The 72089-nt window shown below is 44.3% G+C and overlaps 1 protein-coding gene across 2 annotated transcripts; it reads right to left on the bottom strand.

Moving 5' to 3' along the window:
• Nucleotides 1–38705: 38705 nt before the first annotated feature.
• Nucleotides 38706–67191, bottom strand: LOC122928473 (zinc finger CCCH-type antiviral protein 1-like). Of its 2 annotated transcripts, XM_044281333.1 has the most exons (15): nt 66820–67191; nt 65470–65605; nt 58968–59340; nt 49856–50155; nt 49326–49769; nt 49165–49221; nt 48925–48987; nt 48682–48805; nt 48295–48457; nt 47489–47609; nt 47250–47346; nt 44561–44672; nt 44350–44480; nt 43617–43768; nt 38706–41370 (listed from the first exon to the last, which is right to left on the bottom strand). In XM_044281333.1, exons 1-15 carry the CDS (start codon nt 67101–67103, stop codon nt 41084–41086), a joined length of 2844 nt encoding a protein of 947 aa, XP_044137268.1. In that variant the 5' UTR covers nt 67104–67191; the 3' UTR covers nt 38706–41083. The 2 variants fall into 2 exon arrangements, with proteins under 2 accessions (XP_044137268.1, XP_044137269.1); XM_044281334.1 differs by lacking the exon at nt 49165–49221.
• Between the last annotated feature and the right edge of the window lie 4898 nt (nt 67192–72089).

Raw genomic sequence — 72089 nt, 5'->3', positions numbered from 1 at the left:
CCCCGCACAGGAACGTGTGCTTCCCGTTGCCGTATTGCGGAACACATTTGCGGATAGGCAATACACGGGTGCCGTTTCGTGGGCATTCTGCATCACGGATGCGGACCCATTCACTTGAATGGGTCCGCAAATCCTGAGATGCGGAACGGAAGCACGGAACAGAACCCTACTGAAGCACTACGGAGTGCTTCCGTGGGGTTTCACCCTGTACTTCCGTTCCGCAATAATATAGAACATGTCCTATCTTTTTGCGGAACAGCTGGATCCGCTGAGGCTGCCCCACGGACTGTGTTCGTGTGCAGGGGGCTTTAATGACATCAATATACATGTGTTAAATTATATGAGACATAAGAGGAACCAGATGAGGAAGAAAAGTAAGAACAGAAACCACACCATTTCCTATCACCTCCTCTGTTATCTAAGCCTATAATGTTTGATACTGTCTGCTGAGCTGCCGTATCTCATCCTATCATGTGCGATACTCCCTGGAGAGCAGTGCACCTTATTTTATCATGTATATTACTAAGTATCTAAGCATATCTGTAAAGAATAAATCAAGGCAACTGGATGTACTGTAGATTTCTTGAGTACGTGTATATACCATGACCTGGATAAATGAGAACCTTCACAGACATAACTATCTAAGCCTATAATGTTTGATACTGTCTTCTGAGCTGCTGTATCTCATCCTATTATGTGTGACACTCCCTGGAGAGCAGTGCATCTTATTTTATTACTAAGTAGCAATGCACCTTATTTTTATCATGTATGTTACTAAGTATCTAAGCCTATAATGTTTGATACTGTCTGAGCCGCTGTATCTCATCCTATCATGTTTGATACTCCCTGGAGAGGAGTACATCTTATTTTTATCATGCATCTTACTAAGTATCTAAGCCTATAATGTTTGATACTGTCTGAGCCGCTGTATCTCATCCTATCATGTTTGATACTCCCTGGAGAGGAGTACATCTTATTTTTATCATGCATCTTACTAAGTATCTAAGCCTATAATGTTTGATACTGTCTGCTGTGTGATACCAGTAGCTCCTGTGAGGTGAAGTGAGAAGAGGGAATAGAGAGGCAATCAGCAAGAAACCACTGACCCAGCAAGTAATGTCACCAGTGAGTGGATGCTGGGGCAGGGCCGGCGTCAGCACCCGGCATACCCGGGCAAGTGCCGGGGCCCACAGTTCCTTAGGGGGCCCACTCCGGCAGTCGTGGTCCCTTTAAATATAACCCTGTCCCTGCCTAGTATCGAGAAACACGGAGCGTGCTGCTCTCAGCGTGCTCCATGTTCCCTCAGCAGCACAGGGGAGAAGGAAGCTGTCCCTCCCCCCTGTGCTGCCGCCGCCAATGAAGAGAGAGTGGGCGGAGGAGGGGTGGGGCTGTGGCCACTGTGCCGCTAATGATAATTATTCTTTAATACAGATACAGGAGGCGGGTGCGGCTGAATCTCATAGCTGACACCCGACCTCTGACAGGGATTCAAGATCAGCGGCAGTTAACACCTTAGGTGTAGCACCTGAGGGTTAACTGCCGCTGATCGCAGCTCCCTGTCAGAGGTCGGGTGTTGGCTTTGTTGTTCTGCTGCACTCGCCTCCTGTATCTGTATTAAAGTTTAATTATCATTGGTGGCGCAGTGCACCCTTGCGCCCCCCCCCCCCCAAGTATTAAAGTCATTGGTGCGCAGTGCGCCCCCCCCAGTATTAAAATCATTGGTGGTAGTGGCCACATGGTCCCCTCCCCCCTCTCCTCTTTGGTTTCAGTGGCAGCTTCTTATTGGAGCCCCAGCTGTGTAATCCTGGGGCTCCGATCGGTTACCATGGCAACCAGGACACTACTGAAGGCCTGGCTGCCATGGTAATCTCCCTGCTGCTGTGTGTACTATGCACAGGGCAGCAGAGAGAGTGTAAAGTCCTATTCACCCTAATAGAGCTCTATTAGGGTGAATAGGACAAGGGATGAAAAGATCCCAGGTTCTAGCTCCTAAGGGGGAAATAGTTATTAAGTAAAAAGTAAGAAAAGAAAAAGTGAGAAAAAAAGTATAAATCACCCCCTTTCCCAATTTTACTTATAAAATATATAAACAATATGGTATCGAGTATTGCATTTTTATGGTATAGAAATCGAATCAAATTGTTGGTAACGTGACATCCCTAGTCTGCTGCAGCCTGTCCTGCTGTGCTCAAAATTAAAATATCATCATATTGATATTTATTGGGCATTGGGGGCACAGGGGCAGGCAGCAGCATAGTGCTATCAGCGTTCATATTGAAATGTATTTTCATATTCAATATCTGTTTCTCTTTAGAGGGTGTACAGTAAAAACAGAATACTGAGTACACCTGAGGGATTAAAAAGTAGGGGTATAAGGATTGATTCATATATATCCGTGAATCTGGAGCCTGCCCTGTGCTGGGGCTTATAGTTCCACATAGCAGATGAAGAGCCACAGGTTGTAGACTGCTCCTATACACTAAGTGTACCTGTAACATAGGCTGATGTGAGCTATGCCACAGTTATAACTAGGCTTGAGCGAATCAACCTTCGGATAATAGATCCAAAGTCGGTTTGTTCAAAACATTCATTTTTAATGCTGTTTTTATGCCGCTTTACAATATATTGGCTCCATGTAGGCAGCGTTTGTATCGCCCGAAGTTGTGCGAGACTTAGGTGAATTAGTACTGTATTCATGTCAGCGTATTTTAAAACACTTTAAAATAGGAATTCGAAGTGGGCTTTGATGCTGGCTGGTACCTCGGGTGCCACTTCGGATTCGTATTTTAAAATGTTTTAAAATACACAGATGTGAATACAGTAGTAATTCACAGAAGTCTTGCGTGACTTCTAGCGAAACAAACTTTGCCTATACAGAGCGAATACATTTTAATGCTGTACGATAACAGCATTAAAAATGAAGGTTTTGAATGAATCGATTCACTCAAGCCTAGTTATAAGTAACTTTCAAGAGTTTTTTCCTGATGTAATTATTTTGCACATAAGCCCTACCCTTAGGCCTCATGCACACGACCGTATGTATTTTGCAGTCCGCAAAAAATATGGATGACATCTGTGTGGATTCCGTATTTTATGGAATGGAACAGCTGGCCGAACAGTCCTACGGTGGCTCGGATGCGGACCCAAACAACGGTCGTGTGCATGAGGCCTTACCTGTATTGTTTGTTCTACCAGTACAACTTCACATGACTTATTACAGAATCTGAATGTCATAAAGGGGTGTCCCCCACTCTGGCCCCCAATGTGATCCAGAGTGGAGAGCTGCTAACAAGCCACCATGTATTATATAGGTGAGTTTCAAATGGCCGCATTTCTGGGTTCAGCATATCTCAGGACAGGTAAATTAGTATTAGATTGGTGAGGATCTGACTCCCTCCACCTCCACTGACCAGCTGTTGGAAGGAGCCATGGAGTTCATACAAGCACTGCGGCCTCTCTATTATATACATGAGACTGTCTATCTGCTCGAAATCTACTAAGTAGCATCACTGCAGGATATTACAGCATTGTCCCATTGAAGTGCCATGTAGGAGTAATAATGCCCTCCCAGTTGTAAATGAAGTGGTTATATTGTATACATCATATTGTACATATACACAGGATATATTATAGTACATACAGTCAGGTCCATAAATATTGGGACATCAACACAATTCTAGCATTTTTGGCTCTATACACCACCACAATGGATTTGAAATAAAACAAACAGGATGTGCTTTAACTGCAGACTGTCAGCTTTAATTTGAGGGTATTTACATCCAAATCAGGTAAACAGTGTAGGAATTACAACAGTTTGCGTATGTGCCTCCCACTTGTTAAGGGACCAAAAGTAATGGAACAATTGGCTTCTCAGCTGTTCCATGGCCAGGTGTGTGTTATTCCCTCATTATCCCAATTACAATGACTAGATAAAAGGTCCAGAGTTCATTTCCAGTGTGCTATTTGCATTTGGAATCTGTTGCTGTCAACTCTCAAGATGAGATCCAAAGAGCTGTCACTATCAAAGAAGCAAGCCATCATTAGGCTGAAAAAACTAACCAAACCCATCAAAGAGATAGCAAAAACATTAGGCGCCACGCCTAATGTTTTTGCTATCTCTCTTTCTATATCATGGCCACCATGATATAGAAATATTTGTAGTTGAAATCCGTTCGCATCAGACTTTGTGTAAGGAAAGGTAAATCTCTCAACCGCAGTCAGACAAAGGTGTTACCATCTTGAATTCTTGCTGAGCACTTCTCCTTTCTCCTGCCCAGTCTCCTTCTTTATTAAGGCAATAGCACGACGCCCAGTAGGAGATGGCTTTACAATTTTAGCCAGTCAGCCGAGAAAGTACAGGTAGATGTCAAAGGACAGGGGAGGGCATCAACATGGCCGAACAGTGCAATCCACACACCCCATCCCCGTATAAGGAAGGATGAGTCATGTCCATTGTCTGATCAGCAGGATGGCCGCCCATCCCCCATCACTGTCAGCATGGACCCCATTCAATACTGCTCAAAGTGACCAGTATCTAGTGAATATCATTCTACTGGTTCTTATAGGTTTGAGACTATCTGCGAGACATTGCTACGGCTATTGTCAGTATACGGTACGAGTATACCGACAAGACAGATATGCATGTCTTAAAAGCAGATATGTATCCAGAAAGGGATAGCGAAGCCGCAGCAGAGGTATAATATGTATCTCTCGTTATGCAGACTTCACTTTTCTAATGTGTATAGACATTTGAAGGGAAGAAGCCCAGTGCATTGCGCTTACTACTCACAAACCCGCAAACGCCCCCCTACACAATGAGAACACGTCTCCAAGCCCATGAGAAGGTTTTCATACTGACGGTTTTACCGCTGGTTCCGATTCAACCCAAGTACCCTCTGCTAGTGCGTTCATCGGTTAAATCCGGCACAGGGAGACAGATGACAATCTATAAAACACACACATAATAATTTCCACAACAGTCCCTCCTCTTTGTCATATGCTGCCCAGTGTCCCTCGATGAATCTCGATCTTCTTCTTTGAAAAAAACAGTTTTGTCTATGAAAAGTCCTGAATCCATAAAACAAAACAGATGATGGAAAACAGAAAGTCAATCTTGACACGTAGCTTCTTTTCTTCGGGAGGTGACTCAGGAGGTGGCGTTTCAGATTGGTCGCTGGCTGGTTTGGAATCCTCTGCATTTGGTCCATGGTTTGGTCTTCAGGGCATCTTGTCTGTTCGGGCTTCGATAACTCGGTCGATTAGACATCAGGAACATCTCACTCCGGCGTATAGAAGGAATGGAAACAAAAAAACATAAGTACATGTCCTATTTCCTTTCATCCAGATACAATGGAAAACCAGTGAGCCCCAAGACCTCCCAAAGCTTTAAAAAGGATCCCGACCCTCACTAGTCATAGATCCGCCTCTGCCCTGCTCCTGTCAGTATGGGCCTGACCTTTGTCAATGGTGTCTGCTAGCCAGGCATAACCATACCACCTCTACGGGTCGCCTAGCTGCCCGGACACCCATACAGGATTAACAAGCGAGGAGGATTAACAAGCGATTAACAAACCTATAGCTGATATTACCCTCTAGGAATGTATCGTTATGTGCTATCAACAAACGTCTCCTTGTGCCATTGCTAGTTTGAGGTGCGTTTCCCTCCCTAAAAATTAAACTAAACAAATAAAGAAAAGGGATACTCTTCATTCTTTGACGTAGTTGAGCAGCTTCTCGCAGTTACTGGTGTGGATCCAGTTGTCTCATCCCTCGAACTTCAGAGAGGTTGGCGTCATCAGCAGCACCTGGAATGGCCCAAGATATCTCGGCTCTAGGTATGTCCTCGGATGTTTCTTTAGCACGACCCAATCACTTGGTTGACTAGAAGGAACACTGGTTATTGAGTCTAGGTCCGGGAGAGACTCCCGAACCCGGTGGTGGACATCGGGTGATAACCTGTGGGGCTGCCTGGGGGGGCATACCTAATGGAATAAAGGGTTACAGCTGAACATTCAGGCCATGGATCGGCCGTGATTTTTACCTTCTTTGCAAAAATCTGACCCAAGTACCGTCAAAGAAAAGGCAGTCTTGATGGTTCTCAACGTAATTCCCTACTAGGTTAAAAATTGATTGACAGCTGAGAGGTTAGAATGGTTAGTAAAAGGTTTGAAGATTGTTGTTTTCTGCACCACTTTCCCCCCTTCTCATCGTCCTTAAAACCAGGACAAAGAGAAGCTGGATTCAACATGGTGCATCGTCTCAAGGTTAGATGGAGAGATGAGGGAGGGATGAGAGATAGAGAGAAAGAGAAAAGCGCTTCTATTGGACTCTGTAGTTTTAGTTGGACGGGAGTACATGACAGTGTTAGTTCGCACTGTCTGGGACTTTTGAATGCCTTGTTGCTGGAGATCGATGAATTTGTGCAGCCACAGTTCTGCTTTCTGGAGGGAACCATGGCTTTGGAGTCTAGTGGGGAATTCACAGGACAAACTTTTTCCCAATCCAGACCTCAAATGCCCCGTCTTTGGGGATGGTCCACTCTGTACCTACAGTCCATTGGTGCCAATCTTTAAGGGGCTTAACAACTCCTCCTCCATAGATGGATTTCATGTACTGCTTGGCTGTCCTATACTCAGAAGTGGTACCCTTCTGTTCCCTAGATTTCCCTACACCCATGCTCGAGCCTTCTAAAAGTAGGTGCATCCACCTAAAGTGTTCCGCGACACACGCCTGGACGGCTGCTACTCCCCTTCGTTCGCCTCTGAGTTGCCCTAGGGCAGTGATGGCGAACCTATGGCACGGGTGCCAGAGGCAGCACTCAGAGCCCTCTTTGTGGGCACCTGCACCCTTGAAAAAGTCTATGATGTGGTGTACCAATTTGCCTTTTCCTGCCATTTATCAGCGCAGGGCGCACTATGAACAGCACTGGCAGCACACTGAATGTAGGCAGGATATTATAGCTAAATTATAAAGTACATGGAAGATATACTACACTGGACTGTAGGATTCAGGTTAAATTGCCGTGTTGGCACTTCACGATAATTAAGTAGGTTTTGGGTTACAGTTTGGGCACTCGGTCTCTAAAAGGTTCGCCATCACTGCCCTAGGGTTTCTGGCACTGACAAACGGTTCACCCTAGTTAGACCTCAGGAAAAGGAGTAGCAGCGTGAGGAAAAGGGCTCTCGCCGACACATAGCGGCCCTCTGAGCCTCCTAATGAGATATACCAGCCTCTGTTTTGGCTCTGAATAGTGACCTGACCACAGGATAGGGCTTCCAATTGACCTGGAGTGGAAAAAGGGGCGCACAGAGAACACACAGTACTTTCTGTGGGGATGAGGGACGCACAGGAAACAAACACACAGTACTCCTGTGGGGAAAGGGGTTACTCACACAGCTATTGGTATGCCCGGGTGATATATACCACCTTGTCTCCTTAAAAAAAGCTCAACTCACTTTCCATTGCCTATATTATTCTATATAGTCAAGCTGAACAGCACACAAAGCCCTTTTTGCAGTGACTGATCAAAAACCTCTCGCTCAGCAGACACCCTTGAATACAGACAGTAGTTTACACACAATATCATAAGACCCCCAGTACTCCCAACCAAATCTACAGAGAAGAGAGAGGGAGAGAAAGAGAAAAGCGTCAAAATATGAAAAAGGAAAAATTGAATAATAGACAAAAAATTAAAATGGGTTAGTAAAAAGGAAAAACTGAAAAAAAAAACTTGATTACATCAATAAAAACCTAAAAAATAAAAAATGGGTTAGTAAAAGAAAACCAGTTACAGGAAGTCTTGCTATTTACATTGATATTTAGTAAATGTTAACTTAAGACCAAACCTCACATACAAAAAAACAAAAACCCTTTGGAAAACATACAACTGCATAGGACTGAATTAACAAATCAATGTCTTGGAGGGTTCACCTGAAACCGTGAGTAGGAGAATTTCTACCCACCCAGTTATTGAAATGTTAATTTGAACAGCCCCAAACCAGCTTCAGATTCATTTTAGCAAAGAAGCAGGATTTAACATTACAAGGTCCCAAAACCATATTTTTTTTTTAGGGGAAGGGAAAAATCTATTTAAATTAGGTCTTCGAGTTAAAATGGTTTATAAAGACCTTAATTTACCCTTCTCTGGCACACAACAATTAGAAACTCTACTGTATTCCAGGAACCGATCTCTTTCCTCTCTGAGCTTCACATTTTCACATTTTAACAGTTCATATTGGGATTTAAAATCTGCTTCCTTGATCAAAGACCTTGGCTGTCCCTGGGTTCTCTGCCTTTGCAAAGAACCATATCTGGGACCATTACCCCACCTTGCTGAATAAACCACTTCACTTCTAGGTGTGGTTCTGGGGTACTTAACATACCTGTGTCTGTTGACATTAGCAATGTCACAATATTGTGCAATGTGCCCAGATTTCCTGCATGCAAAACAATAGCTTGTCTCCCTGCACAATACCTTGTCTGGGCACATGGCGATTTGACTTGGTGCACAACATTAATCATCCTAGCATGACTAGATCCCACACTACTATCTGTATTGAGTCCACTTACCACGGACTAATTTGAGGAATCTTCTGGCATTGTGTTAACACTTCCAACTCCAGGGTCAGACACATTGTCCATCTCCATCCCTGAGTTGGATCCACTATGTGACCCACAGTCCTCAGACTTCTCCATGCTTACAGCCCATACATTTCCTCTAATCCTAGACACATTACTCTCTAACAGTTGCTTCAATGACTCTGGCTCTACTAAGCACTGAGAATGTTCATCTTCTGTCCTCCTGCAGAGAGCAGATAATTCCCTTACAGCACCCTGTGCGTGCGTCAGGCTTTCATATAACCATTCATTCTCCTTGCGCAGCTCATTATTACACCTCACAGTACATTCATAATTAGCGCTAGCTTCAGCTGCCTGCTGGACAAGAGTTCTCAATTTAACAATTTCCACTTTTAAATCTTCCACTTATCCTTCCAAACTCAGCTTCAGCCTACAAGACTCCTGATATTTATCCGCTATCCACCCAGCAGCAGAAATCAGAGCATACTTGCCTTTCCTTTTGCGCCATTATTTGGTACCGATCAGGTTTGCTACACAATTCTGAGCCTACAGCCATGGATCAGTAGATCCCTGCATAGCTTGAAGAATGGCCGCTGTGTCCTTCAACTTTGCTACTTCTCTAAAAATACTTTCCATTGCACAGCTATACAAACACTACAATGGTTGCTACAAAAAAAGCAAAAACACTGGTACCGATCTCTAGGAGTTGTCCCAATACTTTTGGCACAGAACTACAAGCACCTCCTTTCTACACTGTAGTACCCGTATTAATTATGCCAAACAAGTCTACAATTCACTGTAACAGCCACAGATATACAAACATTAAGCAGAATCATCAACATAGGACAATTTCACCGCTAAACTGCCACTATAACATAACCGAACACTCAACTGATATCCAGCACAAAACTTATCAAAACAAAATCAAACTGTACATAGAAAGGTTACAAAAAGACAAGATAACTGTTCTGGAGAAAACACTTGACATTTGAGGCAAAAACAACCAAATCGCTTTCCATAGATACCAAAACTAAATGAATTCCTTGTTAAAACCTGCAGCACCAAACTCACCAAGATGTCTGCCAAAGCACATGGTCTTCACACCACATAAAGTAAATTAAAGATGGCCGACAAAACCACAGGGCTTGACACACACAAAGGAAAATAAAATAGCTGACAAAGCCACATGGTCTTCACACAAAGGAAGACAAGATAGTATGTACAATATCCAGCAATAGGAAAACCAAACTAAACAAAACAGTTTCTATATTCCCTGTTCCCCACCCCCGAAACCAGAGCAAACCTCCACTCTGCGGGTGATTTACAGGCTTACAATATAAAAATACTCTTTAAATGCTGTCTCTAATTTACAAACACTAAAACAAATTGCTGCCTCTATAAACTTCTATTTAATCGCCTCTTACAAAATCACAGTAATATAAAAGTTAAGAAGTTACAAAAAAAAAACAATACTCTGTACTGCTCAGCACACACATCACAATCTCTGTACAATCTCTGTACAATCAACTCAGATCCACCAAAAACTACACAACGGAAAAGCACTTACCTTGTCCTTACACCCCTTGATGCAGAAGATAAAATTACAGTTTAACAAACACCCTGTTTAGATACTGATGGCAATATCTGCCTGCTGTGGTGTTAAACTATAAACACCCAACTTTAACACACAAAGCCCTCTGTTGGATCTCCCACCATAGATCCTTTATCCCAACAGAGCACTGACCAGCCCTTTACAGTTGAGAAACCCCACAGCAGTTATGCAAATATGCAACAACAAGTATCTGGGCAGCTATTATTGGAAAAACATCAACCACATACACCAAAAGGTTCTTTCAGTAGATTTTTTTCCTGATATCAGCAGATTGGAGTACACAGATTTCAATTCACAAAGATCAAAACTTTCTAAAAAATGAGAGTAAGGAAAAGGATTTTATTACCTTATGCCGGCCTTTTTTGCTTTTTGAAAATTAAGCTGTGTCTCATTTAAGTTCTGCTGATAACGGAGGGAAAAAATTATCTCCCTAACTGTGCTCGCCAACTGATATAGAAATATTTGTACTTGAAATCCGCCTGCATCAGAGTAGATTTTTTTCCTAATATCAGCAGATTGGAGTACACAGATTTAAATTCACAGAGAGCAAAACTTTCTCAAAAATGAGAATAAGGAAAAGGATTTACTCCTGATATTTATCCGCTATCCACCCAGCAGCAAAAATCTGAGGTTTACCTTTCCTTACACAAAGTCTGATGTGAGCAGATTTCAACTACAAATATTTCTAGATCAGCCAAAACAACTGTTTGGAACATTCTTAAAGGGATTCTGTCACCAGGTTTCACCCCCTCCAGATAAAAATATGGTTATGTTCAGGGAGCTTTAACCATTCCTAATGTGGTCTTATAAATGTAATCTGTAGGCTCATTTTGCTAAAAATACGCTATTACTAACCTGTCAGTCATAAAAATAAGGTGCCCAAGGGGATGTAAATGGCTCCAAGCTGCCGCCCTCACCTGCTGCCGTTCGTGCCCAGCACCGCCTCATAATCTTCTGTGACGCCTCCAGCTCTCCCTCTGTAACATGCTGTGAAAGCCTCCTGCTCGCTCTCTCTCCCTCCCCCCTCCTCTCTCCTCCCTCTGTAACATCGCTGTGAAATCCTCCTGCTCTCCCTCCCTCCCCCCTCCTCCTGCTGCTGTAACATTGCGATGTTACAGAGGGAGGAGGGAGGAGGGGGAGGGAGAGAGAGCGAGCAGGAGGCTTTCACAGCATGTTACAGAGGGAGGAGGGAGGAGGGGGGAGGGGGGAGGGAGAGAGAGCGAGCAGGAGGCTTTCACAGCATGTTACAGAGGGAGAGCTGGAGGCGTCACAGAAGATTATGAGGCGGCGCTGGGCACGAATGGCAGCAGGTGAGGGCGGCAGCCTGGAGCCATTTACATCCCCTTGGGCACCTTATTTTTATGACTGACAGGTTAGTAATAGCGTATTTTTAGAAAAATGAGCCTACAGATTACATTTATAAGACCACATTAGGAATGGTTAAAGCTCCCTGAACATAACCATATTTTTATCTGGAGGGGGTGAATCCTGGTGACAGAATCCCTCTAAAAAGAAGGAACGCATCGGTGAGCTCAGCAACACCAAAAGACCCGGAACACCACGGAAAACAACTGTCGTGGATGACCGAAGAATTATTTCCCTGGTAAATAAAACACCCTTCACAACAGTTGGCCAGATCAAGAACACTCTCCAGGCAGGTGTATGTGTGTCAAAGTCAACAATCAAGAGAAGACTTCACCAGAGTGAATACAGATGGTTCACCACAAGATGTAAACCATTGGTTAGCCTCAAAAACAGGAAGGCCAGATTAGAGTTTGCCAAACTACATCTAAAAAAGCCTTCACAGTTCTGGAACAACATCCTATGGACAGATGAGACCAAGATCAACTTGTACCAGATTAATGGGAAGAGAAGAGTATGGTGAAGGAAAGGAACCGCTCATGATCCTAAGCATACCACCTCATCAGTGAAGCATGGTGGTGGTAGTGTCATGGCGTGGGCATGTGTGGCTGCCAATGGAACTGGTTCTTTTGTATTTATGATGTGACTGCTGACAACAGCAGCAGGAAGAATTCTGAAGTGTTTCGGGCAATATTGTCTGCTCATATTTAGCCAAATGCTTCAGAACTCATTAGACGGCGCTTCACAGTGCAGATGGACAATGACCCAAAGCATACTGCAAAAGCAACCAAAGAATTTTTTTTAAGGGAAAGGGAAAGAAGTGGAATGTTATGCAATGGCCAAGTCAATCACCTGACCTGAATCCGATTGAGCATGCATTTCACTTGCTGAAGACAAAACTGAAGGTAAAATGCCCCAAGAACAAGCAGGAACTGAAGACAGTTGCAGTAGAAGCCTGGCAGAGCATCACCAGGGATGAAAACCCAGCGTCTGGTGATGTCTATTTGTTCCAGACTTCAGGCTGTAATTGACTGCAAAGGATTTGCAACCAAGTATTAAAAAGTGAAAGTTTGATTTATGATTATTATTCTGTCCCATTACTTTTGAACCCTCAACAAGTGGGAGGCACATATGCAAACTGTTGTAATTCCTACACTGTTCACCTGATTTGGATGTAAATACCCTCAAATTAAAGCTGACAGTCTGCAGTTAAAGCACATCTTGTTCGTTTCATGTCAAATCCATTGTGGCGGTGTATAGAGCCAAAAATGTTAGAATTGTGTCGACCTGACTGTATAGTATTTTATACACATTTATAATACATAAATGTCGTAGTCTTATTCCGGCCGCCTCTCGGCATGTTTGCCGTGCTGCCGCCAGAACTCCGGCCCGCCTCAATTATAGTTAATGGGGCCGGAGCAGACCTCCGGCGGCACGCGTGCACTAGCAGCAGCACGGATGCAGCAGGCTGTTCACCCGCTGGAGAATCCTGCCGGAGAAGGCTGCTGCTAGTGTGAAAGTAACCTTAGCCTGATATTATATAGCTGGAAGTTGTTTCCAGAATATTATATGAGGTGCTGGAAGAGTGTCCATTGTTACATGCATGTTAAAGAGCTGGAGGTGTGCTCCAGAATTAACTGCATAACATTACTAATCTAGAACTGTTTTCCAGGGTTTATTTTTCCAATCGGGGGTTTCCATGGGAGGATTGAGCTGAGATTTATCTTGGAGGTTCCTGGTGAGGTTCCCGGGCGTTTTCCCCATAGGGAATCATTGGTTCTTGCCTGTTGAGTGTGTCCCTGTGTGCTGATTTGTCTGTTACAAGCACTGTTATTGCCTTCAGGTTTGCAGCAGTGTCTCCATCTCAGGAGCCACTTTGGAGTAGAAGTATACAGGTGCAGCTGAGCTAAACTTGATGGGTAACATGTTAAGTAAAAAATGTCACAAGAGGATAACTAACTCTTTCAATGTATTTCAATAGTTTGTCAAAATGGTATGAAATAACTCTGTGCCATGTGTTATCAGAGTTGTTTTTAGCTCAGCTCCATCTTGGAATGGCTCATATGTAGCTTTTATGTCCAGCGGCCCACAGGCCAGGGGTCCCTTAAAGGGAATGTGTTTTTCGTGATGCCAGTTGCATTTCATCAACGAGGGACAGGGTCCCCATTTTTGAAGGTATGGTGGCACCCAGGATTGGAATGCTAGAGTGGTGTAAGGGTGGACTAATGTCCCTTGGAGGTGTGGCTGTGCACTTGTCATGGTGCTCCTACCTGGATACACTGGAACCCCAAGCGTGGCCGTCGACTGCAGTGAAAAGGGTAGTTGAATGATGGGAGTGATGAATTAAATTGAGCCCAGACCTTGTATAACGTTGAACAGTAGCTTTACTTGAATAAACTTGCATCAAAAACAATCTTCAAGCTTTATCTTGGTCATCAACAGGTTTTGGCTTAACTTTTTTCAGGCAAACACATTCAGCCCTAATACATCTGTCACTCTTTGACTCTGCTGTGCGGACAGGATTAAATAGAAACTGTTCCTTTGTGCTGTACTTTACTTTCTGTAATCTGACTCTGTCTCTTTATCTTTATCTCTATCCAGGGAACTACACTTCCTGGCTTCTCTGAGACTCTTTGCTCTTTTCTCTTGTTCCACCAGAGTTAATGGTGCTCTGCTGGCCTAGGCAGGGCTTGCCCGGAAGGGATGAGCTCCCTCCTGCACAACCTCTCTGGGACAGGGGGTCCTCTAGACTGACCTCTAACTAACTAACTAACTAACTAACACCTCCCTCTCTAGAGAGGGCTAGAATGGATAGAAGGTTCCACTCTAAGGAAACTAGCTCTGCCATACTTGCTGCCATCTGCTGGTGAACCAGGAACATTGCATTTGAACATAACAGTTGTATAGGAAATAAATATACATTCTTGCAGGACATAGAAATAAATACACACAATGGCATTGGGTCAACCGTAATAGATAGTGAAGGGGCAAAAAGAGTGGTAATGCCCCTAGCGGGGTGTTACATATGTATGTGTGATCAAATTATTATATTACAATTACAGAACTCTGCAAAGAATCCCATAAAGCCATAAATGTTAGTATGTGCATTAACTGTGGACAATGTAAGAGATGTCTGCACCAACTGTGGACAATGTAGGAGTTGTCTGCACCATTGCCTCCAAGCTGAAGGTCTCCAGGGCAGGCATGGTGCAGAGATTGTGGAATGGTTTACTTCTCAGCGGTCAGAGGCTTTCACTCTCTGGTCTTTTCTGCTCATATGTCTATAAGACCTCGCTTATCTACAACTTCTTTACTTTATCTCCTGCCTCATCTCACCTGGATGTGGCCTCTGTCTCTGTGATCAGGAGGATTTGCAAGATCTTTGTTTCATGATGGCGTACCTTTATTTACCTTCATTATAAAAAGCTGTGCCAAATCACCTTGAAATGGTTGCACCCAGAGGGGATAAGCCCAAAATGGAGGGAGGAAAAAAGTGTGTCAGGAGTGTGGTTCCAGCGGCCTGCAAAGCGGCCTGGTGCACACGTCTGGGGTATCCCTTGCCCCTTAGGAGGTTTCTACAAAATATTTCCCTATAGCAAGTAAACGTGATGCCAGTTGCAGTTAAGCAACGAGAACATGGAGTCCCCTTTATAGATGGTATTGATGGTACCCAGGGTCGGATTGCCAAAATGGTGTAGAGTGACAGGGTGCCAAAATGGAGTGGTAATGGCATTCTGGGACATTACAACATTATGTGGGAGCTAGATTACAGCTGTGTGTTACAGATTTAATGCCATCATGTGTATTTATTCCAGATCCTGTGAAAATGTGTATTTATTCCTGTGAAACTATTATATTATATGCAATGTGCCTGGTTCACCAGCAGATGGCGGCAATAATGGCAGAGCTAGTTTACCTGGAATGGAACCTTTCTGTCCATTCTAGCCCTCTCTAGAGAGGGAGGAGTTTAGTTAGGCAAAGACAGTCTAGCGATCCCCTCCTTGGAGAGAGTTTGTGAAGCAGAGTCTGGCCTACCCCCTGTCCAAGAGAGGTTGTGCAGAAGGGAGCTCGTCCCTTCTGGGCGAGCCCTGCCTAAGTCTGCAGAACACCTTCAGTTCTGTGGGACCGAGGCCGAAGTTACAAGCCTCACAAGCCAGGAAGTGTAGTTCCCTGGATAAAGATAAAGACAGAGTCAGACTACAGCAAATAAAGTACAGCAGAAAGGAAAAGTTTCTATTTTATCTTGTCAGCACAGTAGAGTCAAAGAGTGACAGTTGTAGCAGGGCCAAATGTGTTTGCCTGCCAAAGGTTAAGCCAAAACCTGCTGATGACCAAGATAAAGCTTGAAGATTGTTTCTGTTGCAAGTTTATTCAAGTAAGGCCTCATGCACATGGCCGTTGTTTAGGTCCGCATCCGAGCCACCGTTTTGGCGGCTCGGATGCGGACCCATTCACTTCAATGGGGCCGCAAAAGATGCGGACAGCCCGTTCCATTCCACAAATTGCGGAAGGCAACACGGACGGCTTCCGTTTTTTGCAGACTGCAAAAAACTGCACGGTCGTGTGTATGAGGCCTAAAGCTACTGTTCAACTATATACAAGGTCTCGACTCAATTTATTCCATCCTCACCACCATTCAACTACCCTTTTCTGCAATGGATGGCAACGCCTGGGGTTCCAGTGTATCCAGGTAGGAGCACCGTGACACGTGCAACACAACCAAGGGACATTAGGCCACCCTTACACCACTCTGCCATTACTATCCTGGGTACCACCATATCTACTAAAAGGGGGACCCTTTCCTTCGTTGCTGAAATGCAACTGGCGTCACGGAAAACACTTTCCCTTTAGGGGACCCCTGGCCGGTGCTCCGCTTTACTGCATTAGGGTTTAAGTTTTCCGGTATTGAGTTCCGTCATAGGGGCTCAATACCGGGAAAAACGCATCAGAACTGAACAGAATGGAATGCTACAAAATGCATTCCGTTTAGTTGCGTTCCCATACCGGAAAGCAAACCACAACATGTTGTATTTTGCTTTCGGTCCTGGGATGCGGAGCAAGACGAATCTGGCATTACCCCCAATGCAAGTCAATGGGGACGGATGCGTTTTCTCTGCCACAATCTGCCACAATAGAAAACGGCTCCGTCCACCATTGACTTACAGTGGAGTTCATGACTGATCCGTCTTGGCAATGTTAAAGATAATAAAACTGGATCCGTTCATAACGGTTGCAGATGGTTGTATTATCAGTAACGGAAGCGTTTTTGCTGGACGCTGCCGGATCCAGCAAAAACGCTAGTGTGAAAGTAGCCTAAGATTAGGGGTCTATTCATAGAACCATATCCGATTTTGCGGACCACAAGTTGCGGATCCATAGGACACGGATCCGCCGTGTGCATTCTGCATGTGGTAATACCCATTCTTGTCTGCAATATAAAAAAGGGTGGGACATTTTCTATCTCTTTCGGGGCCCCTAAACGGATGTGCGGATGTGGACGGCACACTGTGTGCTGTCCGTGTCTCACAGTCCCATTGTAATAATAGGTCCGCATGGGATCTGCAAATTGCGGGACGGAATGAAAAAACAATTTCATGTGAATGGGCCCTGAATGTCCCTCTCAGTTCATGTGATCCCCATAGACACTCACACTGTGCAGAGGGACATTCTGTTAGCGCCATTTTTTTCCTCACCCAATTAATTCTATTTAGAATCAATCGTTGTTACAGAGGGGTCTCCTTTCCACAACATACCTCTAGGTCTAGTTTCATTCTTGTCATTTTCATTCCAAAGAATACTATTAAAGTCTACCTCTAAATTTCGAGTACTCCAGTTACCAGGTGGAGTTACAGCACACTCAACTCAGTCCACTTAGTCTCTTGGCAGAGGAAAGAAGAAAAAAAAAAAGCATTGGATCAATTATGCAGACCCTCTACATCAGTGGTCCCCAACCTTTTTAGCACCAAGGACCAGTTTCATGCAGGACCATTTTCGCAGGGACTGGGTGGGGGGAAGGGGGTGGGGCTCCTGGGGGGGGCTTAGGGGGTGGGCGGGGCTTAGGGGTGCTAGTCGGCGCTGACTGATTCACACGCATAACAAAACACAAGGTGCATATTAAAATATATAACACTATATAACGACTATATAAACTGACTAGGGTCTCTGCTGCACTGAACCATATGTACAGTGGATATAAAAAGTCTACACACCCCTGTTAAAATGTCAGGTTTCTGTGCTGTAAAAAAATGAGACAAAGATAAATCATTTCAGAACTTTTTCCACCTTTAATGTGACCTATAAACTGTACAACTCAATTGAAAAACAAACTGAAATCTTTTAGCTGGAGGGAAGAAAGCAAAAACAACTAAAATAATGTGGTTGCATAAGTGTGCACACCCTTAAACTAATTCTTTGTTGAAGCACCTTTTGATTTTATTACAGCACTGGGTATGAGTCTATCAGCATGGCACATATAGACTTGGCAAGATTTGCCTACTCTTCTTTGCAAAAACACTCCAAATCTGTCAGATTGCGAGGGCATCTCCTGGGCACAGCCCTCTTCAGATCACCCCACAGATTTTCATTCAGATTCAGGTCTGGGCTCTGGCTGGGCCATTCCAAAACTTTAATCTTCTTCTGGTGAAGCCATTCCTTTGTTGATTTGGATGTATGCTTTGGGTCGTTGTCATGCTTAAAGATGAAGTTCCTCTTCATGTTCAGCTTTCTAGCAAAAGCCTGAAGGTTTTGTGCCAATATTGACTGGTATTTGGAACTGTTCATAATTCCCTCTAGCTTAACTAAGGCCCAGTTCCAGCTGAAGAAAAACAGCCCCTTGGCATGATGCTGCCACCACCATGCTTCACTGTCGGGTATGGTGTTCTTTTGGTGATGTGCAGTGTTGTTTTTGCGCAAAACATATCTTTTGGAATTATGGCCAAAAGGTTCAACCTTGGTTTCTTCAGACCATAACACCTTTTCCCACATGCTTTTGGGAGAGTTCAGATGTGTTTTTGCAAAATGTAGCCTGGCTTGGATGTTTTTCTTCGTAAGAAAAGGCTTTCGTCTTGCCACTCTACCCCATAGCCCAGACATATTAAGAATACAGGAGATTGTTGTCACATTTACCACACAGCCAGTACTTGCCTGATATTACTGCAGCTCCTTTAATGTTGCTGTAGGCCTCTTGGTAGCCTCCCAGACCAGTTTTCTTCTTGTCTTTTCATCAATTTTAGAGGGACGTCCAGTTCTTGGTAATGTCACTGTTGTGCCATATTTTCTCCACTTGATGATGACTGTCTTTACTGTGTTCCAAGGTATAGCTAATGCCTTGGAAATGCTTTTGTACCCTTCTCCTGACTGATACCTTTTAACAATGAGATCCCTCTGATGCTCTGGAAGCTCTCTGTGGATCATGGCTTTTGCTGTGGGATACGACTAAGAAAATTTCAGGAAAGACCAAGTAGAGCAGCAGAACTTTATTTGGGGTTAATCAAAGGCACTTTAAATGTCGTCAGGTGTATGCAGACTCCTATTTAACATGATTTGAATGTGATTGCTTAATTCTGAACACAGCTACATCCCCAGTTATGCAACCACATTATTTTTTTGTTTTGTTTTCTTCCCTCCACCTAAAAGATTTCAGTTTGTTTTTCAATTGAGTTGTACAGTTTATAGGTCACATTAAAGGTGGAAAAAGTTCTGAAATGATTTATCTTTGTCTCATTTTTTTACATCACAGAAACCTGACATTTTAACAGGGGTGTGTAAACTTTTTATATCCACTGTATCTGGTGCTTGTGATTCAGCCTTTGACAGATAAGTGATTATTAAGGCTGTGATTTCGACACCCCCCTTCCCCCCCTTGTTTAATATTGTTTTTCAGATCCCTTTGTGTTGTGCTGCCTGTAGGAGGATAAAGAAAGTCTACATTTGCTTACTGAAATTTCTTTCCTTGAGTCCAAAGGCAGCACAAATATCCCTCCCTGAAAAAGATATTGCTTGGAAAAAGCACATCTACCTAGTGGGTGTGCACTCCTTTATAGGGGGTTAATTAGTCTGATTTACTAATGATTTATCTTCTCTCCTAGATGGGAGGAGCAAGACATTAACTCTTTGTGTTGTGCTGCCTTTGGACTCAAGGAAAGATACATTTCGGTAAGCAAATTTAGACTATATCTGTACACTAATCTATAAGCATCAGTGCTATATCTGTACACTAAGCTACAGGGGAGGGCTGGCAGCCTTAGTCCTGGGGGGAAAATCTTGTCAAGTGGCCCATTTTAGCCCCGCCCATTATTAAAAGCCCCTCCTACATATAATAGGCCACTCCCAACACACACTGTACAGCTGACATTCTATAGTTGAGGCCTGTCTACACATCATACGGAGAGGGGGAGGTCTGTCCTGGCTGCACTGCCTGCTTATATAACAAGCTACAGCCAGGAAGCTCCTCCGCTCTCCTCCCTCCCCAGATCCTGCTCAAGGCCTGTGGTTCCCCCCCACCATCTGCCACCCGCCCGTGGCCTGCTGCCCCCTTTCGTCGTCCTCACCCAGTTCTGAATCCTCCTTCTGCAAATGGCAGGGGAAGGAGCCGGAGCATCTCCTCTCCTACATAGCACCTCATACCCTTTACATCCAGTGATGTCACCTTTGATGTAGACGTTCTCTTTCCTCATCTTCTCCATTCAGACCAGACCGCCATGATGATTTTTCTGCCATCTCCCGTCTCTGCAGAGATTGAGAAACAGACATTAGTTTCCTGCCACCCCCAATACTATACTGCAGAAACAGTCCCCCTGGAAATACTACTACCACACAGATAGTGCCCCCAATACTGTACCCGCTATGCCCCCAATACTATACTGCAGAAACAGTACCCCTGGGAATACTACTACCACACAGATAGTGCCCCCTTAAACAATTATTGGCACACAGTGCTCTAAAAAATAACTGCGCCCAGACACTAATAGTATAAAGATAATGTCCCCCAAAAATAATTGTGCTAAGCTGATACTATGCCAGGGTGCCCCCAAAGTAACAGTGCTCCCCAAAATCCCACCAATAGAAATAATTCTCTGCCAGAGCACACTTGGTAGTAATAATGCCCCTATAGTGCCCTAGTAATCATGTTCTTCATAGCCCCCAGTAGTAGTAAAGGTCCCCATAATACCCCCTAGTAGTACTAATTTTCCCTATAATATGACAGTACATGAAATACCCCCGCTTAGTGCCCGCAGTTGAGCTAATGTCCCCATAATGTATGCCAGTACAATATACCCCTATATAGTGCCCCAGTAAATGCCCTCATAGTGCTCCTCTCCCCCTTCCCCATAGTGTCCCCCATAATATGCCAGTAAAAAAATGCCCCTTAGTGCCCCCAGCAGATGCCCATATAGTGCTCCTCTCCCCCACCATGTGCCAGTAAAAAAATGCCCCTTCTTACTGCCACCATATGCCCCAATAGTGCTCCACTCCCCCATAGTGCCGCTCTCCCCTATAGTGCCTCCCATAATGTGCCAGTAAAAAATGCCCCCTTAGTGCCATCAAATGCCATAGTGCCCCCATAATGTTCCAATACAAAAGGCCCATTTAGAGCCCCCAAATAATGCCCCTATAGTAACACCAGATGCCCCATAGTGCTGTTCTCCCCTATAGTGCCCCCCAGAATGTGCCAATAATTAAAAAAAAAAGCCCCTTTAGAGCCCCCAGATACCCCCATAGTGCTCCTCTCCCCATGGTGCCCCCCATAATGTGCCAATAAGAAATGCCCCCATAGTGCCAGCTCCTCCAATAGTGCCAGCCCCCCCCCATAGTGCCAGCCCCCCCATAGTGCCAGCTCCCCCCATAGTGCCAGCCCCTCCCCATAGTGCCAGCCCCCCATAGTGCCAGCTCCCCCCCATAGTGCCAGCCCCCCTATAGTGCCAGCCCCCCATAGTGTCAGCTCCCCCATAGTGCCAGCCCCCCCCATAGTGCCAGCCCCCCAATAGTGTCAGCTCTCCCTATAGTGCAAGCCCCCCATAGTGTCAGCTCCCCCTATAGTGCAAGCCCCCCATAGTGCCAGCTCCCCCATAGTGTCAGCCCCCATAGTGCCAGCTCCCCCTATAGTGCCAGCCCCCCCTATAGTGCCCCCCATAGTGCCAGCCACCCCTATAGTGCCAGCCCCCCCTATAGTCCCCCCCATAGTGCCAGCTTCTCCCCCATAGTGCCAGCTCCCCCCCATAGTGCCAGCTCCCCCTATAGTGCCAGCCACCCCATAGTGTCAGCTCCCCCTATAGTAACAGCCCCCCCATAGTGTCAGCTCCCCCTATAGTGCCAGCCCCCCCATAGTGCCAGCCCCCCCATAGTGTCAGCTCCCCCTATAGTGCAAGCCCCCCATAGTGCCAGCCCCCCAAAGTGTCAGCCCCCCCCATAGTGCCAGCTCCCCCTATAGTGCCCCCCATAGTGCTAGCTCCCCCATAGTGCCAGCCCCCCCTATAGTCCCCCCCATAGTGCCAGCTTCTCCCCCCATAGTGCCAGCTTCTCCCCCCATAGTGCCAGCTTCTCCCCCCATAGTGCCAGCTCCCCCCATAGTGCCAGATCTCCCCCCATAGTGCCAGCTCCCCCTATAGTGCCCCCGCCATAGTGCCAGATCTCCCCCCATAGTGCCAGATCCCCCCCCATATTGCCAGATCCCCCCTATAGTGCAAGCCCCCCTATAGTGCAAGATACCCCCCCCCCCCCCATAGTGCCAGCCCCCCGCAAAGAAGAAAAAAAAAATAATACTACTTACCTCCATCAGCAGCGATGCAAGCCTCTTCTGGCCTGTGTCCCTGCTGTGTGTGTGCTGCCGGCTCAGGCGTCACGACGATAATGTCGTCATCGCGCTGCCTGAGCCGGCCTCTGATAGGCTGCAGGCATTAGTGTCTGCGGCCTATCAGAAGAGCAGGGGAGGGACACGCCTCTCCCTCCCCTGCCCCACAGCACACAGCACGGCCGCAATTACATCCAGGGCCGCGCCGCCTGTGGTGATCGGCGGTGCGGCCCTGAAGAATAAAAAATTATTTTACAGGTTTTGTCTTGGTTCCAGCAGGCTTTAGCATTAAAACTGGCAAGCAAACTCCACTCTGCTATATCTGTTTCTCTCTGACTCTGCTGTACTGACAGGCTGGCTATATAACTCAGCTTCTTCTGTATGCTGCACTTCACTTTGTAGTCTGACTCTATGTTATGCTAGGGAACTTCTCTCCTGGCTCCTGAGGCTTCAAGCTTTGGCCTCAATGGCCAGCAGAGCTTAAGGTGCTCTGGCTGGCGTGGGCACATCCAGCAGAGACGTTCCCCTGCACACCTTTCCCCTAGCTGGGGTAAGCTAGACTGACTAGAACTTTACAAATGAACCAAAATGAACTTAGTAATTCTTAGCCCCGCACTTCACATTAGATACAGCTGGTGTGACCACAGTGAACCTGTGAGTGATCACCAGTTCCCGTGTCTCCACGTGCCCAGCCCTAATTGGTTCCAGGGACACCTTTAAGCAGCCTCTTGGGTGGTCCCTGTATACCCCTGGGGGTCAGTATGGGTTTAGTTATGCTGGAAGATCTTGAAAGGATGTACGCTCATGGCTATGGCTCTATCGCGCCCCCCTACAAGATGTGGAGACACGGGAACTGGTGATCACTCACGGGTTCACTGTGGTCCCGCCAGCTGTATCTAAGGTGAAGTGCAGGGCTACGAGTTACTAAGATCCTTTTTGTTCATCTGAATATCTTTACATTGCTCGTACGGAGGACAAGGGGCGTGCCGGCCAGTATTGGCATGAGCATAGGCCCTGTGCACAGTCGAGCGAGCGGCCATCTTTGATGCAGTTCCCATACCCTTGGACATATTCTTGTGTCTCGCGAGAGCACGAACAGTGGTGCATGTGCAAGCCGCATTTCCGGACGCCAAGCTGGTTCCAACATGCTATCATGACCAAGCGTGACGATTCCACATGTTTTTAAGGTTCTAATTAAGTTGTAATTGATATTCGCTGAGCACTGTTTATATATTTATTGATAATCATATATATGTATTAACACTACTACACTATATGCACTTTATATGTATTAATATGTATTCTATGATTGAAGAATCATGACATCACTATACTTTGATAGATGAATTATGTTTTTAAAGTCACTTTGATATTTTTATAGCACTTTATTAATCAATTATGGATTTGTATTATGTAAATTGTTTGCATTATTTATGCATGACACCGTGCATGTGTTATTCAGCTGGACAAAGGCTCCATTGAGAGAGCTGAAACGTTGCTGTCAGATGAGTTAATAAACCATCCACTTTTTTCATCACAATTTGGAGTGCTGCCGTCTTTCTTCAAAATATGTACATGGGACCTTGGTCCCAGGGCCGGCTTTTTTCTTTTTCTTTTTTGGTGTTCACTGTACTGGATAAATCCCATATATTATATATGTATACATATATATAAAAATTCTGTCTGTTCTTTATGCACAGCCAAACGACTGGACCGATCTGCACCAAATTTGGCAAATTGGCTTTAGACTGGGTCTCGGCAATCTAAGATGTACCGTTCTTGAGACATTCCCCAAAAATGCAAATATGGCACCATCACATGACCTGCATTAGCCAATAGAAGCCTACAGGTCTTTCACGCATATACCAACTGCCATACACACGGTCACATTACCCTTATCAGCCAATAGAAGCTCACAGGTCCTTCAGTCTCGACACAGTTTTACACCATGTTTTCATAACAACCCAGCCATTTTTCTTCACTGTCACTTTTAAAGGAGCAGGCCTCTGTGGATCACACTGTTAAGGGAACGGAGTGCTGTTGAGGTCGCAGTTAAGGGGGCAGGCTGCTGTGGAGGTCAGTGTTAAGGGGTGGGGTGCTCTAGAGATCACTGTTAAGGGGGCGGGTTATTGAGGAAATCACTGTTAAGGAGACGGGGTACTGGTCACTATTAAGGGAGCTGGGTACTGTGTAGGTCACCTTTAACCTCTTTAGGACACAGGGCATACAGGTACGCCCTGATGTCCTGGTACTTAAGGACACAGGGCGTACATGTACGGCCTGTGTATTTCCGATCACCGCCGTGCAGCGGGCAGTGATCGGAAGCCGGTGCCTGCTCAAATCATTGAGCAGGCACCTCGGCTAAATGCCCGGGGGGTCCCGTGACCCCCCCATGTCAATTCAGACCTGCGGTTTGATGCTTTTACCTATTGCGGCGGAGGGCGGTGCCATCGGGTCCCCATGCGGCTGTGGGGGGGACCCGATGGTATGGAAGGCAGCGCGATGCCTTCCTGAGGCATCTGCGCTGCTTTCCGGTGAAGAGCCTGTGAGATCCAGCCTCCTGGATCTCACAGGCCCCGGAAGCTGTATGAGTAATACACACAGTATTACTCATACAGCCAATGCATTCCAATACAGAAGTATTGGAATGCATTGTAAAGGATTAGACCCCAAAAGTTCAAGTCCCGAAGTGGGACAAAAAATTAAGTAAAAAAAAAAAGTTGAAAAAATAAAATTTTCCCCTCAAAAATTTAAAGTTTCAAGTAAAAATAAACAAAAACGTCATTTTCCCTAAATAAAGTAAAAAAAAATTGGTAAAAAATAGGGGGGGGTAGTATACATATTAGGTATCGCCGCGTTCATATCGACCGGCTCTATAAACATATCACATGACCTAACCCCTCAGATGAACACCGTAAAAAATGTAAAATAAAAACTGTGCTAAATAAACAATTTTTTGGTCACCTTACATCACAAAAAGTACAACAGCAATCGATCAAAAAGGCGTACACCCACCAAAATAGTACCAATCTAACCGTCACCTCATCCCGCAAAAACTGAGCCCCTACCTGAGACAATCGCCCAAAAAATAAAAAAAATAAGGCTCAGAATATGGTGACACTAAAACATAATTTTTCTTTGTTTTAAAAAAGCTGTTATTGTGTAAAACTTACATAAATAAAAAAAAGTATACATATTAGGTATCGCCGCGTTTGTATCGCCCGGCTCTATAAAAATATCACATGACCTAACCCCTCAGATGAACACCGTAAAAAATAATAAATAAAAACTGTGCTAAATAAACCATTTTTTGTCACCTTACATCACAAAAAGTGTAATAGCAACCGATCAAAAAGTCATATGCACCCCAAAATAGTGCCAATCAAACTGTCATCTCATCCCGCAAAAACTGAGCCCCTACCTAAGATAATCGCCCAAAAACTGAAAAAACTATGGCTCTCAGACTATGGAGACATTAAAACATGATTAATTTTTTTGTTTCAAAAATGATATTATTGTGTAAAACTTAGGGTACTTTCACACTTGCGTTTTTCTTTTCCGGCATAGAGTTCCGTCACAGGGGCTCTATACCGGAAAAGAACTGATCAGGCATATCCCCATGCATTCTGAATGGAGAGTAATCCGTTCAGTTTGCATCAGGATGTCTTCAGTTCAGTCGTTTTGACTGATCAGGCAAAAGAGAAAACCGTAGCATGCTACGGTTTTATCTCCGGCAAAAAAAACTGAAGACTTGCCTGAATGCCGGATCCGGCATTTTTTTCCATAGGAATGTATTAGTGCCGGATCCGGCATTCAAAATACCGGAATGCCGGATCCGTCATTCCGGTCTGCGCATGCGCAGACCTTTAAAAATGAAAAAAATGAAAAAAAACGGATCCGTTTTGCCTGATGACACCGGAAAAACGGATCCGGTATTGCAATGCATTTTTATGACTGATCAGGCATTTTTCTGACTGATCAGGCATTTTTCTGACTGATCAGGATCCTGATCAGTCAGAAAAATGCCTGATCAGTCAGAAATAATGACATCCGTTTGCATACAATTTGCCTGATCAGGCAGTCAGTTCAGGCAACGGAACTGCCTGCCGGAATCAAACAACGCAAGTGTGAAAGTACCCTTACATAAATAAAAAAAAGTATACATATTAGGTATCGCCGCGTCCGTATTGACCGGCTCTTTAAAGATATCACATGACCTAACCCCTCAGATGAACACCGTGAAAAATTTAAAATAAAAACTGTGCTAAATAAACCATTTTTTGTCACCTTTCATCTCAAAAAGTGTAATAGCAAGCGATCAAAAAGTCACACGCATCCCAAAATAGTGCCAATAAAACCGTCATCTCATCCCGCAAAAATCATACCTTACCCAAGGTGATTACCTTGGGTAAGGTATGATTTTTGCGGGATGAGATGACGGTTTTATTGCCACTATTTTGGGATGCGTGTGACTTTTTGATCAAAAACTGAAAAAATTATGTCTCTCAGACTATGGAAACACTAAAACATGATTTTTTTTAGCTTCAAAAATGAAATCATTGTGTAAAACTTACATAAATAAAAAAGAAGTATACATATTTGGTATCACCGCGTCCGTGACAACCTGGTCTATAACTATAAAAATACCACATGATCTAACCTGTCAGATGAATGTTGTAAATAACAAAAAATTAAAACGGTGCCAAAACAGCTATTTCTTGTTATCTTGCCTCACAAAAAGTGTAATATAGAGCAACCAAAAATCATATGTACCCTAAACTAGTACCAAAAAAACTTCCCTATCCCATAGTTTCTAAAATGGGGTAACTTTTTGGGAGTTTCTACTCTAGGGGTGCATCAGGGGGGCTTCAAATGGGACATGGTGTAAAAAAAAAAAAAACAGTCCAGCTAAATCTGCCTTCCAAAAACTGTATGGCATTCCTTTCCTTCTGCGCCCTGCCGTTTGCCCGTACAGCAGTTTACAACCACATATGGGGTGCTTCTGTAAACTACAGAATCGGGGCCATAAATATTGAGTTTTGTTTGGCTGTTAATCCTTGCTTTGTTACTGGAAAAAATTGATTAAAATTGAAAATTTCCCCATAAATTGAAATTCTGAAATTTCATCTCCATTTGCCAATAACTCTTATGGAACACCTAAAGGGTTAACAACGTTTGTAAAAATAAGTTTTGAATACCTTGAGGGGTGTAGTTTCTTAGATGGGGTCACTTTTATGGAGTTTTTACTCTAGGGGTGCATCAGGGGGGCTTCAAATGGGACATGGTGTCAAAAAAAAACTGTCCAGCAAAATCTGCCTTCCAAAAACTGTATGGCATTCCTTTCCTTCTGCGCCCTGCCGTGTGCCCATACAGCAGTTTACGACCACATATGGGGTGTTTCTGTAAACTACAGAATCAGGGCCATAAATATTGAGTTTTGTTTGGCTGTTAACCCTGGCTTTGTTACTGGAAAAAATTTATAAAAATGGAAAATTTGGCAAAAAAATTACATTCTGAAATTTCATCTCCATTTGCATTATCTCTTGTAGAACACCTAAAGGGTTAATGACGTTTGTAAAATCAGTTTTGAATACCTTGAGGGGTGTAGTTTCCTAAATGGGGTACATTTATGAAGTTTCTACTCTAGGGTTGCATCAGGGCGGCTTCAAATGGGACATGGTGTAAAAAAAAACAGTCCAGCAAAACCTGCCTTCCAAAAACCGTATGGCATTCCTTTCCTTCTGTGCCCTGCCGTGTGCCCGTATAGCGGTTTACGACCACATATGGGGTGGTTCTGTAAACTACAGAATCAGGGCCATAAATTTTGAGTTTGGTTTGGCTGTTAACCCTTGCTTTGTAACTGGAAAAAAATTACTAAAATGGAAAATCTGCCCAAAAAGTGAAATTTTGAAATTGTATCTCTATTTTCCATTAATTCTTGTGTTATACCTAAAGGGTTAACAAAGTTTGTAAAATCAGTTTTGAACACCTTGAGGGTGTAGTTTCTTAGATGGGGTCATTTTTAGGTGGATTCTATTTTGTAAGCCTCGCAAAGTGACTTCAGACCTGAACTGGTCCCTAAAAATTGGGTTTTTGAAAATTTCAGAAAAATGTCAAGATTTGCTTCTAAACTTGTAAGCCTTGTAACATCCCCAAAAAATAGAATATCATTCCCAAAATGATCCAAACATGAAGTAGACATATGGGGAATGTAAAGTAATAACTATTTTTGGAGGTATTACTATGTCTTATAGAAGTAGAAAAATTGAAACTTGGAAATTTGCAATTTTTTACAACTTTTTTTGTAAATTTGGTATTTTTTTATAAATAAAAATGTTTTTTTTTTTTTTACTTCATTTTACCAGTGTCATGAAGTACAATATGTGATGAAAAAACTATCTCAGAATGGCCTGGATAAGTCAGAGCGTTTTAAAGTTATCATTACTTAAAGTGACAATGGTCAGATTTGCAAAAAATTGCCTGGTCCTTAAGGTGAAATAAGGCCGTGTCCCAAAGGGGTTAAAGGGAAGGTGTGAGATGCAAATTTGACACCATCACATAACCTGCATTAGCCAGTAGAAGCCCACAGGTCTGTCACTCATATCCTAAATGCCATACACATGGTCACATGACTTTTATCAGCCAATACAAGCTTGCATACACACAGTTTTACACCAGGTTTCCATAACAACCCAGCCATTATTCTTCACTGTCACCTTTACGCCCTGATGTCTGAGTCCTTAAGGTCAATTCAGCGTTTCCGGGTCATTCGGATCTCCGGTGACCCAATAACCCGGAATAGGATGGTGATTGGTGGTGTATTATCACACCACCGATCACCATCCTTAGATCCTGAGGGGTGGCGGTGACATCACCTCTCAGGATCGCATCCTATTGGCTGGGCGGGCGGGGGTTAACTTCCCCCAGCTCTGCTCTCATCCTGCACACTGCTTCCGTGAAGAGAGGAGCCCGTCCGTCCACCTCTGAGCCCAGCACCCCCAGGTGAGCCACCATAATTCCATCTTGCATTCAAAAGTTTGCAGGGACGGGTTTAGGGAAAGGTTAGATTAGGCAGGGAGACTGAGGGGTAGTTTTAGGGGGGAAAAAAAAAATAATTATAATAATTATCAGGTGTCTGGGGTCCATAGCACACTCAGCTGTGCGACCCTAGACCACCCAGGGGTGCTGCAGCTTGCATCCGGCCACTGTTAGCACATCGTCCACCCCTCCGCTGATCAGCTTCGGACCACTAATCAGCGAGTTTGAATATTTTTTTATTTTTTTGGGGGGGGGGGGGGTTTAATTTTTTTATTTATTTAGTTTTATCAATTTTTTCTGTTAGGTTTAGGGTGGGTTAGGGTAGTGGACATGAACACCCGTCCCCCCTCACACACGCACACTAAAAAAAGTTTTACACACACGTACACACACACATGTGCACACACACACTCCCCTATGGCCCGCCAGACGTTCTAGACTGAGGAGGCATACGCTATGCTTGTCTCTGAGAGCCCCAGTGAGGACGAGGATGACCTCATCATCTAGTGATGATGATAAGCCCCCAAGGCGGCGGAGACGCCGCCAGGCAGAGCCAGGGGACCTCCATGCCAGGGACCCTGTGACCCACACTAGTATGAGCCACCCTGGGGCTCATACTAATTTTCCAGCCCACCAGATAAGTCCACCTGAGCCCCGGAACTTGTCTGTTGTACCCAAGAGGATTTTGAGCCTGTGATTCCTGACTTTGTTGGCCAAACAGGAATCCAGATTCCCACAGTGGGTTTCACTGAATATGACTTTTTAAGTTTTTTTTTTCAGTGACCAGTTTATGAATCTGATAGTGGAGTAAACGAACTTGTTCGCCCAACAGTTCATTGCTCAACACCCGGGCTCCTTTTTGGCTTGGTCCGGTGGCTGGACTCCAGTCAGTGCAGCCGAGATGAGGACGTTTTGGGGCCTCGTGCTGAACATGGGCCTAGTCAAAAAAAAACAGTGTCAGGCGGTACTGGAGTGGGGATGTCCTCTACCAGACCCCACTCTACTGTATGGCCATGACACATTCCCGTTTTGAGGCCATTCGGAAATGCCTGCATTATGCAGATAATGCAGCATGTCCCCCCCGAGGTGATCCTGCCTATGACCGCCTGTACAAAATCAGGCCGGTCATCGATCACTTCAGGGCCAATTGTTTTGAGGCCTATGTACCTGGAAGGGAGGTTGCTGTTGATGAGTCTCTCATTGCTTTCAAGGGCAGACTCATTTTCCGCCAGTATGTTCCCTCTAAGTGGACGAGGTATGGCGTGAAGCTGTGCAAACTTTGTGAGAGTACCTCAGGGTACACTTACAAGTTTCGTGTGTACGAGGGGCCAGATTCCCGTATTCAACCCCCAGAATGTCCCCCCACTCTGGGTGTTAGCGGGAAACTTGTGTGGGACCTTATGTACCCACTGCTAGATAAGGGTTACCACCTGTACGTGGATAACTTTTATACTAGTATCCCCTTGTTCCAGTCCCTCGCCACCAGATCCACGTCTGCTTGTGGGACTGTGCGGAAAAATCAACGCGGCCTCCCTACCCACCCCCTCCAGGTTCCTATCCCCAGGGGTGAGACCCGTGCCCTTATCAGTGGAAACCTGTTGCTGGATATAAGGACAAGAGGGATGTCCTTGAACTGTCCACAATTCACGGTAACGGCATCACCCCTGTCCCTGTGCAAGGTACCGCGGCAACGGTCCTCAAGCCTGATTGTATTGTGGACTACAATCGGTATATATGGGAGGAGTTGATCTCTCTGATCAAGTCCTCAAGCCATATATAACGCTATGCGCAAAACCCAGGCATGATACAAAAAAGTTGCGGTCTACTTGGTACAGGTTGCCTTGTACAACTCTTTTGTGCTGTCCCGGAGCGCTGGCAACACAGGGAAATTCCTTCAGTTCTATGAGGCAGTCCTCAAGGACCTGATCTTTTCTGACTGGGAAAGAGCAGGCCGGAGTACCTCGGGAACTGGAGGCGCCAGGATTGTCCCTGGCCAACACTTTTCAGGTGTGGTCCCCCATACTGGAAAGAAGGGACGGTCCCCAAAAAAGTGCAGAGTGTGGAGGGGGATACGAAAGGACACCACCACTCAGTGTGATACAAGCCCCGATCATCCGGGCCTCTGCATTGACGGTTGCTTCAGGGAGTACCACACTTCCATGGAGTACTAAATTTATAATCCCCTTCCCCAATTTTAATTCTATTTTGCCACAGACAATCGCCCAAAAAAAAAAAAACTATGGCTCTCAGACTATGGAGAATGCTGTATGGCCAAATGGCAGGACGCACGAGGAAAGTATATGGTTTTTGGAAGGCAGATTTTACTAGACTGTTTTTTTTTTACCCTGGGTTCAGACCTGAGCGTTCTGAAACGAGCGCTCTGTATGCGCGATTGTACCAGCGTTTACAATCGCGCATACAGAGACAAGCGAACACACATTGTCGCGCGTTCCCGCTGAAGTCTATATATGGGAACGCGCGATTAACGCCCCAAAAAAAGCTCAAGAACTTGTTTGAGCGTCGGGCGTTTTACAGCGCGATCGTACGCGCTGTAAAACGCCCAGGTGAGAACCATTCCCATAGGGAAGCATTGGTTTCTCCTTGTTGAGCGCTTTACAGCGCGTAGGAACGCGCTGTAAAACGCTCAGGTGTGAACTTAGGGTAACACCATGTCCCATTTGAAGCCCCCCTGATGCACCTCTAGAGTAGAAACTCCATAAAAGTGACCCCATCTAAGAAACTACACCCCTCAAGATATTCAAAACTGATTTGACAAACTTTGTTAACCCTCTAGGTGTTCCACAAGAGTTATTGGCAAATGGAGATGACATTTCAGAATTTAAATTTTTTGTAACCTTGCCTCACAAAAATGTAATATAGAGCAACCAAAAATCATATGTACCCTAAAAATAGTCCCAACAAAACCCTGTTAACCCTTGCTTTGTCCTAGAAAAAAATGGATTAAAATGGAAAATTTGCCCAAAAATGTAAATTCTGAAATTTCATCTCCATTTGCCAATAACTCTTGTGGAACACCTAAAGGGTTAACAAAGTTTGTAAAATCAGTTTGGAATACCTTGAGGGGTGTAGTTTCTAAAATTGGGTCATTTTTGTGTGGTTTCTATTATGTAAACCTCACAAAGTGACTTCAGACCTGAACTGGTCCTTAAAAAGTGGGTTTTGGAAAATTTAAAAACAATTCAAGATTTGCTTCTAAACTTCTAAGCCTTGTAACGTCCCCAAAAAATAAAATGGCATTCCCCAAATTATCCAAACATGAAGTAGACATATGGGGAATGTAAATTAATAACTATTTCTGGAGGTATTACTATGTATTATAGAAGTAGAGAAATTGAAACTTGGAAATTTGCTAATTTTTCCAACTTTTTGGTAAATTTGGTATTTTTTTTATAAATAAAAATGAAAAATGATTTTTACTCCATTTTACCAGTGTCATGAAGTACAATATGTGACGAAAAACAATCTCAGAATGGCCTGGATAAGTAAAAGCATTTTAAAGTTATTCACACATAAAGTGACACTGGTCAGATTTGCAATAAATGGCCTGGTTCTTAAGGGGTTAAAGGAAAAGGGCGCTGTGGATGACAACGTTAAGGGAGCTGAGTGCTGTGGCAGTCACAGTAAAGGGTACATTCAGGGCCGTCTTTAACAAGGGGCAATCTCAGAATGGCCTGGATAAGTAAAAGCGTTTTGAACTGAACCAACCAAGGAATGAAAAAATTAAAAATACAGAGCACCTCGACACTGTTATCAGTGATAGTGCACATTTCTCTCCCTATAATCTAGTGCAGTATCTCTCACTGGGTGTCCCTATAGACAAAGTGCTTCTTTCGCACACTGCCGTCACACCGTCCGCGGTTCGCAATACACTGAAAGCTTGAGTGGTGTGGATGGGAGAACACACACCACTGTGAATAGTCACAATGAGGATTGACTAATTCACAAACCGCAACAGGGACTCAGTGTCCAGCTACGTGTGCTGCAGTGCACTGAATGCCTGAACTACACCAACCACCATCGGCACATGACTGTGAGGTGTTGGTAACAGTGTAGAGGTGCAAAGCAGTTAAAGGGATTCTGTCACCTCCCCTAACCCAAAATCCGATTTTAAAGCAGCCATGCAGCACAGCTTACCTTGATTAGGCTGTGCTCTTTTATCTTGTAATCCGTCCAGTAGTTTCTGTAAAAAACGACTTTTATGGATATGCAAATGAGCCCTGAATGTGCCCAGAGGGGCGTTTTGTTCCTCTTAGAGAGCCCAGTACCGCCCCTCTTACAGTGCCCAGCCCGCCTTCCTTGCACTGTCTAACCGCCCACAGCCTCTCCTCCCTCTCCTCCCCCTCCCTCACGGCCGAACGAACTCTCGCACAGGCGCAGTACCCACTGAGGGCTGCGCCTGTGCGATCAGCAGGAGACTGTGGGGAAAGAAATCGCTGGCTGGCTTCACTGTGGCAGGCAGGCAGGCTGGAGAAAGCGCAGGGTGCAGCAGCGATCGGCTATCCTCTGCGCTTCCTACCAGGCTGACTGAGGGAAGAGCGAGAAACGGACGTCACTGGGCTCGGCGCATGCCCAGTGACGAGGATGAAGCTCCTGCCCTCAGTCTCCTGCTGATCGCACAGGCGCAGCAGTTTTTAAAATTGGATCTATATCTGAATCCGAGACCACTCTTTTCAAAATTACCTGCAGCCTGCAACGGGGCCACACCCCCAGGGTTTCCGGAGTCGGGAATATGCATGACCGGGAAGGTGAGCTGGACTAAGTGTTTTTCTATGTGTGAATCTCATGTCTGATCCCAGTGTAATTATATTACTATTACACTTCTCACAAAAAGTTAGGCCATTCCATTTGAGGTTCCCCAGTCTCCAGCAGCCGTTCCCTTGAAACGACCTCGATGAAATTAAGCCTCTGTTATTTATGCAGAGGCACAATGACTGGATTAATGATGTTATTCAAGTAGTATGGGCCTGTCACTGTACCATTCACAAAGTGTAGGACAGTTCTGTATTGAAGAGACACACCTGCCCACACTGTAACACCACCACGACCAAAGGCTCGTCTGGTGACAACAGTGGCTGATGCATAGTGCTCTCCTTGCGTCTCCAACATCGTTGGCGGCCATCATTTCTTCTCAGTGTGAATCAACTTTCATCTGTGAACATCACTAAGGCTCACTGTTCCCTCGTCCAGCATAGATGTTCCCTGGCCCATGCAAACTACCCTTGCAGTTCGTCTAGCATGCGGACCACGGTTTTGAATGGTCTGACGTAACACCTGGGTGCCTCTCACCTTCCTTCCTTATATGTGCCTGGAGTTGTGTGGCATTCATCATCCGATTCCACAGGGCATTGTTCACAATGAAGCGGTCATCAGTCTGGCATGTGGCCAAAGGACGTCTACTTCTATGCCTTTCTGTGACTCTTCCCATCTCTCTGTATCTCTGTTGCAACCTGCTGGTGACACTCTAAGCTCTGTGGCCACCGTCTGAGAACATCCTGCTTAGAGTCTCACAATGGCGAAGTACTGTTGATCAATTGTTAGGTGTCATCTTGGTCTCATGATGTCAAAATGTGAACAGCATGATGAGGAGGACTGTTTAAATACCAATTCTAATTGGTACCAGGAACAACCTCTCAGACATGATATAGAGGCTGGTTGTCAGCAGTAATACATGGAATAGCTGTTACTGTAGTATAAGGTGTGTGGATCTCATGTCTGATCACAGTGTAATTATATTACTATTATATTCAGTTATGTCAGTAACAGGGGGCGGGGCTGTGACAACCTCTCAGACATGGCATAGAGGCTGGTTGTCAGCAGTAATAGATGGAATAGCTGTTACTGTAGTATAAGGTGTGTGGATCTCATGTCTGATCACAATGTAATTATATTACTATTATATTCAGTGATGTCAGTAACAGGGGGCGGGGCTGTGACAACCTCTCAGACATGATATAGAGGCTGGTTGTCAGCAGTAATAGATGGAATAGCTGTTACTGTAGTATAAGGTGTGTGGATCTTATGTCTGATCACAATGCAATGATATTACTATTATATTCAGTGATGTCAGTAACAGGGGGCGGGGCTGTGGCAACCTCTCATACATGATATAGAGGCTGGTTGTCAGCAGTAATAGATGGAATAGCTGTTACTGTAGTATAAGGTGTGTAGATCTCATGTCTGATCACTATGTAATTATATTACTATTATATTCAGTGATGTCAGTAACAGGGGGCGGGGCTGTGACAACCTCTCAGACATGATATAGAGGCTGGTTGTCAGCAGTAATAGATGGAATAGCTGTTACTATAGTATAAGATGTGTGGATCTCATATCTGATCACAGTGTAATTATATTACTATTATATTTAGTGATGTCAGTAACAGGGGGCGGGGCTGTGACAACCTCTCAGACATGATATAGAGGCTGGTTGTCAGCAGTAATAGATGGAATAGCTGTTACTGTAGTATAAGGTGTGTGGATCTCATGTCTGATCACAATGTAATTATATTACTATTATATTCAGTGATGTCAGTAACAGGGGGCGGGGCTGTGACAACCTCTCAGACATGATATAGAGGCTGGTTGTCAGCAGTAATAGATGGAATAGCTGTTACTGTAGTATAAGGTGTGTGATCTCATGTCTGATCACAGTGTAATTATATTACTATTATATTCAGTGATGTCAGTAACAGGGGGCGGGGCTGTGACAACCTCTCAGACATGATATAGAGGCTGGTTGTCAGCAGTAATATATGGAATAGCTGTTACTGTAGTATAAGGTGTGTGATCTCATGTCTGATCACAGTGTAATTCTATTACTATTATACTCAGTGATGTCAGTAACAGGAGGCGGGGCTGTGACAACCTCTCAGACATGATATAGAGGCTGGTTGTCAGCAGTAATAGATGGAATAGCAGTTACTGTAGTATAAGGTGTGTGGATCTCATGTCTGATCACAATGTCATTATATTACTATTATATTCAGTGATGTCAGTAACAGGGGGCGGGACTGTGACAACCTCTCAGACATGATATAGAGGCTGGTTGTCAGCAGTAATAGATGGAATAGCAGTTACTGTAGTATAAGGTGTGTGATCTCATGTCTGATCACAGTGTAATTATATTACTATTATATTCAGTGATGTCAGTAACAGGGGGCGGGGCTGTGACAACCTCTCAGACATGATATAGAGGCTGGTTGTCAGCAGTAATAGATGGAATAGCAGTTACTGTAGTATAAGGTGTGTGGATCTCATGTCTGATCACAATGTCATTATATTACTATTATATTCAGTGATGTCAGTAACAGGGGGCGGGGCTGTGACAACCTCTCAGACATGATATAGAGGCTGGTTGTCAGCAGTAATAGATGGAATAGCAGTTACTGTAGTATAAGGTGTGTGGATCTCATGTCTGATCACAATGTCATTATATTACTATTATATTCAGTGATGTCAGTAACAGGGGGCGGGGCTGTGACAACCTCTCAGACATGATATAGAGGCTGGTTGTCAGCAGTAATAGATGGAATAGCAGTTACTGTAGTATAAGGTGTGTGATCTCATGTCTGATCACAGTGTAATTATATTACTATTATATTCAGTGATGTCAGTAACAGGGGGCGGGGCTGTGACAACCTCTCAGACATGATATAGAGGCTGGTTGTCAGCAGTAATATATGGAATAGCAGTTACTGTAGTATAAGGTGTGTGGATCTCATGTCTGATCACAATGTCATTATATTACTATTATATTCAGTGATGTCAGTAACAGGGGGCGGGGCTGTGACAACCTCTCAGACATGATATAGAGGCTGGTTGTCAGCAGTAATAGATGGAATAGCAGTTACTGTAGTATAAGGTGTGTGGATCTCATGTCTGATCACAATGTCATTATATTACTATTATATTCAGTGATGTCAGTAACAGGGGGCGGGGCTGTGACAACCTCTCAGACATGATATAGAGGCTGGTTGTCAGCAGTAATAGATGGAATAGCAGTTACTGTAGTATAAGGTGTGTGGATCTCATGTCTGATCACAGTGTAATTATATTACTATTATATTCAGTGATGTCAGTAACAGGGGGCGGGGCTGTGACAACCTCTCAGACATGATATACAGGCTGGTTGTCAGCAGTAATATATGGAATAGCAGTTACTGTAGTATAAGGTGTGTGGATCTCATGTCTGATCACAATGTCATTATATTACTATTATATTCAGTGATGTCAGTAACAGGGGGCGGGGCTGTGACAACCTCTCAGACATGATATACAGGCTGGTTGTCAGCAGTAATATATGGAATAGCAGTTACTGTAGTATAAGGTGTGTGGATCTCATGTCTGATCGCAGTGTAATTATATTACTATTATATTCAGTGATGTCAGTAACAGGGGGCGGGGCTGTGACAACCTCTCAGACATGATATAGAGGCTGGTTGTCAGCAGTAATAGATGGAATAGCTGTTACTGTAGTATAAGGTGTGTGGATCTCATGTCTGATCACAGTGTAATTATATTACTATTATATTCAGTGATGTCAGTAACAGGGGGCGGGGCTGTGACAACCTCTCAGACATGATATAGAGGCTGGTTGTCAGCAGTAATAGATGGAATAGCTGTTACTGTAGTATAAGGTGTGTGGATCTCATGTCTGATCACTAGTGTAATTATATTACTATTATATTCAGTGATGTCAGTAACAGGGGGCGGGGCTGTGACAACCTCTCAGACATGATATAGAGGCTGGTTGTCAGCAGTAATAGATGGAATAGCTGTTACTGTAGTATAAGGTGTGTGGATCTCATGTCTGATCATAGTGTAATTATATTACTATTATATTCAGTGATGTCAGTAACAGGGGGCGGGGCTGTGACAACCTCTCAGACATGATATAGAGGCTGGTTGTCAGCAGTAATAGATGGAATAGCTGTTACTGTAGTATAAGGTGTGTGGATCTCATGTCTGATCACAGTGTAATTATATTACTATTATATTCAGTGATGTCAGTAACAGGGGGCGGGGCTGTGACAACCTCTCAGACATGATATAGAGGCTGGTTGTCAGCAGTAATAGATGGAATAGCTGTTACTGTAGTATAAGGTGTGTGGATCTCATGTCTGATCACAATGTCATTATATTACTATTATATTCAGTGATGTCAGTAACAGGGGGCGGGGCTGTGACAACCTCTCAGACATGATATAGAGGCTGGTTGTCAGCAGTAATAGATGGAATAGCTGTTACTTTAGTATGCGGTGTCTGGATCTCTTGATCCCCTGATTACAATAATGATTACACAAGTAATACCAGCAGTGGTGATTATTTATTGTCAATGAAATTCTTCTTTAAATCAGATTTGCAGTTATACACTGATATACAATGTTGAAGACATTTTCTAAAAATAATCTTGCTTATTATTATCTAAAGAGGGTGGTGGGTATGAAAGGGTTAAAATTAGCAACAGGATAAGTAAAATCATTAGAGTAAGAGAAGGGTCCTTTGCTGCTCTCACTTCTAGCTCTGAGGCCATGTCCTAGGACAGTTACCAGCAGAGGTCATATCCTAGGCCCTACAGTGACTCGGAGGTAGAGGGGGGTTTGGGGGTTAGTAAGCGCCAGTCATAGGGGAAGTTATTGTTACAAACAGTTACTGATCTGTGTCAAATCAGTGAATTTATGCAGTGAATTCCTTGAGCGTATACGTTTCTCCCCGTCCTGTTTCCTGACAGATCGCCTTGACCTGCAGGGGATCAGGGGGGTATAATCACACATGACGGACTTGAGTCCAGAAATACGAGAGCGGGACTGGATAACATCCAGAAAACCTTCCATCCAGTGGAAACGCTGGTGCAGGGAAAACAGGGGCTACCCCCTGCCCACATGCCCTGTCTACCGCCCCATGTAGATACAGGGGCCCAGCAGTAGATTTCTGTTAAATTATGTCACCACGCCTGCGTGACGACCACACCAGTCCTCACCTGCAGGCTCAGAGGCCCATCAGGCTGTCCTAGCGTGTACCCCAAGATTAAAGTAGAGCAGATTAAGGCATAATCTACACATCTTGGTAGTAGTAAAGGGTTAAAGACTCTTCTACTTTTCTGAAACCACAACTCCACTATAAAGCCTTATTTTAGGAGTTGAATGCACATAACATTTTTTTCCTCTTGATTCCTCCATACACATGCATGCCTGGTTTCTTGCGAGCATGCATGTGTTTTCAGTGGCAAGAGGGGAGAAAGCTGCTGCCAAACATCTCTGGTGGTGGCTTATTTCCTGCCAGACCAAATTTTATTTCAATGCCCGAACCTCTTACTCCTAACATCATCTGTCAGGGGAGAGTCAGGAGGCCCCCAAACACATTAGATAGTAGCCCCCCAGCTCTGCTGTCAATAATGTAATGTTTATGGGGGCTTTTATGGTACACAGTCACATGTTCAAGTTTCCTGATGCAGTTTTGGATCATAAAAGGAGAGCATATAGGACATATTTCTGCTCTTTTATGAATTCACTCCTGGCTTGGGTTCCAAACTGCATCAGGACACCTGACCGTGTGGCCGCCCTTATACTCTAGTCACATATAGCGCTATATCGGCTGATTCACTGTTCTTTACGGGAAGACATTAACATATCACTTTGCTGCTCCCTGGTGGCTCAGTGAGGTGTAGCATGTTTTTTGGGAGAAACAATGGGGGTAATTTACCAACTGATATACATCAGTTTTATGGCATAATCTGTCGCAGATTGTGGCGCAAACATAATTGCGCAGCTATCTGCGACTTTTTCCGGCTTGGGTAGGCCCATCTCATTTATCATTTTCTATGCCTGTTTTAGGTCATAGAAAATGGTCAAGGAAGCTGGCTTACATTTAGACCAGCGGTGAATGCGCCAAAGTTATGTAGAGGCCGAAGCCTCTTCATAACTTCGGTGGATCCAGCGCACGGGGTTAGACGCCTGTCTTAGTAAATGACCCCCAATGTTTTCACCAGGTAAAGTTAAAGGGGTTGTCCAGGATTAGAAAAACATGACTGCTTTCATCCAAGAACAGCACAACACCTGTCCACAGATTGTGTCTGGTATTGCAGATCAGCTCCATTGACGTAAATGACGTGCAATACCACACACAATCTCTACACAGGGTGGTGTTGCTTTTAGAATATGGCAGCTATGTTTTTATAACCCCTTTTGAAAATGTATCTCATAAGATTTAATACACCAAATGCACCAGTATTTTGATTTGTTGAAATAAGACAATGGCCCACACTTACTAATGTGAGTGCTCCTTGATTTTGTAGTGTTATAACAAAATGCGGCACAGTTTGGCGCTTCTACGCTTATAGTAATTATCTACCCCTAGTCTGATAAGGGGGCATGACTTACCATAAAACGAGTGTGATGTCTATGCAACATTTAGCGTCAATTCTGGCCACAGTTCTAACATGAAATCCAGTCTCAAAGTAACCCAACTAATAGTATAGATTAATAGTATAGAGAAAAAACTGCGCCACATTTATCATCCAGCCAGAGCCCTTGTGATAAATCTGCTGCAGGTCTAGACAGCCTGTTTACAGGACTAGTAATTTGTGCCATTGTGTGTATTCTGTTCAGATCTTTGGTAACAGTGTAGCAATTTTCTTGAAATATTTCAGGTTTGCTCCTCCTTGGATTAGTTTTATGTTTGACGCCTCAACAAACAATGCAGGCTTTCTTCTGTTCTTCGTATTCCAGGAGATACTCAGGGTAGATCTGATGCTTCTCAAACACCACAAAAATGGAGGGATTTATGGGATTGTCCACGCAGGAATCATAGTACCGTGTGATGCTTCCGTGTCTCAGTGGTGGACGTTTCATTTGGGGGTTTCCCGGCACGTACTCTCCCACCAGCACACGAGCTACGAACATCATCCGTGTCCCAGTAGAGGTCGCTATGGAGTAGTTATGGGAGTACGAGGCGTCTCGGGCAAAGTAACTTCCTATGGGTAAAATCATGAGAAGTTACAAGCAACTGCTTAAAAAGGTTCTCCAGGATATTGATAGCCTATCCTCAGGGTACGTCATCAGTATTTGATTGGCCTCCGAGTCCCAACACCACTGCCGACCAGCTGTTTTAGGAGGCCGTGGTTCTCCTTGAGCGCTTAGGCCTCTTTTCACAGGTAGGCCATGTGATGTCACATTCATCAGTCATGGGCCTAGGTGCAGTTCAGTCCTATTCAAGTGAATGAAGCTAGCTAAAGTACCAAGCACAGTCACTGTCCAATGGGTGGCACTGTGCTTGATATGCTGTGAGGAAACTGAGGTGCTCGCTGGAGCTCCGGGGAGCACAGCCGCTTCCTCAAACAGCTGATCAGCAGGGATGATGGGAGTTGGACCCTCAACAATCTCATATTGATGACATATCCTGATTCCTGAGGCTAGGCCATCAATATAAAAATCCTGGAGAAATGATTTAATGAAATCACTAGTAAAAAAAACATATATCATTGTGGAACCCAAGGCTGTCTGGCAATGCTAGGAGATGTACAGTAGCTGTTAACTGCTGGAGACCAACAGATTGCGGACATTTGTATTATAACATGAAATTTGTCTTGTGTATTGATACAAAGAAAAGAAAGAAAAGTTCAGCTCATCTCTGTTGCCTTCACCCGTACTACTAGTGCATGGAAAACCCGGAGCTGAGCAGGTGTACAGGCATGCAGTGTTGTTCACATGGTGTCATTATTCTTTCCAATAAAGCCTGTAGATTTTTTTTTAAGAAGCTAGAGTGCTGGATCACTTTATCTTGCATTATGACACCATGGATCCCTTTTAGCTCTGTGGAAAAGGCCCAAAGATGTCTGGGACATACCTTGTATCCTACTGTATTTCTGGGAGGAAGTCACATACATACAGTGGGTGTAATCGCACCGTCTAGTGGTGGTATAATAAAAAATATATAATAGACAATATATAATACATTTGTGGCCATAAGGCTGTCTTCACAGGGTGGAAGCAATGTAGTGGCTGCAATAGCAACTTGAATTTGGAATTAAAGGGAACCTGTCACCAAAAAAACAGATACTAAACTGTTAATAGCACCTTACAGTGCTGCACAGTAGTTTTCTAATGCACTTTTTGATTGTTTAGCCACATTTAGCCTCCTTGAGAAATCGATGTTTTATTCAGCCGCTACCCCCTGCTTCAAGTCAGGTTTGAAGTCAAGGGGGCAGCGTCCTAGGCGTCTCCGATCCTGCTCTCCCCGCCTCCCGCCGCCTTTATTGACACGCCAGATCTCAGTGCCGGGACCGTGCTCCCAGCCCGCATGCGCAGTAAAGGGCTGCTGTAGCGCGATCCTGGCTCGTACACTCAGCCGGCTTCAGTTTCTACTGCCCATGCGCCCGCCAGCCTTACATACTAGCGCAGTTGCAGAAGATGCCGGGCGCATGCGCAGTAGCAAAACTGAAGCCAGCTGAGTGTACGAGCCGGAGCCGGGATTCCGCTACAGCAGCCCTTTACTGCGCATGCAGGCTGGGAGCGCGGTCCCGGCACTGAGATCCGGCGTGTCAATAAAGGCGGGGAGAGCAGCATTCGAGACGCCTAGGCCGCTGCCCCCTTGACTTCAAACCTGACTTGAAGCAGGGGGCAGCGGCTGAATAAAACATTGATTTCTCCAGGAGGCTAGATGCGTCTAAACAATCAAAAAGTGCATTAGGAAACTACTATGCAGCACTATAAGGTACTATTAACAGTTTAGTATCCGTTTTTTTGGTGACAGGTTCCCTTTAATAATGCTAATAACTCACAAATTTATGGTGCCACTGGCTGCCATGGTTGGGCGCTGTTGTGGCCCTAGGCTTCATGCACACAATTATATTTTTCTTTAGTGTGCTGTTTGTATTTAAGACGGACAGCACACTGACCTGTACAAGTTATGGGGCCATACACACATCCGTTCTTTTAAGAATTCATGTGCCTGATCCAGGAATCTCACAGCACATACTTTTCTTGTCCATTTTTGTGCAGGAGAGGAGCCCTTTCTATTGATGGGAGTAAGAAAAAACAGGATGCATACAGAAGCTATCACAGAAGCTTTTTTCAAGCGTGTGCATGAAGCCTTATGAAAAGCCAGTATGCCTTCAAATGAGTCTGGTGACATCTGATTGCCCAGTCTGCGTGAACATCTGCAGTCCACACTGAAAAACTAACAGCCCTCCAATCAAACTACCTAGGAGCTGGGATCTACCTTGTCCATACACAATGCCATGTGTACCACAGATACGCCAGTCAAAATTGTCGTTGCAGATGGCATCGATGTGCTTCTTCTCTGTGCCATGAAACAACCGGATTTCTTTCACGTCTCGTCCCTGATTGACTTTTTTCATCTGTTCCTTTTGCCTTGAAAGAAAGACACAACGTTACAAAACAGCAGCCTGGCCAGAAAGGATTCCCCACCCATCGAGAAGTGAGGTGAGGCCACTGTTACTAGGTTCCCACCACCTACAATGAAGAAGGTTAGGTTAATGTGAGTTGGGGCATTCTCTATAATGTCTCATCACCTATAGTGAGCTGAAGGATCCTATCTCTGTAGGGTTCCACTACCCATAATGAAGGAGGAAATGGCCATCATGAGCTGGGTCATCCTCTGTAGGTTTCTATTAGCTATAAAAAGTAGGATGGGGCCATAATGAGCTTGGGCATTCTTTGTAGGGTCCCAACACCTATAGTGAGTTGGGGATACTATCTCTATAGGGTCGGACCTATTGTAATGAATGGGATGCGGCCAATGTGAGTTGGGCATGCTGTCTCTATATTTTTCCACCACCCATCTCTTAGAGATCCTTACACCCATAGTGAAGGGGATTGGAGTGATGGTGATCTGGGGAATACTGTTACAGGGAGGCCTTTTATAATTTATACCTATTTTTATGGAGTACATATTAAACATTGTAAGATGTGAGGATAAAGAGCTGACATACCACTGAAAGACCTGCCACAGAGATGGGTTCTGGAGTCGCCACATATTCTTAACCACATGGCCGCTTACTGTCTTGGTGAAGCTGTTTACAATTTCTGAGAACTCGCTGGATGTGTTAGAGACAAGAACATTCTTGGTGGGAGACAGAAAAACAGAAGTTAACACCTTAAGTCCCATTTTTTCCATCATGTCATAGGGACTCTGTTTATTACCCTGCAGCCTATGTCTGGCATGGCCTCAGAGTCCCACGTCTTAGGGTAGATGTCAATCTTCAGAGGAGACGTTCCTGATTTCGGGGATGGCTTGGCTCCTGGTGTATTTTTGCTAAAAGAATACATTTAAGCATGACAGGTTACATAGGGCCACCTGATAGAAGATCCAGGAGCAGCAAGTAAGCTATTAGGATGTCTTCACATGTATCAGATTTTGTTGTTGAAATTGCTGCAACTGAAAATCTGTTCAATTCTTCTGAATAGAACTTGCAGAAATCCATGTGCTTGGTGCAAAAACAACCCCATTCAGATGAATGGAACTGATTTTCAATCGCTGAAATTTCTGAAGCAAAATCTTTTGTGTGTGAAGGCACTCTTATACTTCGTTTACATCTAAGTTAGAAGATTTAGCAGGCTGTTCCTGCACAGAGCAGCCTGCCAGATCTCACAGCATCCTTTACCTCCCTGTCGAATCCCCAATTGACTGCAATGAGGTCCATCAGTGATCCGGTCGATTTCCAGGATAAATGTTGGGTTTCATTTGTACAAAAAATTTTTGCGTGCAACGTTCTTTTGTCCGGCAGACAGCCAGCATTTTCGCCAGATTAGGCAGCTGGAGATCCGAAACGGAGATCTGAACACAGCCTTATAGCCTTCCATTTATAAAATGCAGATATAGTACCGCAGACTTGGGGGTATTACAATATTGTATATAGTTTTTTGTTTTATATTATGTATTTTTATAGGTTATGGCTGTAGTTACCATTAAGTATATATATCAGTGATTGATAGGAACAGAGCGGCTAACTGCCCTGTTCGTCCCCTCTTGGTAGGAGTGATCTGGTCCTGCTTCCTGCTAGGAGGGGAAGTTCCTGTCCAGAAAGGAGAAAGAAAGCACACTGCAGATCTACTGCTCCTAAGAGAGGTTCACAATTAGATTTTAAGTGATGCCTCATATAAATCCTTGAGAAGACAGACCGCAAAGTGAACAGCTACAACCAGCATTTGAAGACACTGCTATGGTGAGTCATTACAGCTAAGACACCCATCACCCAGACTACTATTAGGCCAGTGCAATACAAGAGCTAAACTGCAACCATCTAACCTGCCTCCATAATCATTACTGGTGCCAGGAAATTGTCCCTCAAATCAGCTGTCCAGAGAGGAGGGAAGAAGCACACTGCAGAGCTCCCGCTTCTAAGAGAGGTTCTCAATTAGATTTTACGTGATGTCTCATAAATCTTTGAGAAGACAGACCGCAAAGTGAACAGCTACAACCAGCATTTGAAGACACTGCTATAGTGAGTGACTAAGACACCCATCACCCAGACCACTATTGGGCCAGTACAATGCAAGAGCTAAACTGCAACCATTCTACCTGCCTCCATAATCATTACTGGTGCCAGAAATTGCACTTCAAATCGCTATTGAATGTACCTGAAGTTGCACTTTGTAAAAGAGACTTTTATATGTTTAATTTCATCCTTATTGTGCACCGACCCTCAAACAGCAACGGCTTAAGGAACTACACCATGACACAACACCTCATCAAGGTCACTACCACTCCCATCATCTGCACCGGCTCCTCGAGGACTCACTGCATGAAATTAGTATTACGAACAGGATTGTGCCTCCATGCCTTACTATAGTTGGCCTAATTGCTGTGTGGACGCTAAAAGAGACTTTATTGCCCAGCTGGAAGGAATTCAGTAGAAGCCACAGCCACTTCATGGTAACAACACAGAAGGGGTTAATCGTCCATCTTGAATCAGGGCCACGTACACTAAAGCACAGATGCATCGCCCCACCAGAATGGGAAATCAAAGAGAATGCTCAGCTGTGGAGCAGGCAAGATGTGTCTGCCTGATGTTCCTCTGGGTGTGAGAGTTTGGTACCTTCAATTAGGCCCCAAAACAAAAACGTAATAGCCAGCTCAATCTTGTAGCAAAGAGGAATACGTTATTGAAGCGATAAAAACTTCCAATACAGGACTCGTCTTGTCTACGGGTTTCAGACCTTAGACCCCCGTTTTTTATTTTGCCAAATGAAAAAAGCCTTTGGGCCAAAAAGAACAGAAGTTTGCCTGTCACCAGAAGTTGCCATTCCACTGAAGTGCTGGAGAAAGAAGGCAGAGGAGCTTGCCAAAGTGATCAAGATGGCAGAAAAGAAGCAGAAGCCCAACTGGTTGGCGATGATGTGGGGCGGCCACCCCAAAGTACTGAAGCCAATTGAGGACGTGCAGGTGATCCAAGTCCAGAGTCAGGCACATAGCAGCCATAGCAGTGACTTGCATTCCATCACCCTGCCAGGGAGGGTTACATGGATCAATTCTCCTAAGCAATCGGCTGTGGTTGGAGTCCTGCATCTTCAGAAGAAAAAGGGCTGCAAGATACCCTGCAGCACAAGACAAAGATGGAAGAGTGGGTCCGGGCCCCAGGAAACAACGGCCTGAGGGAGTACACCATGATACAACACCTCATCAGGGCGACTACGACTACTATCCTCTGCACTGGCTCTTCTGGAGTTTGCTTCACAGGTATAAATTCATTACCCTCTCTATTATATCTATCTTTGCTGCACAGGTATAAATTAATTACCCTCTCTATTATAGCTATCTAATTATCTCTGTATCTGTCTATGTATATATCTCTCTCTCTGTTCATTTATCTATAAGAAATGCAATGTTTACCTTCCTCTCAATAATTTCACATCCTCAAAGCTCAGAAATTTTGGTCTTCTGCGGACGTCTTTTTCCGTCTTGTACAAAATGTTCCTCTGCTTCATTTCTGAAACAATAAGTAATTGTTAAAGGGGAAGCTAACAAGCTGTGCCAAATGTCTTTGGGCCATTTATGGAGCACTGTGGCTCCTCACGGAAAAGACATTTTGCTAAAAATGTAATTTATCGCTACATTATCCACACTCATACCTGGGAAGTTGATCTTATACTGCTGGTTTCCAGCGCTGAAAGGAATGACTGCAGTGGGATCTGAGAGATACACATTTTCCAGGTCTGAAGAAAGGATGGTTGAGTTCACTTGTTTCACATTCTAAAAGCAAAACAAACCATGAAAAAGATTCAGGGGGTCATTTACTATCAGAAATACGCTTATATTAGGAATATTTCTCACACAGTTTATGGCTCAATGGTTATTTGTGCCGCAATCTGCGACTTTTCCACACTCACGCCAGGTCTAAAAAACTGGGCGTGATGTGGGCAGGGAAGGAGACAGGCCGGGAGGCCCATCTCATTCATCATGTTTTAGGATACGCCAAAGTTATGTAAAGGCTGGTGTCTCTAGATCAGTGTTTCCCAACCAGTGTGCCTCCAGGTGTTGCAAAACTACAACTCCCAGCATGCCCGCACAGCCAAATGCTGTCCGGGCATGCTGGGAGTTGTAGTTTTGCAACAGCTGGAGGCACACTGGTTGGGAAACACTGCTCTAGATAACTTCAGCAGATTCACCACCAGATAACGGGCTTATTAAGACCGGCGACTAAAATACTTGTCTTAATAAATGACCCCCTTAATCCATCTGCAGTTCTGGGCCCCATCATGGGCATCCCTCAAAATCCCACCAACTATCAGGTGTCATTTGTAGCACATGTCACTTCATATGGGACAGAGAGACCTTTTTGGGCCATCTCAGGCTGAGATTTAACTGAAACTTCTGCACCACTATAGTTACACCCCTATAGAGATCACTGATAAAGAGGTGCCCTGTACCCACTTACAGAGTGGCCATATTGTGTCCAGGTGCCAAATTCATCCTTCCAGTGCCACAACCACTCAGTTGTCAGAACGTAGTCAGACGGCTTCTTGACCGAGGATATAGTGGAGAGTCGCCGGACGCGGTGCATTCCAGATTTCATAGTCATAAAATCAATCAGTTGAACCCTGTAAATGAAAAGTGGGAGGAATTGCCTAGTAATTCTCTGCCCAAAAGATATAACATTGCATAGAAAAAATTATGGAAGTGAGAGTGGAACCCTATTTCTTGGTGTCTACCTGCAATTGGCCACTATGAGGTTTAGGTGGAGTTACCCTTTAATGTCCAGTTGTTTTAGATACAGTACATAGAATATGATCTGATGCACAGCTCTGGATGACACCTGTCATACCTGTCAAACTTTGGGTCACAGTAGTATTTCTCAATCTCTTCCATGTTGGAAATGTCTTCCCAATCTGTTCCTTTGTAAATCTGCCATCGGTATGGTAGGTAGTAATGCATGTCTGGACAAAGGTCTGTGAATACAGGAGAACCTTGCGTTACTTGCACATAAGTTGCTCTCCAAACCCAACCACACGAGAGCACAAGGGCTCCCTCCTAATAATCCTCCCCCTTCTCCACCAGGGACACTTACTTCCTAATTTGCAGTATTTCCAAAGATTTGACAGGCAGATCTCTGGGACTTTGTAAGGCTCCGCTGAAAAAAAAAAAACATTAAATGATTTTTTTTTTTTTTATTCATCAATATTTCATATCCTGGACATAACCAGGCAACCTGTTATACCAGGAAATGGTTGTAAAAAAAAAATAGAGGTGTGATGTATTTTAGAAGATGCATTACTGTAGATCCACCATGCAGAGCCCATGTACTTACACTTCTTTGGCGACATGCAGGTTGCTCCAAACACTGATTCTTTCTCCAACAGATCACCTAGATAAGGTTTAAAGTCAAAAAATCGCCCAGAACATCTTTAGGCTCTGCCCTTGGCATCAGTTTTTCATCAAGTTCACACTGTGACCAGACACTTGACCCACCTGATTTAAGCTGTGGAGCAGATGAACCTTCTGCAGGAGAAGGAACCAATCTGGGATTAGATGTTGAAGCACTGAAAGGACTGGCTGCAGGGGGGATTACCGGTTTGATGGTGGCAACAAGTGGAGGCCTGGATGGACTTGCAATATTGGTGGTCACTGGTTTCTCCTCAGGAACAGATGGATTTGGAAGATGATTTACCAATCTGTTTGAACCTGTAGGTTGCACTGATGGGACTGTGGATGAATTCATCCCTGGAGGGGACATTGGCTTAATAGAATTGGCACCCAACAGACGATCCATAGGAAGATTAACTGGTCTACTTGGCCCCACAGAAGATGTTAGTGGATAATTAAGTGGACTCACAGTGGTCACTGGTGTAATGGCTGATTTTGGTTGAGGGGCAGATGGAGTAAAAGATGGAGTTGAGAGGCCGGTTTGACTTCCTGTGGGTGAAATTATGGATTTATTATAGGTTATAAACAAATTCCCGATCAGTAGATACTTTGGATGACACTATCTTAAACGGTACCTGGCTGAGCAGATGGCACTGTAGGTGAAGCTGCAGGTAATGGAAACTGAAGGTGGGACTTAGAAAGTTCCAGCGCAGGTGATATGGATACAGTTGATGTTGGGTAGCGCGCTATGCATGACATCAAGGGCTGCACGTTGGAGGGGGATGTGTCTGCCACATACAGGTATGAGTCATTAAACCAATCATCCTTTATCTTATCAAGCCGAGGTTCATCTCCATCATCTCCAGACCAGCCAAGATTACTCCTCCCACCTTCAGATATCGGCCGACTTACTGATCTTCTCCGAATATTGGACTCTAAAATTAATTGCAACTTATTAAATAAAATTATGTTCATAGCAACAGAGGCAGATCTGTGACAACCTCTCAGACATGATATAGAGGCTGGTTGTCAGCAGTAATAGATGGAATAGATGTTACTGTAGTATAAGGTGTGGATCTCATGTCTGATCACAGTGTAATTATATTACTATTATATTCAGTGATGTCAGTAACAGGGGGCGGGGCTGTGACAACCTCTCAGACATGATTTAGAGGCTGGTTGTCAGCAGTAATAGATGGAATAGCTGTTACTGTAGTATAAGGTGTGTGGATCTCATGTCTGATCACAGTGTAATTTTAGTACTATTATATTCAGTGATGTCAGTAACAGGGGGCGGGGCTGTGACAACCTCTCAGACATGATATAGAGGCTGGTTGTCAGTAGTAATATATGGAATAACTGTTACTGTAGTATAAGGTGTGTGGATCTAATGTCTGATCACAGTGTAATTATATTACTATTATATTCAGTGATGTCAGTAACAGGGGGCGGGGCTGTGACAACCTCTCAGACATGATATAGAGGCTGGTTGTCAGCAGTAATATATGGAATAACTGTTACTGTAGTATAAGGTGTGTGGATCTAATGTCTGATCACAGTGTAATTATATTACTATTATATTCAGTGATGTCAGTAACAGGGGGCGGGGCTGTGACAACCTCTCAGACATGATATAGAGGCTGGTTGTCAGCAGTAATAGATGGAATAGCTGTTACTGTAGTATAAGGTGTGTGATCTCATGTCTGATCACAGTGTAATTATATTTCTATTATATTTAGTGATGTCAGTAACAGGGGGCGGAGCTGTGACAACCTCTCAGACATGATATAGAGGATGGTTGTCAGCAGTAATAGATGGAATAGCTGTTACTGTAGTATAAGGTGTGTGGATCTCATGTCTGATAACTATGTAATTATATTGCTATTATATTCAGTGATGTCAGTAACAGGGGGCGGGGCTGTGACAACCTCTCAGATATGATATAGAGGCTGGTTGTCAGCAGTAATAGATGGAATAGCTGTTACTGTAGTATAAGGTGTGTGGATCTCATGTCTAATCACAATGCAATTATATTACTATTATATTCAGTGATGTCAGTAACAGGGGGCAGGGCTGTGACAACCTCTCAGACATGATATAGAGGCTGGTTGTCAGCAGTAATAGATGGAATAGCTGTTACTGTAGTATAAGGTGTGTGATCTCATGTCTGATCACAGTGTAATTATATTACTATTATATTCAGTGATGTCAGTAACAGGAGGCGGGGCTGTGACAACCTCTCAGACATGATATAGAGGCTGGTTGTCAGCAGTAATAGATGGAATAGCTGTTACTGTAGTATAAGGTGTGTAGATCTCATGTCTGATCACAGTGTAATTATATTACTATTATATTCAGTGATGTCAGTAACAGGGGGCGGGGCTGTGACAACCTCTCAGACATGATATAGAGGCTGGTTGTCAGCAGCAATAGATGGAATAGCTGTTACTTTAGTATAAGGTGTGTGGATCTCATGTCTGATCACAGTGTAATTATATTACTATTATATTCAATGATGTCAGTAACAGGGGGCGGGGCTGTGACAACCTCTCAGACATGATATAGAGGCTGGTTGTCAGCAGTAACAGATGGAATAGCTGTTACTGTAGTATAAGGTGTGTGGATCTCATGTCTGATCACAGTGTATCTATATTACTATTATATTCAGTGATGTCAGTAACAGGGGGCAGGGCTGTGACAACCTCTCAGACATGATATAGAGGCTGGTTGTCAGCAGTAATAGATGGAATAGATGTTACTGTAGTATAAGGTGTGTGGATCTAATGTCTGATCACAATGTAATTATATTACTATTATATTCAGTGATGTCAGTAACAGGGGGCAGGGCTGTGACAACCTCTCAGACATGATATAGAGGCTGGTTGTCAGCAGTAATAGATGGAATAGATGTTACTGTAGTATAAGGTGTGTGGATCTCATGTCTGATCACTATGTAATTATATTGCTATTATATTCAGTGATGTCAGTAACAGGGGGCGGGGCTGTGACAACCTCTCAGATATGATATAGAGGCTGGTTGTCAGCAGTAATAGATGGAATAGCAGTTACTGTAGTATAAGGTGTGTGGATCTCATGTCTGATCATAGTGTAATTATATTACTATTATATTCAGTGATGTCAGTAACAGGGGGCGGGGCTGTGACAACCTCTCAGACATGATATAGAGGCTGGTTGTCAGCAGTAATAGATGGAATAGCTGTTACTGTAGTATAAGGTGTGTGATCTCATGTCTGATCACAGTGTAATTATATTACTATTATATTCAGTGATGTCAGTAACAGGAGGCGGGGCTGTGACAACCTCTCAGACATGATATAGAGGCTGGTTGTCAGCAGTAATAGATGGAATAGCAGTTACTGTAGTATAAGGTGTGTGGATCTCATGTCTGATCACAATGTAATTATATTACTATTATATTCAGTGATGTCAGTAACAGGGGGCGGGGCTGTGACAACCTCTCAGACATGATATAGAGGCTGGTTGTCAGCAGTAATAGATGGAATAGCTGTTACTGTAGTATAAGGTGTGTGGATCTAATGTCTGATCACAATGTAATTATATTACTATTATATTCAGTGATGTCAGTAACAGGAGGCGGGGCTGTGACAACCTCTCAGACATGATATAGAGGCTGGTTGTCAGCAGTAATAGATGGAATAGCTGTTACTGTAGTATAAGGTGTGTGGATCTCATGTCTGATCACTATGTAATTATATTACTATTATATTCAGTGATGTCAGTAACAGGGGGCGGGGCTGTGACTACCTCTCAGACATGATATAGAGGCTGGTTGTCAGCAGTAATAGATGGAATAGCTGTTACTGTAGTATAAGGTGTGTGATCTCATGTCTGATCACAATGTAATTATATTACTATTATATTCAGTGATGTCAGTAACAGGGGGCGGGGCTGTGACAACAGAGTCACTTTATAGAGGCTGGTTGAAAACAATAATAGGCTCCTGCACATACTACGGCATGTACTTACACCTTATAGACTATCAATGCCAAAAACAAACACCAGAAAGGGTTAAAAATGACAAGACAAGTATTACTAACTCTGACTCCTCGACACTGCTCCAGTGCCTGCTGCTCTCCACTTTTAGGCCTCTTGCACACGACTGTATGCCCTCCGAGACATGCGGTCCGTGAGCGAGCCATATATCCCGGAGCAGCATTGATCGTGCGCACCGGAGCACACAGCATTATAGGTTACAACGATTCTGTGGACGTCGGGCCGCCCGCGGGGCTATTGTCCCGCACTCTTATGATCTTATGTGAGTGTGGGACAATAGTCCCTCAGGCGGGGTCCGACTCTGCATTCTCTTGCACCCTGGAGTAGCTCTGGTTAGGGCTTCTCTGCTCTGACCTGCTGAGAGTGGGAGCTGACAGCTGATCCCACAAGGCATGTGGGGGCTATGCTCTACATCACCTGAAACTGGCTTGCTGACTACTCCTGACATGGAGCAGTAAACTGAGGTTTTGTTGTATCTGTATCTGATTCTTTTTTCCACTTGCCTGTGCAGATCTTGCTCTGTGTCACTTAGTCTTCTTCCTTTCCTTCTCCTCAATGGGGCTGCAAAAGATGCGGACAGCACTCTGTGTGCTGTCCGCATCCGTTGCTCCGTTCCGTGGCCCAGTAAAAATTATGAGTCATGTCCTATTCTTGTCTATTTTACGGACAAGAATAGGCATTTCTATAATGGGCCTCCTGTTCCGTTCCACAAATTGCGGAAGGCACACGGGCAGCATCCATCTTTTGCGGATCCACAATATGCAGACCGCAAAACACAGCACGGTCGTGTGAACAAGCCCTTACTGTGTGACTGTGAGGGTGCTGGCACACAGTGCAGTTCTGACATGCATTAACCTCTTCAGGACCTTGCCATTTTTCACCTTAAGGACCCTGCCATTTTTCACCTTAAGGACCAGGCCATTTTTTTGAAAATCTGACACGTGTCACTTTATGTGGTGATAATTTTAAAACGCTTTTACTTATTCAAGCCATTCTGAGATTGTTTTCTCGTCACTTATTATTCAAAATATTTCATTTTTATTTATAAAAAAATACTAAATTTGCCAAAAATCTGGAAACATTTGCAATTTTCAAAATTAAATTTCTCTGCTTTTAAAACAGATAGTGATACCTCCTAAAATAGTTATTACTTTGCATTCCCCAAATGTCTACTTCATGTTTGGATCATTCTGTAAATTAGGCCTCTTTCACACGGGCGTCATGTTTTTTGCCCGGATAAGAGGCGGGTGCGTTGTGGGAAAATGCGCGATTTTTCCGCGCGAGTGCAAAACATTGTCATGCGTTTTGCACTCGCGTGAGAAAAATCACGCATGTTTGGTACCCAGACCCGAACTTCTTCACAGAAGTTCGGGCTTGGGATTGATGTTCTGAAGATTGTATTATTTTCCCTTATAACATGGTTATAAGGGAAAATAATAGCATTCTGACTACAGAATGCTTTGTATAATAGTGCTGGAAGGGATAAAAATAATAAAAAAGTTAACTCACCTTCTCCTCTTGTTAGCGTAGATCCCGGTCTGTTCTTTAGCTGTGGACTGAATGACCTGAGGTGACGTCAGATCACATGCTCCAATCACATGGTCCATCACCATGGTGATGGAGCATGTGATCTGACGTCATCAAAGGTCCTTCAGCCACAGCTAAAGAACAGACCGGCCTCTACGCGAACAGGAGGAGAAGGTGAGTTAACTTTTTTATTATTTTTAACCCTTCCAGCACTATTATACTAAGCATTCTGTATTCAGAATGCTATTATTTTCCCTTATAACCATGTTATAAGGGAAAATAATACAGTGAATAGACTGTCACCTAGAACCCATGCGTGAAAATCGCACCGCATCCGCACTTGCTTGCGGATGCATGCGATTTTCACGCAACCCCATTCATTTCTATAGGGCCTGCATTACGTGAAAAACGCACAAAGAGGAGCATGCTGCGATTTTCACGCAACGCATAAGTGATGCGTGAAAATCACCGCTCGTGTGCACAGCCCCATAGAAATGAATGGGTCAGGATTCAGTGCGGGTGCAATGCGTTCACCGCACGCATCGCACCCGCACGGAAAACTCGCCCGTGTGAAAGGGGCCTTACATTTTCTTTTTTGGGGACGTTAGAAGGCTTAGGCTGAGTTCACACGAGCGTGACAGATTAGGTCCGGATGCGTTCAGGATGCGTTCAGTGAAACTCGCACCATTTTGCAAGCAGGTTCAGTCAGTTTTGTCTGCGATTGTGTTTAGTTGTTCAGTTTTTTCCGCGCGGGTGCAATGCGTTTTGATGCGTTTTTCACGCGCGTGATAAAAAACTGAAGGTTTACAAACAACATCTCTTAGCAACCATCAGTGAAAAACGCATCGCACCCGCACTTGCTTGCGGATGCAATGCGTTATTCACGCAGCCCCATTCACTTCTATGGAGCCAGGGCTGCGTGAAAAACGCAGAATATAGAACATGCTGCGATTTTAAAGCATTGCAGAACTGATGCATGAAAAAAAACGCTCATGTACACAGCCCCATTGAAATGAATGGGTCAGGATTCAGTGCGGGTGCAATACGTTCACCTACCGCATTGCACCCGCGCAGAAATCTCGCCCGTGTGAACGCAGCCTTAGAAGTTTAGAAGCAAATCTTAAAATTTTTACGAAAATTTCCAAAACCCAATTTTTAAGGACCAGTTCAGGTCTGAAGTCACTTTGCGGGGCTTACATAATAGAAACCACCCATAAATGGCCCCATTTTAGAAACTACACCCCTCAAGGTATTCAAAACAGATTTTTACAAACTTTGTTAACCCTTTAGGTGTTCACAAGAATTACAGGAAAATGTAGGGGTAATTTCAAAATTTCACTTTTTTGGCAGATTTTGCATTTTAATCCATTGTTTCCAGTAAGGCTACTTTCACATTAGCGTTTTCAATTCCGCTATTGAGATCCGTCATAGGATCTCAATAGCGGAAGAAAACGCTTCAGTTTTGTCCCCATTCATTGTCAATGGGGACAAAACTGAACGAAATGGAATGCAACAAAATGCATTCCGTTCCGTTTTGTTATGTCCCCATCGCGGACAGAAAAATGCTGCAAGCAGGGTTTTTCTGTCCGCGATGTGGTGCGGAGCTAGACGGATCTGTCCTGACACACAATGTAAGTTAATGGGGACGGATCCGTTTTCTCTGACACTATAGAAAACAGATCCGTCCCCCATTGACTTTCAATGAAGTTCAAGACGGATCCGTCATGGCTATAAAAGACATAATACAACCGGATCTGTTCATGACGGATGCATGCGGTTGTATTATTGTAACGGACGTGTTTTTGCAGATCCATGATGGATCCGCAAAAAATGCTAATGTGAAATTAGCCTTACAAAGCAAGAGTTAACAGCCATACAAAACTTAATATTTATTACCCTGATTACAGAAACACCCCATATGTGGTTGTAAACTGCTGTACGGGCACACGGCAGGGCGCAGAAGGAAAGGAACGCCATACGGTTTTTGGACGGCAGATTTCACTGGGATAATCCTAAATTGCTATGTCACATTTGAAGACCCTTTGATACACCCCTAAAGTAGAAACTCCAAAAAAGTGACCCCATTTTGTAAACTACGAGATAAGGTGGCAGTTTTGTTGATAATATTTTAGGGTACATGATTTTTGGTTGCTCTATATTACACTTTTTGTGAGGTAAGGTGACAAAAAATTGCTGTTTTGTCACTGTTTTTATTTTTTGTTTTTTACAATGTTCATCTGACAGGTTAGATCATGTGCTATTTTTATAGACAAGTTGTTACGGATGCGACAATACCAAATATAACTGCTTTTTTGGTTGTTTTGTTTCAGTTTTACATAATAAAGCATTTTTGAAAAAAAAATGATTTTTTTAGTGTCTCCATATTTTGAAAGCCATATTTATTTATTTATTTTTTGAGCGAATGACTTATGTAGGGGCTCATTTTTTTTCGGTATGAGATTACGGTTTTATTGGTACTATTTTAGGGTGCATATGACTTTTTGATCGCTTGGTATTACACTTTTTGTGATGTATGGTATGTAAGTAGCTTTTTTGACACCTTTTTTTTATTTTTTTTCTACTGCGTTTAGATGAGGGGGTGGGTCATGTGATATTTTTATAGATACGGTCATAACAGACGCGGCAATACCCAATAGGGCTGTTTTTCTTTTTTCTAATTTTTTTACAATTTTATGTGTTTTATTTTGGGAAAGGGGCTTATTATATTTTTTTTACTTGAAACTTTATTTTTTTTATTATGAAAAACATTTTATTTTTACTTTATTTTACTTATTTTTGTCCCACTCTGGGAATTCTGGGATCTGATCCCCTCTGCAATACAACCTGTGTTGCAATACATTGCATGTCAGCTTGTATACTGACAGCCTGCCTGTGAGACCCAGCCTAAGGGCTGGATCTCACAGGCTTCCGTAGAAGGCAAGCCCCGATGCCTATGGAAGGCATCGGGCTTGTGTTCTCTGCCATCGGGGACCCGAAGGATACGTCTACTTTCCGCAAACCCTCTGCATGCAGCAGTCAGCTTTGACCGCGGCATACAAGGGTTTAATACGCCGGCATCTGTGTTTTCACCTATGCCGGCGTATGCAGCAGGGGCCCGACTATCAGTGACTGTCGGGTCCGTGCTGCTGATCGGGCGGGCGCAGCTCCTGCACCCGCCCGATCAGCCCGCCGTACATATACGGCGCTGGTCTTTAAGTCTTGTCCACCAACTCTGTACATGTACGGCGGGGTTCCATAAGAGGTTAAGGATGCAGTTTTCAATTTAGCCAGTTTAGGAGCCTCTTTAAACCCTGGTGTTTAAACTAGCTACAATAAAAACTGCATCCTGAATGCATGTCAGAACTGCACTGTGTGCCAGCACCTTCACATATGCGTTCGCAGATGTTCAGCAGCCTGTTCTGGCAGGCAAGAGGAAGATCGTCCGGACAAAAAGCGCAGCATGCTGCGGTTTGTGTTCAGACGATCCTCCGCTTGTCAGACGGATGCAACCGCAATGTCAGCCAGACCTCATTATACTTCAGTGGGGCTGGAACAGCATGCCGGGATGCAAAGTGCAGGTGTGCTAGTAGCCTAAGCAAAACACTCATTCATCAGGTAGTTGTATCTTTTGTGCAGCACAAAAGATCACATTTCCCAGTGGCAGATAGTGCTGTGTGAACGAGACAGTATGGGGAAGAGTGATGGCATTAGCGATTACGAACTCCCTATAATCTGGATGAGATCGGTGCTTGTAAATGCACCTGTCTCCTCCGCTAGCGATCAGCAGATTTTCGGGAAGGAACGCTTCCTACCCGACAGTCTGCTAGATCGTCGTCTCGTATAAAGGACCATTACAGTGTGTCCGTTTTTCACTATGTCTCTCTCTCTCTGTATGTGTTGTTCTGTCTTTCTCACAAACATCATATGAGGATGTGCTCTCCACTCTGTGTTTCAAAAAAGAGAAGCAGACCTGGGGGTGCATAATTTAAAAACAGAGTCACTTCAGAGGCTGATATGTATCAGGTTAGTTTAAGTGCGCCACATACACACCAACGCTACAGGAGTTGAAAAAGGTTACATTACCGAAATTCCCCTTTAACTCTCTCTGGGTGAAGCTATACTTAAATACTTATCCTTGTGACAACAGCACTTAATGTATCCAAAGTAAATACCTATGCCACATACCTGCTCTTTCATTTTGACGTCCACGACTCTTGTCTCGTGACACACCCTCAGGCTCTCGCTTCTGTTTATTCCTGGGTCTTCCTCTGCCTCTGTGTACTGCAGGACGCCCCCTCTCATTTTCCCTCTTTCCCTCTTCCCTCAGTGACTGAAGGCGTTCACTGTGTTTCACGGCACATAGCATCTGAAAGTTCTGAATAGACACCTCAGACATACGACAGCGGTTTAGTAATAAGTCCGAACTGACCTCCAGGAGGTGATGAGAACGTTTACAGATGCGACGATTACATTCTCCTCGTGTGAAGAAACCACAAATGTGAAGCCGTGTACAATCCTTACCGAGATCACATGTGTCATGCAGATACTTCACACAAACCTGCAGAAGACAAAGTAAAGGTGTATTCTTATACAGGGAACTTAATGTGACCCTCGAAAAAATACTAAAAGTGGCCCAAATTTCTAGTTGGGTCCAAATTGATGGAAGGCAGGGCCAGCAATACCATATTGTGGCACATATACCACCCCAACAGAGCTAAATACCACAGTCCATCACCAAATACTACCAGCAGGAGCACAAAATAGTAACATAGTAACATAGTACATAAGGCCGAAAAAAGACATTTGTCCGTCCAGTTCGGCCTGTCATCCTGCAAGTTGATCCAGAGGAAGGCAAAAAAAATAAACTGTGAGGTAGAAGCCAATTTTCCCTACTTTAGGGGAATAAAAAATTCCTTCCCGACTCCAATCAGGCAATCAGAATAAATCCCTGGATCAACGATCTCTCTCTAGTAGCTATAGCCTGTAATATTATTACACTCCAGAAATACATCCAGGCCCCTCTTGAATTCCTTTATTGTACTCATCATCACCACCTCCTCAGGCACAGAGTTCCATAGTCTCACTGCTCTTACCGTAAAGAATCCTTTTCTATGTTTGTGTACATCCCCAGAAACTTCCACTGGCCGATCGGGAGGAGGGCTCATGTGGCGCCCTGGGCATCGGCCCACCGGGAAATTTTCCTGTCTAGCTCTATGGCCAATCCGCCCATCTTTTTATACAGTGCCTTGAAAAAGTATTTGTACTCCTTGACTTTTTCTATATTTTGTCACGTTACACCCACAGACTTCAATGCATTTCATTGGTATTGTATGTGATAGACCAACACAAAGTAGCAAGTATATGTGAAGTGAAAAGAAAATGATACAAGTTTTTCAAAAATATTTATAAATAAAAATCTGTATAGTGTAGCATGCATTTGTATTCAGAGTCAATACTCTTTAGGACCACGTTTCACTGCAATTACAGCTGAAAGTCTTTTGGGGTATGTCTCAACAGACTTTGAAAAATAGCTCAAGATCAGTAAGATTGGATGGAGATTGGATGTCACAGATTCTCAATGGGATTTGGGCCATTCTAACACCATTCCATTGTAGCTCTGGCTGTATGTTTAGGGTCGTTGTCCTGGTAGAAGGTGAACCTCAGCCTCACTCTCTAGTCATTTGCAGCCTGGTTTTGCTCCAGGGTTGCCCTGTATTTAGTTCCATCCATCTTCCTATCAACTCTGACCAGCTTCCGGTCCCTGCTGAAGAAAAGCATACCCACAGTATTATGCTGCCTCCACCGTGTTTCAGGGTGGGGATGGTGTATCCAGGGTGATGTGCAGTGTAAGTTTTCTGCCACACGTAACGTTTTGCATCTGACCAGAGCACCTTCTTCCACATGTTTGCTGTGTTCCCTACATGGCTTTTGGCAAACTTTAAATGGGACTTCTTATGGTTTGCTTTAAAAATTGCTTTCTTCTTGCCACTCTTTTATAACGGCCAGATTTGTGGAGTACACAACTAATAGTTTTCCTGTGGACAGATTCTCCCACATGAGCTTTGAATCTCTGCAGGTCTTCCAGAGTAACCATAGGCTACTTGGCTGCTTCTCTAATTACTGCTCTCCTTGCCTGGGCTCTAAGTTTAGGTGAACAGTCATGTCTTGGTTCGGATGATGGATTGAAAAGTGCTCCGTGAGATGTTCAAAACTTGGGATATTTTTTTATAACCTAACCCTGCTTAACACTTTTCCACAACTTTATCCCTGACCTGTCTGGTGTGTTCCTTAGTTTTCATGATGCAGTTTGATCATTAATGTTGAGGCCTTCACAGAACAGCTGTAGTTATACTGAGAATAAATTACACACAGGTGGACTCTGTTTACTAATAAAGTGATTTCTGAAGGCAATTAGTCACACTGGATTTTATTTAGGGGTATCAGAGTATAGGGGGCTGAATACAAATGCTCACTGCACTTTTCAGATTAAATATTTTTTCTTTTCACTTCACTCATACTTGCTACTTTGTGTTGGTTTATTACATAACATCCCAATATAATAAGTGTCAATTTTAGGGTGTAAAAAATGTGAAAAAGTTTTGGAAAAGTTCAAGGGGTTTACATTTTTTTTGTTTAAGGCATGGTATAGGAGTATTATAGTAGTCATATTCTTGTCCAAAGAGGCAGTATTACAACAGTATTTGCTGGTTTAATAATAAAGTTATTGAGCATAGATTGTAGGTACGGTAACTGAATAAGGCTGAAAACTGACAACCACTTTTGTGAAACGAAAATGTGCTCAGAGTCGTTATCACTTGCCTTCCCCCACTACTTCTCACAGTTTGTGACAGGTCAGGGTGTTTCTATGTTATTCTTCTGGCACAGTAGGGGTCATTCAGGGTTGCACCTAGCTTTTCTGCTGCCTGAGGCAAAAACTGAAACGGCGCCCTAAAATACCAATTTCATAACTTATCCCCTTCCCTCCAGCCCTACTGTTAAAGACATACTTGGAAAACATTACATACAGAGCTAAAAAATATAAAGGAGGCCGCTGCCTCCTTCACTTCAAGCATGTGTGGAGAAGTGCGTTGGGCTTACCACCCCCACAATGTATTCAGACGCTATATCATGACGGGCCCGCAATAAACCCGGAACACATACGGAAATGCATCCGTATGTCTTCCGTAGCCGTTCTGTTTTTGCAGAATCATCTAATGAAAATGTTATGCCCAGCCCAATTTTTTCTATGTAATTACTGTATAGTGTATATGCCATACGGAAAAACGGAACAGAAACGGAAACACCACGGAAGCAAAAAACGGAACAACGGATGTGTGTTAAAAAACGGTCCGGAAAACACTGAAAAAGCCATGCGGTCGTGTGAACAAGCCCTTTGTCTGATGACCTCACGCCTGAAGTTTGCCTGTTGTGTCAGTCCTAAGATGATGCCTCTTCTGTTCAGTCAGGCTCAGCAGGTTTCTCTTCTGGTTTAAATGCAAACTAAACACTGCGGGGCACATTTACTAAAGTGTTTGTGCTTGTTTTTAGTCAAAAATTTTAATTTAAAACTGAAATTGTGCTTGTTTTGGAGGCTTTTGCGCCTTGTTCACCTATTTAGATTTTTTTACACTGTTTAGAAGGTTTCCAACTTTTTTCCGATCTATTTATTTAGGTGCGCTTTTTTGTGCCTGAATTTGTTGCAAAAACATTCAAATTTCTACTTCACCCCAGGGATGCCATACTTTCTGTCATCTGTTTTGAGTAGTGAAGTGTGATTTTGGTTTGCATTAAAAGTATCACTTTCCTAGAGACATGTGACTTTTCGCCACAGAGATGCAAGTTTTTTCATTCGCAAATACATTAGACCAGTCTAAGTGAATATGAACCTGTCTAACTAAAAAACAACCACCTGAGGTGAGACTAAGGGCCCTTGCACACACCGTATGACCTCCAAGACATACGTTCCATGAGCGGGCCATATGTCCCGGAGCGGCATTGATCGTGTGCAGGTGAGCGCACAGCATCATAGGTTACTGTGATACTGTGCACGTCGGGTCGCCCGCGGGACTCCCGCAGTGGATCCTGAGTGCGGAACAATAGCTCGTGGGTGGTCCCATGTGCACAGCATCATTGTAATCTATGATGCTGTGTGCTCCCCTGCTCACGATCAATGCCGCTATGCTCTGGGACATATGGCCGGCTCACGGGTCATAGGGTTGTGTGCAAGGGCCCTAATAAAAATATGCCTAATCTAATTCATCAACTGCTGTTCGACTTTTAATAAATACTTGTTAAAAGAAAGACAGATGAATGAAATATGCTTGTCTAACTTTATGGCCAAAAACAGGTGAGCTTGATAAATGTGCCCCTGTTTTTGATAGGACTAAAGCTGCTCATAAAGCAAAGAAACCGAGGAAAGAGTCATGGGATGCATCTTCGCAGTAATCTTCAGAGGATTCCTCCGTGTCTGAAATGTCAGAGGATCCAGACTCAGATGATCTAGACAAGCTGTTTTTGTTATGTAAGGACAAATTACGTGATCTTTTTGAGGTGGTTAAGAACACCATGCAGTGGTGGCGAACCTATGGAACGGGTGTCAGAGGCGGCACTCCAAGCCCTCTCTGGGGGCACCCACGCCCTGTAAAAAGTCTAAGGCGTACCAATATGCCTTAGACTTTTCCTGCCATTCACCAGTGCTTGAATGTAGGCAGGCCATTATAGCTAAATGATAAAGTACATGGCAGATATACTATATTGGACTGTAGTATTCAGGTTAACTTGCCGTGTTGGCACTTTGCGATAAATAAGTGGGTTTTGGGTTGCAGTTTGGGCACTAGGTCTCTAAAAGGTTCGCCATCAGTGCCATAGAGTCAGAGAAAAATGTCCCGCAAATGTTACTCCAGAAACATGTTACTCACTAAGGCCTCATGCACACTCAGTTTTTCATGGCCATTTTGCATCAGTGTGTGCATCCATTTTCTGTCCGTGTGTCCGTTTTTAATGTCCGTTTTGCGTCAGTTTTTCATGTCCGTTAAAAACGGACATGAAAAATGCATGAATTTGATTGGCAGTTATTTCTAGACCCACCCTTCTGAGAACACCCACAGGATGGTAGGCCCCCAGCTAAATAAATGTCCCCTACAGTGCATATACTTTTTTTTTTTTGCTGCCCCCAGCTTTAATAATGCCCCCATGTAGGCCCCTAGCTAAATAAATGTCCCCTACAGTGTAAATTCTTTATTTTTTTTTGCTTCCCCCAGCTTTAATAATGCCCCCATGTAGGCCCCCAGCTAAATAAATGTCCCCTACAGTGTATATAATTTTTTTAACCGCCCCTAGCTTTAATAATGCCCCCAATGTAGGGCCCCATCTTAAATAATGTCACCCATAGTGTGTTTCTTTTTTTCATTTTTTTAGGGCCCCAGCTTTATAATGTCCCCCATGGTTTATATAATGCCCCCATAGTATTCTGCAACCAAAAAAAAAAACCCTCACCTTATCCACTCTCGCTGCAGCAGTTTCTTCTCAATGGGGTCCGTCGGGCCGTTAATTCAATGGGGTCTGTCCGGCCGTGAAAACGGCCAAAGATAGGACATGTCCTATTTTTGGACAGACGGTATTCACTGGCCGTTAAAAGAACAGCCATGTGAATAGCCCCATAGACTTTCACTGGTGCTAAAAATGGCCGTGTGACGGCTTATGTGATGTGTCAAGGCTTATTCCACAAGGTCGACAGCGACTTTATGGGCGGAGTTAGCGCAAGTGTCCCTGCACCAGATAGCAACATGGTCCTCCAATTCCACCTTCATAAAGCACTTCATGAATCTGATGCAGGCAGAGGGCTCTACTTTTGGCAAGAGAGTGCTGGAGTTGGCATCAACTTTGCCCCCCCCCCCCCCCTCTCCCCAATTAATGTTTGCTTTCTAAGTCCCATATGTACTTGTGCTGCTGTAGGACGTCCAGGCAAATTGTAGTCCATAGGCAGCACAGCCTCCCTCCCTTAAAGGGGTTGTCCGGGTTCAGAGCTGAACCCGGACATTCCTCCATTTTCACCCAGGCAGCCCCCCTGACTTGAGCATCGGAGCAGTTCATGCTCCGATGCTCTCCTTTGCCCTGCGCTAAATCGTGCAGGGCAAAGGCATTTTTAGGAGTTCCGGTGACGTCACTGGCACTAATGGCCGGGCTTTAGTGCTGCCTTAGCCAGTAAAACGGCTAGGGCAATGCTAAAGCCCCCCCATCAGAGCCTGTGACATCACCGAACACACTGCCGAGCAGAAGCTTCCGCCCGGCAGTGTGTTATGATAACCAAAAGAACCTGTGCCCCTGGCGATCTAGCGCAGGGCAAGGGAGCGCATCAGAGCATGAGATGCTCCTATGCCAACATCAGGGGGGCTGCCTGGGTGAAAATCGGGGTATGTCCGGGTTCAGCTCTAAACCCGGATAACCCCTTTAATAAATGTATTTTTGTTGCATTGTAATACAAGGAGTCTTCACTGGTGTCAGGGTTTTATGGATGGGCCTGGCGTGTGATTGGTTGTTTAATTTAGTATTAGTTTGTTAACCTGTCTCTTCTGATTGTACCTACGGAAATATAATCCAATGTACTTGTGCTGCCTACAAAATACAGGAAACGAAAATTTCAGGTGGGTAAATTTTCATTATATCTGAGCTGTTGTGTTGTACTTACCTCCGGCAGCAGTTGGTGGTCGTTCTGGAACAGGAGGACTTTTAGCTCCTCTTCATTCAGTCCAATAATCTCATTGGCTTTTAAAACCGACCGGTTATGATCTGATAAAAAATCATGGGAGAGATTGCACTGTCGCCTGAAACAGAAGAAACATATGATATGTCTGCTGGGCCGTTTGTAACTAATCTTATCATGAGTGATACTGCGTGCTGAGCCCCTGTATCTAAGCCTATCATGTAATATTTCTGGGCTGATGTATCTAACCCTATTATGTAATTTACTGTCTGCTGAGCTGATGTATCTAACTGTAAGGGCTTGTGCACACAGCCGTGGCCGCATCGCGGCCCGCATACTTCGGGTCCGCAATACATGGGTACCGGCCGTGTGCAACCCGCATCACTGATGCGCACCCATTCACCAATTTGGGAGGTGCTGTGCAGAACGGAAGCACTGATCGGAAGCCCACCTGGAACGTGTTCTCATTTTTTTACTCTGCGGACAGATCACGGACCCATTCAAGTTGAATGGGTCTCGATCTGTCCTGGCGGCCGCAAGAAATGGCCGCACGACGGCCATGTGCATGAGCCCTAAATGTAATCAAGTATGATACTATCTGCTGAGTTATGGTTAGCAGGTCTCATGTACGAATATCTTCTGCACCACGTGGAGAAAGACTATTGCTTGCACTGTGTGCACATAGTAAATGCACATATATTAATAAATCTCTTATATTTTGTTTTGCTATGTATTATCTACAGCTTATTAGTGTCATAGCCACTCCCAAGATCTGACTGTCCTGTATAAATGAACATAATCAATGATCATAAAAATCTTTTATGATTTAATAGGGTACGTCCAGATGGCGTAGCTGGCAGCATGCAAAGAGCCATGTCCGCCTCTGGCTGCAGAATTTGACCCAAAGTCATGTGATCACTGGCTGCTGCAGGTGGCTTGGATACATGTGGTGAGCTGCACTATCTGGCTGTATCCACACTGTGTTTGTTAGATGTAGACACACCCCAAACTCATACTGTAGGTGTCAAACAGAGCCTTGTACCCACCTCCTGCCATGTACATTACTCCCAGGTCAGCCACTACCTGCCATGTCCATTATTTCTAGGTCACTCACCTTTTGCCTTGTACATTGCTCCCAGATCACCTACCTGATAGGTCTGCATACCTGCCTGTGCATTGCTCTTAGGTTACCTACCTCCTTAAATATATGTAACTCTATGATCACCCACCAACTCACCAATACTGCATATTACTTCCAGGTTACCTACACTTGCCCTCTTTATTACTAAAGGATCTCCAACCTCTTGCCCTGTACATTACTCACAGATAACTTACCTCCTGCTAGACCAGCATTTGCCCTGCAGATAGTGTCGGCATAGGTGCAGCTTGTCGCACTCCTCCTCTTGTTCATTCTTCAGATATTTGGCACAGATCCTCACGGGGTTCCGGGCCAAGACCAGCTCCCCAACCATCGTAAACTTTTGGGGTTCATCCTGCAGTATCTGCTCTATCTGCTCAGTGGGAAGCTCCAAGAATTCAGGCAGCAGTTGCCTAGGCAGGCGACCACCATGGGAGCAAAGCAGCTTGGTCAGGAAGGCAGTAACTGTGGGGTCTGACATGATTCCGGGGCCCTTGTGTCTCTGGTAAAAGCTCTTCTGCTGTGTTCTAGGTTTCTGGAGAGACTGGGCTGCCTAGCTGCTGACACCACTGTTATTCCTCCTGTACAGGGGCGGATCCTTCACAGCTCAAACGAGAAACGAAACTGGAACACAAGCATACAGCTGGGCAATCTCAGTACTGAATAACATTCTTCCTTATGTGTGATACACAAACAGAGCAAGACATGCATGAAGTGATACTGTGACGTGTCAATATATACAGAATAAGAACAGATACTGAGAATTACACCCAGTATACAGTACAAGAGAAGTGGTACTGTACAGTGTCCATATATATAGAGAATAAGAGCAGATACTGAGAATTACACCCAGTATACAGGACAAGAGAAGTGGTACTGTGGAGTGTCCTTATATACAGAATAAGAGCAGATACTGAGAATTACATCTAGTATACAGGACAAGAGAAGTGGTACTGTGCAGTGTCCTTATATACAGAATAAGAGCAGATACTGAGAATTACATCTAGTATACAGGACAAGAGAAGTGGTACTGTGCAGTGTCCATATATACAGAATAAGAGCAGATACTGAGAATTACACCCAGTATACAGGACAGGAGAAGTGGTACTGTGCAGTGTCCATATATACAGAATAAGAGCAGATACTGAGAATTACACCCGGTATACAGGACAGGAGAAGTGGTACTGTGCAGTGTCCATATATACAGAATAAGAGCAGATACTGAGAATTACACCCAGTATACAGGACAGGATAAGTGGTACTGTGCAGTGCCCATATATACAGAATAAGAGCAGATACTGAGAATTACATCCAGTATCCAGGACAGGAGAAGTGGTACTGTGACGTGTCAATATATACAGAATAAGAACAGATACTGAGAATTACACCCTGTATACAGGACAAGAGAAGTGGTACTGTACAGTGTCCATATATATAGAGAATAAGAGCAGATACTGAGAATTACACCCAGTATACAGGACAAGAGAAGTGGTACTGTGGAGTGTCCTTATATACAGAATAAGAGCAGATACTGAGAATTACATCTAGTATACAGGACAAGAGAAGTGGTACTGTGCAGTGTCCTTATATACAGAATAAGAGCAGATACTGAGAATTACATCTAGTATACAGGACAAGAGAAGTGGTACTGTGCAGTGTCCATATATACAGAATAAGAGCAGATACTGAGAATTACACCCGGTATACAGGACAGGAGAAGTGGTACTGTGCAGTGTCCATATATACAGAATAAGAGCAGATACTGAGAATTACACCCGGTATACAGGACAGGAGAAGTGGTACTGTGCAGTGTCCTTATATACAGAATAAGAGCAGATACTGAGAATTACATCCAGTATACAGGACAAGAGAAGTGGTACTGTGCAGTGTCCATATATACAGAATAAGAGCAGATACTGAGAATTACACCCAGTATACAGGACAGGAGAAGTGGTACTGTGCAGTGTCCATATATACAGAATAAGAGCAGATACTGAGTTACACCCAGTATACAGGACAAGAGAAGTAGTACTGTGCCGTGTCCATATATACAGAATAAGAGCAGATACTGAGAATTACACTCAGCATACAGGACAAGAGAAGTGGTACTGTGCAGTGTTCCTATATACAGAATAAAACCAGATACTGAGAATTACACCCAGCATACAGGACAAGAGAAGTAGTACGGTGCAGTATCCATATATACAGAATAAGAGCAGATACTGAGAATTACACCCAGTATACAGGACAAGAGAAGTAGTACTGTGCAGTGTCCTTATATACAGAATAAGAGCAGATACTGAGAATTACACCCAGCACACAGGACAAGAGAAGTGGTACTGTGCAGTGTCCTTATATACAGAATAAGAGCAGATACTGAGAATTACACCCAGCATACAGGACAAGAGAAGTGGTACTGTGCAGTGTCCATATATACAGAATAAGAGCAGATACTGAGAATTACACCCAGCATACAGGACAAGAGAAGTGGTACTGTGCAGTGTCTATATATACAGAATAATAGCAGATACTGAGAATTACATTCAGTATACAGGACAAGAAAAGTGGTACTGTGCAGTGTCCATATATACTGAATAAAAGCAGATACTGAGAATTACACTTAGTATACAGGACAGGAGAAGTGGTGGGAGGAGCTACTGTTCCTTTCCTGTTCCTGTTTCCTGTTGTGTGTGTGAGATCCGGGAGGCTTAACAGCGCTTTGTTTGCCGGGGGAATCGCTGCAATTTCACCAGGGGGTGGCGGTTTCTCCCGGTATGGATTCCCGGACCTCCGGCTGCCAGCGTTCGTCACCACATGCCAGCAGCCACGGCGGACATGCGCGAGTGGAGAGGAGGGCCTCCAGGACTGGAGATCTGGGCTTAGATACCTTGGCGCTACTGGAGGTGGACGACTGATGCACCTATGAAGACACCGCAGTAAGCGGCTGTAGAGTCGCAAGCAATGGAGGGCAGCCCCGCAAGTGCCGCAGGCAGGAGGGGCCCCGCTACTAGGAGCGGCCGCGATCCCTGCAGTGAGCCCAATGGAGTACCGGGTGAGGTCCGGAGGGGTCCCAGGAGGGCAACCAGCCTGGGATCCTCTCTGGACAATTAGAATCGGCACCCGAGAAAGCAGGATGCAGCGGGTGAGAAAATGAAAAGTGCAGTGGCTGGACAAGCTGCCGGATGGACCGTGGGACGGGATACAGGGAAGGCCGTGGAGAAGGTGAAGAGGCCAGAGGCTGAGGTAGGTGATTCAGCATGTGGTATGTCTGTCGTTACCTCGGCCCAGCAACAAAGTTACTATAAAGAAGCATGGTGGCGGGGGTACTTTCTGCCCAACTGCTAAGAGACTGTTTAATTGGGGTATTTTGGGTCCTAAAGAGTCCTCAGAAACCTTTTCCTCCTGAATAGCATATTTTCTCAACATGCATGAGGAGATCAATAGGGAATTAAAAAGACTTAATATGGAGTATAAAAATTTAAAAATGCAAGAGAAAATGGCGCCTAAGACAAAGAAGGCAATCCTCTCCTCCAGACTGGTGAAGTTGGAGCAGGTAATCGCGGTTTTGGAGGAGAAGAGGGCTGCCATTGAGGAAAATGGCGGCCCATTCTTGGGAAAATTCAGGAATGACTGCAGATTTGAGTGTATGTCTGGACTACCCGGTACGCCTGGCCCCAGTCTGTCAGGGCAGCAGGCTGGGAGCCAGGGGCAGGTGGCACCTGGAACACCAGTTTCGGAGGCAGACTCTCTGCCTTATGGCTAGGGGGACCCCTCAGACCTGATTGCTGCTGTCTCTGGGGATGAAAGCGGGTCTAGGGGAAGGCTAATGGTGGAAGTCAGGCAGACTGTATTTTAGGGATGAGGAGGTCCCTGAGGATGAGTTGATGAAAATCAGAAAGGAGAAAAATAAAACTGTGAAAAAAGAAGTGCATAGATTTGTGCCTTTTGAATCCGCTGCTTTTCCCAGCCCGGTTCCTGTAGTGGAATCGGGTCAAACAGTGCGGGAGATTGATTCTAAGATGGTGACAGGAGGTGCCCCCCTTTCCTGTAATGGTAGGGTGGTCACAAGAAGCGCAGGGGGTAAAACCCCAAACAGTGTGGAGGATGGACAAGGATGCGATGATTGCGGACAAGGTTCAAGGTGCTGGTTCTGAGAAAGAGGAAAAGAAAACATTAGAAACTGATAAAAGTGTCAAAATTGTGAAAAGACCATTAAAATCAGAGGAAGGTGTAAAGACTTTGGAACCAGGGGAGAACACTGTGGTTGAGCATCCCAGGACTGTGCGGGTCACGGAGACAGTGGGGGGTGCGGGAGATGGGGAGTCCCCTGTGGGTTTTGCGAGGGGCTCCTCAGGGCCCGCCCCCAGTGAGGCTGCGGTCTCTTTAGGGAACCCGACCAGTCCAGGGGGAGTGAAAGGTAATACAGTTGGAAAAATAAAGGTTGATGCAAATACAAATATGGAGGTGGGGGTGAATGAGAACGTAAACGAGGTTATAAATGAGGATACAAATAAACTGGTGAATGGGATTGTGGATGAGGTAGAAATTGAGATGGTGGATAAGGAAGCTTTGATTGAGGAGTATATTGCGGATACGGAAGTGGATGAAGAGGAGGAAGTTATGCGGAAGCAATGAGGAAGGATGTGAGAGAGAGGATGGCAAAAACAAAGACGTATGTTGTTTCGGGTGACTCTTTGCCCAAGGTTTCGGGCGGGGGTGACCTGCAACGGTGCCTCCTGGAGGCCTTAAAAAAAGGAACGGGGACTTCCATACAGGTAGAGGGAGGGTCAGTTGACCTGGCTTTTTGGACAGAAAGGCATGGTTTTAGGGCCTTCTGAGAACAAAGGAGGGGTGAGATCGTATGGACACACCCCACACCGGGGAGGGACCGTAGGAATGTGGCCTGTCTCTATTGACAGCTCCTTCTAGAAAGACTGTTGTGGAACTTCTCCTGGGGGCAGGGTTTGTCACGAATGATATCTTTGCGCTCATACATCCCTACGGCACCGCTATGTTTGATGTCAGCTTTGTTAGGCCGGAGGGTTTGGAGCTCTTCTGGTCTAAATATGAGCTGATGAAGAACACCCCGGAGTGGCGGGGTTTTGCCCTCGAGGCCATCACCCGCCAATCGACTGTGAAGACAGTGACCGTTTTGACCTGTAATGAATCACTGTCTAGTGTGGACATCATGACTTGGCTTAGTCGATATGGTAGGGTTGGGCAGTTCTCACCAAGGTGCTCGATGAGCATGGTATCTGGTCGGGTTCCTGGACTTTCATCGTTGAGCTGTTTGATCGGGGCAATTTTGTTGCTCATATTCCCTCCTCTGCCTTCATAGGAAGGGATAGGATTATGATGTTCTATAGAGGCCAGCCAAAGGTCTGTCACAAGTGCGACAGTCCCACCCACTTCAGCACACAATGTGATATTTGCATGTGCGCGAAGTGTGGGGACACTGGTCATCTTG

This window comes from Bufo gargarizans, chromosome 2 (genome assembly GCF_014858855.1).
Source record: "Bufo gargarizans isolate SCDJY-AF-19 chromosome 2, ASM1485885v1, whole genome shotgun sequence".
Classification (NCBI taxonomy): domain Eukaryota; kingdom Metazoa; phylum Chordata; class Amphibia; order Anura; family Bufonidae; genus Bufo; species Bufo gargarizans.
This window is presented reverse-complemented; position numbering and strand designations above follow the sequence as displayed.

Bases quoted from the DNA above. Each gene is read 5' to 3' on its own strand.
- LOC122928473 (XM_044281333.1), bottom strand. From the start codon at position 67,103: ATGTCAGACCCCACAGTTACTGCCTTCCTGACCAAGCTGCTTTGCTCC. The intron at 65,606-66,819 runs GTAAGTTATCTG...CTTCTGTTTCAG, and splicing joins AAATGCTGGTCTAGCAGGAG to GCGACAGTGCAATCTCTCCC. The intron at 48,458-48,681 runs GTATGACAGGTG...TTTCATTTACAG, and splicing joins TGTGACCCAAAGTTTGACAG to GGTTCAACTGATTGATTTTA.